Raw genomic sequence first — 72,089 nt, forward strand, 5'->3', positions numbered from 1 at the left:
AAATTCTCTCAAAGGGCAAGCCGACTCTCTACCTCATCCTCCCCTAGTAGACCCTCCCCTACCTCTACTAGGGGGAACATTGTGCCCAACTGCAAATTGAAAAGGAGATCTAAATGGATCTGCAAGGAAACACCTCCCTTAATACCAACCTGTGATGGACCTTATACTAGTGATTATTTAGGACCCTGTACAGGTGACTACATAGGACCATGTACAACACTAATAAGTATCATTAGTGACTAATAAGGGGGAATTCTATAAGTTTTTTGAGGTACATAATGTTTGACATCATCATAAATAGAGACCTCGTGCATAGAAAAAGGCTTAGTATCCCCAAGAATGGAATACTTGATATCATTCCTTATATACTTCATATATTGGTGCAAGGTAAAGGGCACCATTCCATATTCATGAGCCAATGCCTTCTTAAGAGAGCCCTCTATGAAGTATCAACTTTGATCACATGAAACTTTACCTTAGTTAGGAAATTTCTCAACTTCAAAGTTAGGATAATAAACCCTAGAGCACATTGGGCTTGGTCATTGAAGCCTTCCTATATAATCTTATCAAAAGTGAGTTTCAAATGACTGAGGGAGAGACCCTTTAAAATTTCATAGCTCAGGATGTGAACAGAAGTCCACTAGTCAATGAGGACCCTATTCAACTCATAACCATTGACCCTGTTCAACTCATAACCATTGAATTTAAAACTTCATAATTTTTTTTTTGTGTTAATTCCTGCTCTTAACAAAGTTCATAAGTATACCTCAAAACATGGTTCATTGGAGGACTTCAAATTAGCATTTAACACAAAAAAAGAAAATTTTTACAAACTGAAAAAGAAGAATTTGTTAGCATCAAAACTCTAGGATTAGTAGATCTAAAGCTACTAACAATAACATTTTTTATGATTACTTTCCTTATTTGAAATGACGGAGGGGCGTGTAATATTTTAACTCACTCTTGAATTCATAACATTTGCAGCATTCAAAAAATTATTGTTTTAGCTATTATTGAGCCTTTAACTAATGTTTCTTAGATTTCTCAATGTCAATGTCAGATGGGTTATCAATTTTCTTATGCTAATGCTAAAGGGAAGATTTGGTTGTTTTGGAAGAAAAATATTCAACTTTCTATAGTTGGTGACTTTAATCAAGTTATATATTAATCTTTTTTAGTGAACAATATGTTAGTGATGGGCTCTATTTGCTATATTATTTGAAATAAAATTAGTAGGCTTTATTTTTGGAAACATCTATAAGAATTTGCTGCTTCTTTTAATGGGCCTTAGTTTGTATGGGTGATTTTAATATTGTTGTCAATTCTTTTGAAAGAGTTAGGGTTTCTCCCTTAAACATGTATGTTATGGAGTTCTTTAATCATATGATCACAAAATATGGCCTCTCTGACATTGGTTACATTGTTCCTAAGTCACCTAGTCTAGCAATTGGATTTGGGAGAGATTAGATAAAATTCTCTTAAACTCTGAATGTATTTCTTATGTTCAAAAACTCCTAGGAAACCCCTCAATAGAACTAATTCTTATTATGCTTCTCTTCTTATGTGCTTTGAAGAAGTTAATTGTGATGGCTTTGGCTTTTTTTGCTTTCAAATTTTGTGGATTCATTCTAATGATTTTTTTAAGTTTGTGGAGGTCAATTAATTAGCCCCAATTTCTTATTATGATGGTTCCAATGGAATTATTTCATTATATATTAATCCTAAACACTTTAAACAAGTCCTTAGATTATGGAATAAGCATGTTTTTAGCAATATTTTTAATAATATCCCCAACACTGAACAAGATGTCATTCGGCTAGAGAATATCATTATTTATAATGAGTCTAATGAAAACAATTCCATTCTAATCTATGCAAAAAACCTTCTTTCAGATTTACAATTTAAAGAGGATGAATACTATAGCCAGAAAGCTAATTATAAGTTTATTTCAGAGGGTGACAAGAACACTAATTATTTCATGCTCATGCTAAGAATAAAATTGTTAATTTTTTACATTCATAAAATCAAATGTGAAAGTGGTTCATGGATGGAGGATAAGGATTCTATATCTACTTTCTGATATTTCTCATTTCTATAATTTACTTGGTTATTCTAAGGTGGTGGAAGAACTTTCTAATCCTCATTGTACCCCTTCCATCATTACTAATAATGATAACTTTTATTTCGATAAATTTCCTAATGGTTTGGAAATTCATAATTCTATTATGGAGATGAACAAGGGTTCAGTTGATGGCCCTGACAGTTTTACTATTTATTTTTTTCAAAATGTTGGCATATTATTAAAAATAATCTCTGCTTTTGTCTTAAGTGCTTCTTCAATGGGATGGATATTCCTAAGTTCTTTTGGAATAGCTCTTTAAATCTTATACCTAATTGTGCTAATCTGGATTGTTGGAATGCTTTTAGACCCATTAGTTTATGCTTTACTTTTAACAAGCTTATTTCTAAAATTCTTGCCTCTAAAATGGCTTTTCTTTTTCCAAACATTATCTCTTCTAATCATATTAGTTTTATTAAAGGGAGATACAGTTCTGATAATGTGTTTCTTCTTCAAGAACTCGTTCATGTCATTATTATAAAATTGATGTGCATAATATAGTTATGAAATTGGATATTACCAAAGCCTATGATAATATAAATTGGACATTTACAATATTTTAAAGTTTTTTTTTATTATTTCAATGATAATTTTATTACTCTTACTAGCAATATTATTGAAAATGTTTGGTATTTTGTTACTATCAATGGCAAAGATCAAGGTTTATTTTAAAGTTACCCAACTTGTTAGACAAGGTGACCAATTTATTCCTTGCATTATATGCCATTGCTGTTTAGTATCCATCTAGAGACCTTCATGTTATCTTCTCTAAATACAAAGGCATGGCTCACATTAAGTCTGACTTTATCAATATTTCCTATTTTAGCTTTACTGGTGATATTATTATATTTTTAATGGCTCTATTAAGAATATGAAAAAGTTATATCATTTTCTCATGACTTTTGCTAGTGAAAGCTAGATTAGCTTTAAGAAGAAAAATACTCTATTATTCTCATTAATGTTGACCTAATTCACTAAATAATCTATTCTTGTATATATTGCGAATCTATTTTCATGGATTATGATTTTGATGATAACAAACACTCTTGTTTCTCTACAATTGTCTTACATACTGACATTTCAGGTCCATAAGATTAGACTGCAATTGGAACCAGCTCAAGTTTGGGTAGACTAGGTCTGAGTCAGTTTGTACCTTTTTCCTTTCTTGAGACTATTGTAATTAGTGTAGCTCCTGATGGTAAGTAATCTTGTACACACACACCGTGGAAGAATTTTTGACTGTTCCCTAGAGTTTACTAATTTTTGTAACATCGTTCCGGATGATATTTATATCATCCCGGACGATCAGTTTAAAAATACAAACCCTAATTAGGGCATCTTTATTAAGGCAAAAATATTAAGCACATTGTCCTGGATGATTTTATATTGGCCAGGACAATAGCCTCAAAACAAAAATAATCATTCGCTGGATTTATTTAGGAGTTACTTATTTTTGGACATCATCCAGGGCATCATCCTGGATGATCCAGCATAATTTTGCCTAAATTAATCTGGTATTTAATGAAAGCAATTAAGACTTGATTGCATGATCAAATCGTCCTAGACAATCACAGAATCATCCTGGATGATATGCTGGATGATATGGGACGATACGCTGGATGATATGAATAAATTTCTTCTGATCGTCTCAGATCGTCCCGGCTGATTAAGTTTATTTTGCATTGATTGTACAAAATGATATTAGTATCGTCTAGGGTAATAATGTCGGTAAGTTGCAATTAATGAGCTTATTTTAAGCTCTTCTATTTAAACTTTCATAAAGTACTTTGTAAGTGTCTTTGGCAATCATTGTAGCTTCATTCTTTTGGAGGAAACTTGAAGAGAGAGCTTGAAAGGGAGAGAGGACAGGGTAGAGTTTGAGAGAGGAAGAAGATCCTTGGAAGGGGTTTCAAAGGAGTGTGGAGGGGGATTCCACATGGTTTCTCTATCGAGCTTGCACCTCAGTACCATCGAATTCAAGGCTTGTCTTGAGGGAAGTTATAGGAAGAAGATCTCTTTGGGGTCAAAGGACCCGGCAACTCAGTCGCACCGGGGAAGGTGGAAGTGATTTTCTAAGGGCTTCTCCGCCTAGCTGTAGGGGCTAAAGGAGAGACACTGAGTTTAGTGCAATACTCGGAGGGTGCCTCTGAGGAGTGGACGTAGGTCAAGGTTTGACCAAACCACTATAAATCTGGTGTGTTCTTTCCTTTATTATTTCCACAATGTATTTTCTTTGTGGTTGATTTTGGTTTTGCTTTTTTATTGCGAAAGATTTTTAAAATACCAATTCACCTCTCTCTTAATTAGCCTTGGGCTAGTTCATAAGGGCCTAACATCCCTAACAAACTTTCAAGTGGTATCAGAGCGGAATTCACAAAATAAGTTTTTGAAAGCTTTTGAATTTTTGATCCATGACTAATTTTTCTAATTGTAATATTACGGAAGATTATTCAATCACCAGACCACCTTTATTTGAAAATATTTTGTTTGATTTTTAAAAAATTCACATTTCTACTTTCTTACAGTCCATTGATTTCCGATTGTGGCAAATGACTTTAACTAGTTATTTTGTACCGTAACATATTATAAATGAAATTAAAACTGATATTCCTTTTAATCAATAGAGTATATAAGAGAAAATCAATGTTCAATTGAATGCAAAATCTTTAAATTATTTTTTCTGCGCTTTAAATTTTGAAGATTGTATGTTAATTTCAACATGCACTACTGGTAAGAAAATTTGGGATAAATTACACATCATATATGAAGGCACTAGTAAAATTAAGCAATCCAAGTTGAATATTTTAATGCATGATTATGAATATTTTTGCATGAAACCTTATGAGATGATCTTAGATATGTATACTAGATTTATTCAAATTGTTACATCATTACATGCTTTAGGAATGGAGTTTTTCAAACTTTGAAAAAGTCAATAAAATTCTTCATTGTCTACTTGATACGTTTGATGCCAAAGTTGTTGCTGTTTGTGAATCAAAAAATTTAAATGAATATTTTATTGATAATTTTATTGGCTCACTCATTGCCTACGAGCAAAGTTTGGGTTAAAAACTTTTGGATGCATGTGAGATGATAGTGCTACACGCTGAAGACTAGGAGAAAAGTGGCTTAGTTGGTGACGAAAGCGATGACTTGTCAAGCAAATTAAAAAGCTCACCAAAGCATAAGCATCAATAAAAGTAGAATAAAGGTAAAAATGGTAATAATGTTAACATTACTTCTGACATTATTTGCTTTGGATGTAGGAAACTTGGACATATGAAAAATCAGAATCCTAATTTGAGAACTGTTCCTACAAAAGAAAAGGGCAAAGCTAAGCAAAATATAAAAATAGCAAATAATGAAAAGCAAAAAATCTTTTGGGCAGACTTAGCTTCTGAATCATCAGACCAGAAGCATGATGATGTTTAAACCATTGTTTGTGTGCTTATTTTTTTGTGTTTACATGTTTTGTTGGTTTTTTTTTTTTTTTTTTTTTTTTTTTTTTTTTTTACTCCTTTTTTTTTTTTTTTTTTTTTTTTATATCTTTCCAACATTTACTTCTACTCTTCCAAACTTATAAAATTTTCACAAAAATAAACACTTTACTTCTCATACTTATAAACTTCTCCCAACCCAAAATCATACTCTACACTTTTCAACACACACACTTTTCACAAAAACAAACATTTTTTATGTAAGTTGTGATTGACTTCTCTAAAAACAATTAAAGGAAGAAAACTCATGATTTTGACTCTCAATTTCTGTTTCCTAAAAGAGGTTATTCTACTTTTAATTTGAAATCTTTATCATATTTTGAATTAAATTTTTGAAACTAAACTTTTTTCATCTCCCTACATTTTATCTATTACATAAGAATCTTTTGCAAGTTGTTAAATCTACCTCATAATTTTCTTAATCAAGTATTCATTTTGTCAATAGGATGGGTTTACTTTTATTTTTAAGATTTCAGAAAGATAGCATATTCAAAAAAAAGAGTGGTCAATGATACCCTAAAAGATGCGCAATGACACCAAAGAAACACAGAGTGTATCAAAAAGTAAAAGATGTGCAAAGTACGCCAAAAACTGACAAGAGGTATAAAATGAGCCCACAAAGTGTATGCTTACTTTTTTCGTATTACTTAAAGCTTAAGAAAACCCTTGATATTTTTATACGTGATCAGGAAAATCATGATTCTTGATTCACCAATTTTTGCATTAATCTTCTATTAGATATATTTTATGAAATGATTTTTGAAAAATTAGTGTTTCTTCTTCTAATTTATTCCTTGATTTAGATATTGGTTTAAAAAGTTTTTGAGCCTTTAAATGAACTTAAGCTTGGATTAAAAATTTTTGAATTTTTAAACTTTTCTGGATTATGCGTTGTCAATCCATTCCTTACTAAGTTTTTGAATAAAATCAAGAGGTAACTTTCTCATTTTGAGAATATTTAATTTTTTTTTCTCACTAGATCAGGGATCATTTTGGTTTTTATTTGTTATTCTGATTGTTTTGGGCCCCTCCTCTTTTTGATAATGTCAAAGGGGGAGAACGTATTGTTGTATTTGTATCTTTTTTTTTTCTTTTTCAAAAATTAAAAACAACAAAAAATTTTATTTCCCCTATTTTTAAAGTTTTATTCTAGTGAAGGGGAGATTAGGAGAACATGATTTTTTTTTTCGTAAATTCAACCAGTAATATTTGTCATCATCAAAAAGGAGGAGATTATTGTGAATCTATTTTCATGGATTATAATTTTGATGATAACAAACACTCTTGTTTCTCTACGACTGCCATTCCTACTGACATTTTAGGTCCACAAGATCAGACTGCAATTGGAACCAGCTCAAGTTTGTCTAAGTTAGTTTGTACCTTTTTCCTTTCTTGAGTCAATTATAATTAGTGTGGCTCCTAATGCTAAGTAATCTTGCACACACACACCGTGGAAGAATTTCTAACTATTCCCTAGAGTTTACTTTTTTTGGTAACATCGTCTGGGATGATATTTATATCAGCTTGGATGATCGATTTAAAAATTGAAACCCTAATTAGGGCATCCTTATTAAGGCAGCAACATTAAGCACATCATCCTGGATGATTTTGTATAGGCCAGGATGACAGGCTCAAAATAGAAAGAATCAACCACCATATTTATTTAGGAATTACTTATTTTTGGACATCATCCAGGGCATTGTCTTGGACGATCTAGCACAATTTTGCCTAAATTAACCTGGTATTTAAGGAAAGAAATTAAGATTGATTGCATGATCAAATCATTCTGGACGATATGCTGGATGATATGGGACGATATGCTGGACGATATGAAATTTCTTCTGATTATCTCAGATTATCCCGGCTAATTAGGCTTATTTTACACTAATCATACTGGACGATATTAGTATCATACTGGACGATAATATCGATAAGTTATAATTAATGAGCTCGTTTTAATATCTTCTATTTAAGCTTTGATAAGGCACTTTATAAGTTTCTTTGGCAGCCATTGTAGCTTCGTTCTTTGGGAGGGAACTTGAAGAGAGAGCTTGAAAGGGAGAGAGGAAAGGGTGGAGTTTGAGAGAGGGAGAAAATCCTTGGAGGGGGTTTCAAGGGAGTGTGGAGGGGGATTCCACACGGTTATTCCGGCAAACTTGCACCTTAGTACCATCAGATTGAAGGCTTATCTTGAGGGAAGTTCTGGGAAGAAGAAGATCTCTTTGGTGTCAAAGGACCCGTTTACTCCACTGCATCGGGGAAGGTGGAAGTTATTTTGTAAGGGCTTCTCAGCCAAACGGTGGGGGATAAAGGAGAGAGACTGAGTTTAGTGCAATACTCGGAGGGAGCCTCGGAGGAGTGGACGTAGGTCAAGGTTTGACCAAACCACTATAAATTTGGTGTGTTATTTCCTTTATTATTTACGCATTTAATTTTCACATTGTGTTTTCTTTGTGATGGATTTTGGTTTTACTTTTTTATTGCGAAAGATTTTTTAAAATACCAATTCACCTCTCTCTCTTAATTAGCCTTGGGCTAGTTCATAAGGGCCTAACATTCCTAACGAACTTTCAGTATAGTACTTGGGTACTCCTCTATATAAAGGTAGAAAGAAATAATTTTTTTTATAAAATTCTTCAAAATAGACATCTTAGACTATCAGCTTGGGAGTTCAAACTGCTCTCGATGGGGGGTAGACATGTGTTAATCAAAAGTCTTCTTTCTTCTTATGCCAAACTATTTCCCCTTCTTTGGCAGTTTTAAATAAGCTGGATAATCCCATTAATAGATTTTTTTAGGGTTCTTCTTAAGCCTTGAAAAAGATTTATTGGAGGGCCTAGATGTTCTTTACTAGACCTTATGGTGAGGGTGGTCTGGGTTATAAATCAATAGGTGATTTGGCTTGTTATTTTTCTAACAAGCTTTGGTGGAAATTATGTATTAACAAATTGTTATGGGCTAAATACATGAAATTAAAATATTGCAAAAATATTCATCCTACTCAATGTTTTTATAAGAAGGGTTAATCCCTTAGTTGGTTTAGGATTTTCAAATCTAAATGGCTTGGTGAGAAATTCATTCAATAGGGTATTGGTTATGGCTCGCCTCCTACTTTTGGCAAGATGATTGGATGAGGAATGGTTCTGTTGACTCTATTCTTAACTCCCATTCTGTAGTCAATTGGAAAGTTTTCTATTTTATTTTGAATGATAAGTAGAATGTTAATCTCCTTCTTGAGCATTTTCCTTCTATTATGGCAAACCTCATTTGTGATATCCCTATCAATAATTATCTCACAGATCAACCTATTTTAAAGTTTTCTAAAGATGGTAATTTTTTCACTAAAGATGCTTAGAATTTCACTAAGAAAAAAATCTTAGTTTATTGTTATTTTTCATAAAATTTGGAACTCTGCTATTCCTACCAACATTTCTACCTTAACATAACATTATCTTAATGGCTTTTTTTGTTGTAGATGAAAAACTATAAAAAAGTCTTATATTACCTCTAAACATCAATTATGCTCTAATTTAGAGACTATTAATCATGTTTGTATAGATGGTTCTGTAGCCATCAATGTTTTGTACTTGTTGGATAATGTTTCGCGTATAACATGAACTATGTTAATACTAATTACTATTCTCTCCTTTAATATTAGTTTTATAAAATGGTGGCTGGTCATATTTTAACTGACGTTCCTTTGGTGGTACTTTTGCTTCTTTGGATTGAGAAGAATAATTATAAATATCAAGGCATTAAGAAGAGCTCTGATAGGATCATTATTGACCTTAAGAATAAAATGCATCAACTTATTTCTACCAATCTACTTCTTCCAAAGCAATAAGATGTGGAGATAATTTTTTCAAGTCTCTTATGTTTTTTTAATACTGATCTCTCCTTTAGAATTATTCTATGGATGAAGCCCTATTTGGCTCAGTTTAAATTAAGCATTGATGTGTTTGTTTCTAAGTTGGGGATTGGATTCATGTGGAGGTATTGTTAGATATCATCATGGAGATTTGATTTTTTGCATTTTCTTCTCACATTAATGTTTGTAAAGTTATTTACTGAGGCTAAGGCTTTGCTTTTGGAACTTAAATATTTCATGGATCATAATCTTATTAAGATTTCTATTGAATCTGACTCTTTTTTTGGCTAATTTAATTCAATCTAACACTTATAATAATTATAGCCTCTATAACCTTTTAGGAACATTATGAACTTTCTTAATCAATTTGATTATGTGACCACTCATATTTGAAGGGAAGGAAACAGTTATGCTGACATTATTGTAAAAAAAGGGATCACCTTATCCTCTACTAATTTATTTTGTAATTTAAAGAGTTTCATGTTTTAAAGGGAATGGTTAGGCTGGATATGCTAGGTATGGCTAATTTTAGGAAAAAGTATCCCTTTATTTCCTTCTTTTAGAGTTTATTTTACTTTTTCTGTTTCTTTAACCTTTTCTTGAGTTGGATTTCTTTCCAGCTTTTTGTCTTGTGATATGTTTCTTATTTTCTCTAGTTTAATACCTAGTTATTAGGTATTTTTTTATTAAGTTGATTGTTGGTATTCCATAGTAAGCCAATTCATTGGTTCATTTGTTTATTCTGTTGGGTTGCTTTGGTTGTATAAGGGTCATCATCCTTCTTTCTACCTAGGCCTTCATTGGTTTTCCCTATTTTGTAGTGTCTAGGAGGTGTTCTTTGTTGGTTCGAGTTTAATTAATTGTAATTTTGCTTTGCATTACTCTTTTCTCCTTTTGTGGCCTTTCAATATGGTTTCGTTGATCTGGTTAGTTATTTTATTTGTTAGTTAGTTTGTTAGTTGTTCTCTGGTGATTTGTTGTTGGAATTCCTTTATTGTTGGTTTGTTCATTTTGTTGTCTGTCATTCTAGATGGCTCTCATACTCATGGTCATTTTCTTGTATAGGACTCAGCTTTCATGTGTGGATCTGGTGTCTTCTCGTTCTTCTCTCTTCCTCCTTTTTGTAGGCTCTAGCAGGCTTTTTGTAGGTTGTTATTGTTTCTTCAGTGGAATTTTAAGTTGGCTCTTACTTGGTCTATTTTTGGGTGATGGCTCCTTGCCTCCTTTTAAACATTATTCTTGTTTTCATTTTGATATTGTGTCTTAGTAGGGTTCACTAGCTCATTAAGGTTTTTTTTTTATATTATTACAGCTCTTTGAACATTAGTTAGCATTTGACCCCTTCAAGTACTTGTAATGATTTTTTATAATTAACACATAAGCCCCTGTGTGAGTTTCTCCCAAAAAACAAATGTATATACCTTGATATAACAAAGATGCTTTAAGTGGCATGATTCACCTTAAGGTAAATATTGTATATTTAAAGTATTTCTTAAATAAAAAAAAAAACCACAAACTCCTAAAACTCAAATAAAAATAGTAAAACTCTAAAATCATTGACATAAACTATTCATGCACAAAATTAAATAAATTTAAAATTAAAAGTGAAGTAAATAAATAACTATTAGAGTGACACTAACATGACCTAGCATATATTAGATGTCATAAACTTTTTAGGATAGGCTATTTTCCTTTTCATGCATTTTATTTATGTTGTTTTGATTTATATATTATTTACATTTTATTACAATAGAATGTACTAAGTCATTTATCTGTAAAATTTAAACCAAAATCAATATTAAATTCACCTTTCTTACAAGATTTGACTAGAACTCTGAACTGAAATCTTACCTAGATAGTAAACTGACTTGAACTTAAAGCTTCTTAGACATTCAAAATATTTGATATAAAAATTCTAATATCTTGATTTTTATACAAACACCAAAATAAGTGTGATACATAGAACTTGTATTCTTGATTTTACGAAAGATTGATTATCTTTTGACACTAGATTTTCCAAAATTTAATTATTGCTACAAAATAAATAATCAAATAAAAATAAATAAAAATGATATCTACGAATCAATTTTATTTAGGATAATCAAAAATAAAAATAAAACTTTATAATACATTGAAACATTTCATACACTTCCTAATCGGGCTACTTAGCCCAGTGGCTATGTTGTAAGTCCTAATTTCTAAAATAACAATAGACTAGCACATCCTACATTGCATAGATACTTTGATATCATGATTTTAAAGCGATTATGTAGATTTTGCTAACAATCTTCTCCATGTAGGATTGCAAGTTTGGTTGAGTTGGGGTTTCTTAAACCCTTGGCAGAGTGAAAGTTATAATTTCTATTGCTCTTCTTTAGATCTATGTTTAAGTTACTACTTTATAGTGCTCAGAGTAATTTTGGGCTCTGAGGTTGGTTTGTTACATCATAAGCTCTCATTTTTTTTAGGAATTTTCTTAGTCATGTTTTCATAAAATTTAACCCAAAATTTTGTAATAAAATTTACAACTCAAACACTAAATTCAAACTTAAAAATTCTAAAGTACAATGTAAGATCATTTGGAGTACTTTTAAGCTTCTCAAAATATACTTCTCCATATGTCTAATCATTTGGCATCAAAAAATAACTATTCTAATTTTAAGTCAATCCCATTTGAAAATATAAAATCATAATCTTTTTATAAAGTTTAACACTCTATAAATATTTACCATTACTTTGATCAAGAGTATTCTTAGGAAACCACCGCTCTTGAGTTGTAATTAATCATAAATGTTTGAACATTTAAAGAATTCCTTACTTTGAATGGCATCGATGAGTTCTCCCATTGACACTCACAAGGGCATCTTAGAAAGTAAATTGTGGTAGAGGTCATATGTTCTTTACGATATGGGTGAGCTGACCTCGGTGCTAATTTTACTTATTGAGCATGTGTTTCTACTATTCTAAGTGGTTTCACATTTAAGAGAGATCTTTGCTAATAGGGGTGATGTCGATCAAGCGGCCCATATAGCTTTCTATTGACTATGTGATTCCTTAGCTCATAATGTATCTTCAGAGGAGCTTGTGAGGTCTTTAAGGCCTCTAGCACTCATAAATTGAGTGAAGAATTTTTATGTTTTACTAGTATTAATATTTTATGTTAATGAAATTGTTAATTACTACTCATTCTTATGCTTAATGTTTCCAACTAATGCAAGTAAATGTACGGATCAAGTAATAAAGTGTTATCAAAAGAGTGTCAAACTCACGAGAAACTAGGTGAAACACAATTGACTCTTGTATTTCCTACTTAAACTACAACGTTTATCCTACATAATAAAATAAATGGGTAGTTACTAGAATTGTTGAGAAGTGTAGAATATAGTTGAGATAACCAAAAATAAAGATGTTTTGTATTATTGAGGGTGAATGAATCTATGTTCTCATAAGAAGACTCATCTACAATAATTGTGAATCATAGTTTATGTAACTTTAGATCTTTATCAAGGTCGTAAAGGTGTAAAGAAAGGTTTATAGCCTTGTAATAGCTATCATATCTCCATAGATCCTAGAATCCTAATCATCCTATGTCTAGGTATTATAGCATTTGATTTAAATTCTCCTAGTTATTCCAACATTCCTCCATCGAGGTAATATAACATAATAGATTTTAATTTTATACAGTGCCAATGTACAAATTAAATTAAGCATGGAAGATATTAAAAATAATAATTCATGTTAATTCACAAGATTCTACATTAAGATTTATATAGATTTTCACATAATCGGACAAAAACTAGAGTTTAGTTGGCCATAGAAATGAAACTGAATAAAATACTTTTCATTACTTCCTCATAAAAGAATTACCAATAGAAGATGGAGAGAATAGCTCTCATAATGAAGAATCCCAAATAGATCCTATGGATAGACTCTTTTTGGGGTGATTCTCCCCTTACACCTTCACTCTCCACACTCCTTTCCACTCATAAGTATGATTTTGCTCTATAAGGATGAAAAGCCACTTCACTATATGTCACTTACTATTTTCTAATTATTTATTTGGAAAAGAAATAAAAAAAATATTAATACTGGACATAAACAGACTCAGGTCTTATGCTTGCAATTTTTTTTTTTTTTTTTGAACAACATAGAAAAAATTATGAAAGTGGACACTACTTTGTTGCAACTCAGGCTCCCAATTTTATAATTTTAGTGATAATAAATAATATTAATTACCCTTTTATTTATCCAAGTATTTTTAGTGCATATTTGTTTTGTGTGTCAACTAATATTTCTAGCACAACATGCACTATTATTAGAAGATTCGGGGCTTAATTAAGATGGGGTAGAATAGGTTATGCTGAAAGAGTATTTAATTTTATTTATTTATTTTTAATTTCTTGAGTCAAGTATTATAAGATTGTATGCAAACCTGGTGACCATACACACACACAAAGGGGAGCAAAAATAACTTTAATATTTTATTTTTCTATACATCATATTGTATGATATGAATCATGTGCGCTATACAATCTAATGTTACAAAAATTAACTAAAATATTTTATTTCTCTAAAAAAATAATTTTAAAATGTAAATATTCCTACAGTACCAACACCACATCATATTGGATGATCTACTATAATTAAAAACCCCATCATTCATTAAATTAGGCGAAATTTTGAATTTAAAATGTTATTCTATTCGTATTGTATGAAAATAATCATAAAATATGAAGTTTAAAATATTGCCTAATTTAATTATGTAATTGATCAATTAAATCTACTTAATTTTGATCATAATGTATGAATTGGATCATATTGTACAAACTGGATCGTACTGTACAATCAAGAGAGATGATATTTTCTTGTCCCATGATTCATCCTGGATGAATTGCATTTTAGTTGAACTAATCATACTATATGATTGGTCTTTTATACTAATTAAACTTACTTGATCAATCAATCCTTAAAATTTATCCTAAATTAAGCTTTAAAATATTAGTACTTAATCTCAAGCATAAATCTTCCTTAAACCTTTAATAAACTCAAACATTAAAAAACTTCAAAAAACAACCCGGTTTAGGATCTACCCCAGCCACACTGCCCTCTATACATATTTTATATGGTTTGCTAGGACAACCAACTCTAGTCTAGGCTAGCCAGATGTTTACTATTATGTGTCAGGTATTCTAAGATTTTATTGTATTTTGTGATTGAAATTGTTTGATAAGTTTGCTTTATTTTTACTACACGCTATGAATTGATGGGATGGGTGATAAGTTACCCTTAGGCAGGATTGTTCTGGTTACTCACCAAGTTTTCTATAAGTGGTAATGCTCATGCAAGAAAATAAAAAGGGGCTATCATGGTTCTTGATTTAGATTTAGGATCCGAAATAAATTTTGAATCGTAAGACCCCAACCTCAAGAAATATAATCCCAATTTTTAATAATTTATTCAACTCAAATTAAAAATTTCTCTTAATCTAAAATTTAAAGCCTAATACTTAGCTCAGGGCGCGACACTTCTAATTGTTTCAAGATCACCAAGTGTCCCCTTCCTCTCCTCCATTAACTTCAAAAATAAATGTTCCAACTTGATCCATTCATGGTCCAAATTTCAGTTTCACCTCATTTGATATCCACTCCTTGAAATTTTCAAAAAAAATTCATCATTATTTTAATTGATAGTTTTTGTAGGAGACTTTAGCTTCCTACGATGTAATTAACTATGATGGCTTGCACTCATAGGAGATTTAGAATCCACATCCACCTTTTTAAAATTGATTATCAAAATTCAAATTCATCTTCTTTAAAAAAATTGGATCAATGACGATCGTTATCATCAAATTCAAACGATTGTAAATAAATGATATTTTCTTCCTCTATGGAGTTATATCATTTGTTGATAAGACTTCAAATATGAGATTAACAATAATTTATCTAGATTATCATATTTAGATATTTGAACAAATCACACTTTGTTCCTTAATTTGGGACCATATGCAATTCTTTCCTAAATTTTGCTACAATATTCAAGATGGAATTTGCAATTTAAATCTAAACCTCATTTTGAAACCTTATTTCCACCTCTCAAGATGGAATACTTTTTCTAATGGGTTGTTTAATTTTAGAATTAAAATTCGAAGTCAATTTCAAAATTCCTTAAAAATATTAAAAAATTTTAAAAAATCATTTTTTTCAAAATTTCCATCAACACCATTCTAAATCTAGTGTGCTCATTCTAATTTTTATTTTATATACTTTATTTTTCCATATTTTATTTTCTGTTATAACTAATTTGTTGAAAATCTATGATTGATATTATGTTGTATTAATTAGACCATCAATAAATGCTATAAGAGTAGTACTAAAAATAGTATTCTAGAAAACTTAGAGGAAAATGATCAATGGCTCACACTACAGGAAAACACGCGAATACCGTCGGATTTTCTGGCGGATTTTTTTGCGCCTGTACGAACGGCGCAGGTAACGGCGGAATGTTCCTGATTCTTGCGATGGAAAAATTACGACGCATTTGCCGGCACAGAATACGACGGAAATCTTCCGGTGTCCCATTCGCCGGCAAATGCGTCGGTAAAACGAGCTCTGAACCGATTCTGTCGCACGTTGCGGCGGAAACATACCGGCGAACGTTACCGACGGAACTTCCGCCGGCTTATTTAAACTCAACGACTTATTTCCGTCGCATGTTACGACGGATCTTATTTCCGTCGGATACTCCACCGGAACGTCCGCCGGTGAATGCCCTATTTTTCGACACCGAACCCCTCTGGCCGCTCATTCGTTTCCTTCCCTTCTCTCACCTCGCGTGTTTCGCCCGTCGCCATCCGTCGCTCGCTGTGGACTAACGTCGCCGACGGTCACCGGACTTCGCCGTCGACGGTCTCCGGAGTTCGCCAAGCATCCTTTCCTCTCTTTCCTTCTAGCGCGCCGCCGAGGATCGCTATTCGCCGACGGAACGGAAGGTATTTTGTTTCGTTATTTTTTCCTATTTTGGTTGGGTTACATCAAGGATCAGTCTTAAGTCCATATCTTTTTGCTTTAGTCATGGATGTTCTCACTAGACATTTGCTAGAGGATGTACCTTGGTGCATGCTTTTTGTTGATGATATTCTTCTTGTTGATAAAACTAGAGGTTGTAAGTCGTCGGCACCAATCCGATGTTTTACGCCGGTAAGGCGTCGGTAAGTGCGCCGGAAAGATTTTTTGGCTCATTATATTTGTCGGAACAAATTTATGGGCGCGACCGAAACCGGCGTATGCATTTCCGCCAAAACGTGCACCGGAAACTTATGGTTCTGTCGGATTATCTATGTGTTCCGGCGGATTTAGTCCGCCGGTAATAACGGGTTTTCCTGTAGTGTCACTTTTGAAATAAGAACATCATAGAAGTTTACTCAATTACCCATCCTTCTTTATTTGATAATATTTCATTTGATTTTAGAAAATATGCATGCCTACTTTCTCGCTATCAATATATTTTTTAATGTAACATATGATTCAAATTGGCTATTTTGTATTATCAAGAATTATTAAAGGAGTCAAAACAAACATTCATTTTACTAAATGGAGTAGAGAAGAACAAATTTATGCTTAATTTAATGATAAATCTTTGAATTGCTTTTTATGTACTTACTTTTGAAGATTATATGAGAGTTTCGACCTATACAACTAGAAAGATATTTGGGAAAGACTATGCATTACATATAAAGATACTAGTGAAATCAAAAAATCTAGGTTAAATTTATTATTGCAAGACTATGAATTTTTCAACATGAAATCTTATGAGACTATCTCAAAAAGGTATACTAAATTTACTCTACTTAGATATTGACATCTTTGCTTGCTTTAGGTAGAAAACTTTATATAGGTTAACAAAATTCTATATTTTCTACTTGATAATTTTGACGACAAAGTCATAACCATATGTGAATCAAAAGATCTGAATGCTTAATTTATTGACAATCTAATTAGCTCGCACATTGCCTACGAGCAAAATGTGAGTCAAAGAATTTTGGATGCAGGTGATGAGAAGATTATAGTGCTAAAAGCCAAATACATGAATGAATGTGGCATAGTAGATGAAGAGAGTAAGGAGATAGCATTGATAACAAGCAAATTCGAATTTCTACTAAAGCACAAGCATAAACATCAATAAAAGTAGAACAAATGTAAAAAACATAAAAATGTTAAGTTTTCTTTTGACATTATTTACTTTGGGTGTAAGAAACCCGGACATCTAAAATATGAATTCCCAAATTTAAAAATTTTTCATGTAAAGGAAGAGTGCAAAAATAAGAAAAATGCAATAAAGGCAAATAATAAGAAGCAAAAAATTTCCTAGGCAAACCTAGCTTCTGAATCATTAGAACATGAGCAAGATGATGAGGTAACAAACTTATGCTAAATAGTCATTGATTCAATTCTTAAATCTAATGAGTTATAAAGTTTGTTTGTGTGCTTATCTCTTTTGTGTTATATATATAATCATACGTGAAATGTTATTACAATTAACGGATTCAGGTCAATCTAATCAATGAGAAAGTTGGAATAAATATTAGCAAACGGTATTAAATCCTATATCTTCTTATTCCATAAGTTTTAATCAAAATAATAAGTTCAAAGGTAGGAAGACACCTTTGAAGAGATAGTGATTCAATTGAAAACTTAATTACAAAGTCAAGTTGCTTCAATCAAAAACTTTAAAAATCAATTAGAATAGCTTGCAATCTCTTTTAGTAGCAAACCCAATGGAACATTGCCAAGCAATATTGAAATTAATCCAAAGGAGAAAGTAACGGATCTTAGTTCGAACCACTTAAGGACTAGTAGTTATGCACCCCAGCCAAAATGACATATCTAGGTAAGTCTGACCAATGACTATAAATTTAGCATTGATGGAGCAACTCAAATGTATTTTTAGTTTGAATTTCTTTTCAGTTATCTAGTTCTTCTCTTATGTATTATGTTATTTTATTTAGTGATAGTATTTTTCTTGCTTTTATTTAAATTATTTTTTATTATGTATAATTTATATTTGATTAAATTCTCATTTATGTGTAACTGTTGAAAATTACTTTGATTGTTTATTTAGTCAAAATAAAAATAATAATTAAAATTATCTAAAATAAAGATAATAACAAAACCTTAGATGATAATTTGAATGAACAAAATATAATAATTCATAATTAAAAAATCTTAATAATTAACTAAGTAATATCATTTAAGTTATTATCATGTCTTGAACTTAGAAGCTATACAATCTTGCATTGACAAGTGCCAACGTCATAGTGTAATGTAAATTTTATACAATTTCATATCTTTAAATTAAATAAAAATTAAATTCAATAAAAATGTGATATTTTAGTTAATATTATGCAAGAAATGCTCACAAAAAGGAAAATAATTTCACAAGTGTTGATCAGTATGCACCAACTACCAAAATCATGCACGGCCTTGAGAAAAATGTTAAATAATTGAGTGCTCCAATGGAGCTAAGGTTAGCACCGCAATGTCACAAATATACACCACAGCATCTGAGTCTCAGGAATTTGAGCACCAAAGCTCTGAGCATTACAATGATGCAGCACCAGATTGCATATTCATGCACCGCAGCAATCCAAATTTTTTAGCACCGTGGCAGAGTTGTTGACAAAAGATGGAGTCATGCCGAATCAGCCAAGTGCCACACCAGTTTATACATTAAACCTGTCGAGTCAGCACAACGTCACAGTAGAGCAAGCCCAGAAGTGCCAAAGGCACTAGTCCATCTCATTACACTTCAACACCATCAATTCAAGCATCATGGCATCTGAGGCTATTTATGTACCTATTATAAATAGTATTTTAGCTCTTTTTCTTAGGATTTCTATCAGTTTCAGTAGAGTTATATAATTTTTTGTGTAGTTCTTTAGTACCGCCTTAAAGTAAAGTTTATGGGAGGTTAAGGGAGTGCAAGATACTTTCATTGGAGATTTTATCCAGTTTTGTGTAAACAATTCTACCACTGGAGGAGAAAGGAGTGTGGAGAAGTCATTTGTACTATCATGGTGAAGTTTTTTCATATTATTTCTCCTGTATATTTTTCTTCTATTAGTGAAAGGAAGATATGTTTGTTTTTTAATTTATATATGTCTATCTAATTTCTGAGTTTTTGGTTAATGATACAAATGCAATGCAAGTACTAATTTATTATCTTTAGCCTTGAATGAAATTATAGATGCTTTTAATATCTCTCATTCTTTATTGTAATATATTACCTCGACGGAGAAATATTAGAACAAATAGAAGTTTTGAAATGAATTGTTGGCGAAGGCAGCCGCTGCCATGGTGCAGCTCACAACCAGTTGCGGCTCGGCGAGGTTGAAGGCAGAGGAGCCAGCGGCCGTCAAGATCCAAACGGCTTTTCGTGGTTATTTGGTACGGCTTCTTCTGAACTTAGTATGATCTGGCCTTTTGATTTTGAGATACCGTAATGGCCTAATGGGTTAAAAAAATATCAGTCACGTCAGTGTGGTTTGTTTTGTCAGTGAGGTGGGCCCGATTGCTTAAAAAATGCCGTTTTATTTATTTTTTAATTATTTATTTACTTTTAAAAGAATTAAACACAATTTTCTTATTATTTAACTAATTAAAAAATTTATACTAAAATATTGATTTTTTTTTTTTTGGAAAATGAGGGCAAAGCCCGTATATTACTATGTAAAAAAGGATTACAAGTAAGGTATAATAAAAAGGTTAAACCTCAAACAAAAAGAGAGGAATAACCAAAAACCTATACCCCGTAGAAAACAAAAGGAATTACAAAATGAAAGCAGCAAAGTAAGAGCAGCCATCGAGAAGAGATGAAGGAACACCATAATTGGACTCAGACTGCTAATCAGCCAACAAAATAACCGGCAAAACGACAACGAAAAGGTATCTCCTGGTTGCCCAAAAGGCCCTCCAAGGAGAAGATTAGTAGCTACATCATCGTCCTTCTTCGAACACCACCAAAAGCATTAGTCCAAGTTTGCTATAAAATAGCCATCCTAGGAACTTAAGATAAGATTCCATCAGTGAATTCCGGTAAAAAAACATCCAGTCAGCAGAGAAATCCAACAGAAAACTAACCAGTAGAGTATATCAACCCACACAGGTTTAATCCGCAAGAGCCACGAAAGCAGCATAGTATCCAGAGCCACCATGTAGCAAAACCTGGGCCAAACATCCAAACATGCAGCCAAAAATTACATAAGAACAGAATTATGTCAGCCACGGAATTTTCAGACTATCAAAGTGTTTCCAAGTTGAGACCTTGGCGTCAACCGCGGTTTTTATGATATAGCATAGAGTGGAAGCACATCTAAATTTGAAATTGAATCTTCTTTCATTTATCTCCCTCCAAAGATAATAAGCAGCACATGAAATAGTGAGGAGAAGTAGCTCTTTTTGATTTTTAATTAGATAGCTCCGATCTCCCAAGTAGAGCAGTACTTGTGTGAGCCACGGTCTTAAAAGAAAATCACCCAGCTCAGGGATCAGTTTGTGTATAACCGAGAAAGCGTAATCACATTCAAAAAGAATGTCGAAATTAGTCTCATAATGACAAGAACATGAAAAATAGTTGGTGGGCACCACAATTGACCTCTTACTAAGTTCCTCTACCCTTTTGAGACCACCATTAATAGCAATTCAAGTGTAAATTGAGTATTTTAGAGCATAGTGCTTGTACCACACATACTTATACCAGTCCACAATGACCTCCTCTCTATAAAAAAAATTATAAAGATGAGGGCTTTTCCTTGTCATTCCAAAGTAAAGTGTTTTTAGCATCAGTAGAGATGCCAATATGAGCCAGAGCAAGGTTTAATCCCTCATTAACAGAATTTGGAAACAACCAGCCATCCACCCCCACAAAATCAGTAACCTTGGCATGGTGCTGAAAATGGTTTGCCAAATGGTAATTTTGAAAAGCAAATAGTAAAGTCCCTCCATTGAACCATGGATCCCATAACAATGCAATGTTACATTTAATAGGGTTGATTTCAAAGTGTATACAAGAGGTGATTTGTATGGCAACCTTCCCAATTTCTCTCCAAAAAGGAGAGGGTTTTCCCTAAACAAGAGTCCAAGGAATGTCGTATTTTGCATTCATTAAGGCAAACAAATGGGATTTGGCATTATAAAATCTGAAAATCAGAGAGCAGAGATTAGCAAATTGAAGACCGAATAATTCAAGAATGCCCAGTCCACCATATTGTTTAGGTTTGCAAGTTCTCTTCTAAGCAATGAGGTGAAGTTTTTTGGCCTCCATATCACCAAAGTAAAGAAATCTAGCACACATTCTACTAAGACTTTTGATACAGGATATAGGTAGAATTGCTCCTCTAATCCAATAAGCAATAGTGATGCACATCGTATATTTTAGAAATTGAAGGCGACCCGTAAGAGATAGCAGTCTAGCTTTTCAACATGCTAAATGATTAGAGATAGAATGCAAGAGAGGTTGGAAATCTGCTTTATAAGTTTTTTTGACAAAGATAGGTATACCAATGTAGATCATCTTAGCATAGGAGGAGGGCATATTAAGAGCCTCGCAGATAGCTGTAGGGTTAGCAATATAGCTAGAAATGATAATCTGACTCTTTTCTCATGATTCACCAATAATCCAGAAATGTTGGCGAAAGAGTCTAAAACCTCCCTGAGAACAGCATAGTTATTCAGTGAGTCTTCCCCAAAAATGAGAAGATCATCTGCATTCAACATATGAGATATTTTCATGTCCTTTTTTTGAATCCCAATAAAGCTATCCTAGGAGGAATCATTGTTAATCAAGTAAGTAAAGGCATCCATCACAATACAGAATAGATAAGAGCTAAGGGGGCATCCTTGTATGATACTAGAAGAGGAGTGGAAATAGCCTTCCAGAGCACCATCAATACAAATGGAAAAGTGAACATCAGAGATGCAAGCCTTAACCCAGTGAATAAAGGTAGGGGGAAACCTTTATGTCTCATTCTGGCCAGAATAAATTCTCTAGAGACCGAATTAAAGGCCTTGTGAATATCCAATTTGGCACACATAAGGTTCTTTTTGGCTGACTTTTTGAAATCTAAAAGGACTTCTGAAGCAAGAAGGATATTGTCTGTGGCTATATGATTCTTGATGAAACCAGCTTGGTTATCCCCAATGATAAGAGGCATGATGTCCTTCATTCTAGAAGCCAAAATTTTGGAAATAATCATGTAAAAAACAATGCAAAGAGCTATGGGCCTAAAGTCTGAAATATTTGTGCATGAGTAGATTTAGGAATCAAAGCAATGGTAGTGGCCTTGACTTTTTTGGGGAGATACCCCTTAGAGAAAAAAGACTTCACAGCTTTGCACACCAAAGGGCCAGTGATAAGCCAACTAGATTTATAAAACTCAAAGTTAAACCCATCAAGGCCAGGAGAGGAGTTGGAACTCCCATGGAAAATAACAGCTTTAATTTCATCATTTGTAACCATCACAGTCAGCAAATCAGATAAATGAGATGGAATGACAGTACCTTTGGGAATAAGGGAGGGATCACATAAGATGGCAGGTTGGGTAGCATTGAAGAGCTTCTCAAAGTGTTGAGTAATAGAATTAATCAAGTCCTGCCTAACAATAGGATCTTCACTGGAAACCAATGGTGAGGAGCTATGATTCCTTCTCTTCCTAATTCGTGCATAAAGAAATTTTAAGTCATCTTCTCCATGAGAAAGTAACTTAAGTTTAGCCCGTTCAAGCACCCAATTGGACCAAGAGGAAGAGCAATCATAAATTTGAGCATTAAGGGATTTTAATCTTTGATTCAGGCAAATATTTTGAGGATCAATATTGAGCATGCCAAGACAAAGGGACTGCTGGTCTTTAAGGGAGGATAGGTGTGTAGAAAGGTAGCAAGAATTGGCCCAAGTTTTACCTTTGATGCTTTCCTTGAAATTTTTTAACTTGCTATACCACCCAAGAATGGGATTCCCATGAGACGGTTGTGAAAAAGTATTAAGAAGTTCAGCCCAATAGCAGCCTTGCTTAGTCCAAAAGTTTTTGAAGTGAAATCTGTGATTCAACTTGGTTGGCTGTCCAGAGTAAAGCACAATAGGGGAGTGATCCGAGCAAGAAGGGGAGAGAACTTCATAGTAGGATCTAGAAAAGGATTCTAGCCACTTATCATTTATCAACATTCTATCCAACTTCAGGTGAATACGCTCATTAGCCCTCTGATTAAACCATGTGTATTTTAGGCCAGTGGAGGCCAAGTCAAGCAAGCCCAAGTCAAACGCAAGAGAGTTGAAGTCCCAAAGATGAGAAGCAAGGAGTGAGGACCCTCCAAATTTCTCTTCAGCATGTAAGCAACATTTGAAATCCCCAAAAATGAGCCAATAAGAGGTAATGTGAGTCCCAATCTCTCCAATTTTATCCCAAAGTTGAATTCTGTCTGTAGGGGAATTTGAGGCATAGATAACTGAGAGCACACAAAGCAAATCCAGTCCCCTATGTAATTCATCGGATATCAGCTGAGTAGTGAAGTGGGTTGGATTAAATTGGATGAGAAGGGGGTCCCATTTAATCCATATTCTACCCGAGTTAGACAAGTTGAAATTGTGGCAACTGTCCTCTTTGTCAAAAACTCTATGGTTGAAACGAAACCAAGGATCCAAGAAGGAATTGGCATGAATCCTGTTTTACAAAACACAGAATAAGTCTAAATTGTGAGATATGGCTAAATCCTTACAAGCCCTAACCTTATCTGGGCTATTGAAACCTCTCACATTCCAAGCCGCGAGACGAGGTGGGATCATTGGGATTTTGAGCTTTGGCTAGGAGTTTTTTTGGCTTGCTTACTCCTATAAGCTTTAGACTGAGTTGTTGTGTTGTTTCGAGGCTGGTCCTGAGACGAAGAGGTAGAATAGAGAGGCACTGTCTCACTAATATTTTCCTGAAGTATCACAAATTTGTTAGGGGATATCACTTTGTCTTGCTGTTGTGGAATGATGGTGGAGCTGGGAGGAATAGTCTCCTCTGTAGGTGAATTTAGGTTGGGAATGATAGTGAAAGCTGACTAGAAGTGTTAGCCGAAGAAGGGATAACAACTGCAGGCTGTTGGGAAGTAGAAGATGATGGGAGACTAGTTTTGTTATGAGGAATACTAGCAGGCATTTTTGAAGAAGTCTGAGGAGCAGCAGTGGTGGTGGATGTAAGGAGTTGTTTGGGATCAACTGCCGAAGTTTGGGGATGGGGTTGCTGGACCGACTGGGGAATGTAATTCCTGTTGGAAGGCCGAGGGGGCTTACGGTTGGTGCTTCTTCCACGCGGAGGTGGCAGGACAACTAAAGAAGGGGTGGGCGGTTTGGAGGGACAAAATTCCGGCGAATGCACAATAGAGCCACAGTGATCACACGGGACCGGTTTCCATTCATATTGGATTTTAAGTGAAAAAGATCACCTAAAATAGAGATGGGGATAATTTCAGGGTAGGCACAATCCTTGGAGACCTGAACACATACACGAGCATAAGTGAGTCTGGTTTTTTCAGCCGTTAGGTCATTCACTACCAAAGGAGTTCCGATCTTGCTAGCAATTCGCGAAATGCCTTCCGGAGTCTAGCAAGGAAGGGCAAGTCAAGGATTTTAGACCAAATTGGGATAGAAGAAAAATCCTCTCTAATAGGTTTGAAGTTTGGAACGCACTTTTGAAGAACGAAAGGCTTGCCACGAAAAACCACACACCTCCAGCTAAAGCCATGTCATAGTCCTCATGAGCCGTGAACTTCAGCAAACTTTCTAACTACTTATCAAGATGAGCTACACAACATTTAGCTTCTTTAGCTTCTTTAATCCATGAGCTTTTTTAGGTTTAATCATATTTCTATTCATAAATATTATTAGTAGTATTTAAATTTAATGGTTGAAGAAGGAAAATGCATTGGGCATGTGATTGAATACTACCTCTCCAATTTAAGAAAAAAAATTATAAAATGGTGATGAGACCAACAATGCTGAGAATATTGACTATTTAAAAGAAGCATGAAATTAAGTATTGTAGTTATGAGGTCATATGGGGTGAAGGAATCATGTGGGTATGATCTAAAACATGTTTGGGAAAATAGTTTTAATAATTAATTATATTATTAATTATCTCATTAATTTTTTAAATATTCTACTTCTAATTAATATTTAATTATTATTTATAATGTTGTATAATGATTATTTCTATTCAAATTGTAGTAATGAAACTGTTTATTTTAGTTTTTAATTACTAATTATTTAATTAATCTAGGATTTGCTTTTCATCTTCTCCATTCTTAGTTATTGTTGCTTTTCGTCATCGTCATTTCTTTGTGATTGCTTCGGCCTTATATACTTCACATGAACTTTTAAGACTTTGTATGAAGAAGTTTGTTGAAAGAGTTTTTAAAGAAGTTTCATGGGAAGTCACAATGGGAGCTCGCTTGCTGCGAAGGTAACCATCTTTATGCCTTTTGCGCTTTCTTCGGTCAAATCCCATAAATCCACTGAACTAAAGGATTTAGTAAATCCAGGATTTACAACAAAGAGAGAAACAGATAATTTATTCCACTGTGAGATTTATCGAGTGATCAAATCTCATTTGACAGAATTTAGTTTAAATCATGCTCAAATCCTGTTGTCAAACAGCCTCTTAATTATAAAATATAATAGGAAAAAAGAATTCATATAGCAGACCCCACCAAACAGTAAACACTACATTTTCCTCTCATAAAAAATTTTAGTAGCAGGATATAGGCGATGGCTAATTTTCATTGCATTAAATATGGTCGTCTAAGAGTAGCTTCATAATTTTGTCTTTTTGGCGATGATTAATTTAAATTGCATGGCTTACATTTTTATATTAAATCATTTATATTTTATTTGAGACAGGTTTCTTAATGTTTTCTAGCATAAAAATTTCTAAAAAATTATTTCGAAAAGTAATAAAAATTGTGTTCCAAACTAAAGCTTTGTTTGGTTAGTTTGGGACGACTTTCTTACTATTTTTTTAAAACGATTTTTAGTACAAAAAAAATTCGAACTAAAAAAACTTTGTACTAAAAAGCTACTTTAGAAAGCAACAAGAAAGCGGGCCCCTAAGCTTCTTAGTGCATCTTAAAGTCTCTTTTTGTATAAAATATAAAAATTTTTATGCTAAAAAATTACTTTTAAGAAGCATTAAGAAAGCATCTCATGCAAAGTTTTAGTTGTTTCAACTATTGCAACAGCGAGTTAATATAGTTAGAAATTAATATCATGGGTTACGACTCATTTAACTCAACTATTGCTTCGGATAAAGTAGGTTGAAAAGTTGCACGAAAGAACGGGAATTAATTGCTGTAAGCATAGGAATTGTTTGGCTCATATCTGCATCACTCAACGAGAATTAAGTTTTGTGAATTTGGCGCTATGATTGAAAACCAATTGAAATTAAGATTTGTTACCTTTCTCTGATGATTTATTCTTTTGAGGTACTATCTTGAAGGCAAGGAGAGCCCTGAGGGCGATGAAAGGATTAGTGAAGCTTCTGGCTTTGGTAAGGGGAAACATTGTAAGGAAGCAGGCGGCAAAGACTTTTCGATGCATGAACGCGTTGCTCAGAGTGCAGGCCAAAGCTTGCGCCTACAGAGCACTTCACTCTAAGACGAGCAGCTCGAGCAAGAACTCTCACTCTAATCCTGTAAGCTAAAATAAGCTCTTTCGACCCATTTTTCAATTTATATTAGTTATTCTGCTTCCAGTTTCATGTTTTGTTACAGTTCCAGGGCCTGCAACTCCTGAGAAGTATGAGGCTGCAATTCGTTCTACTGCCTGGAAGGTTATCTCCATTTCAGCACTTGATTTTAAAAATTGCGCCTTTCCATTTCCTTGCAGAGGAATTCGTTGAATCAAACGAGGGGCGCAGATGTTTTTGATAGGGAAAGGAATCAATCAGCTAATTCGAACTGGTTGTATCAGTGTACAGAGGAGCTCTACTGGAACTTGAGTAAAGCTTCCAAGCAGCCCATTGATAATGAGAAACTAAGGTTCTATTCAAAGAGGAAGAACTGCCTTTGTCACCTTCAATATTCTTGTTGTAGCGTTAAATCTAATTACAGTGCTAGAAGTTTAGCCACCGAGCCAAAGTCACTATCAACTCCAAGTTCTTCGTCTATCGATCCGTACCAACTCTCTTCTGGAGAGAGCGCTCAGTACTACTCTGCAGCTTCACAACACGTGAACTCGAGGAAGGGACCCTTTACACCTGTTAAGACAGAGCGCTCGCGGAGTTTTTTCAAGGGTTACTCCAACTACGCAAACTATATGGCAAACAGAGTCATCCATGGCGAAGTCGCGTTCTCAGAGCGCTCCTAGGCAAAGGCCTTATTACGAGAAAACGAAAGCCCTTAGAAGGTTATCAACTCAAGAAAAGGAAGCAGCTGACCAAAGATCATCCAAGTTTGCAAATGTGGCTTACCTAGGATCAGGAAGACTGGATATATTAGAAATGCCAATGTGTATGTAATATTGTAATTGATTGATGCCTAACAAATGGCTTGGAAATGTGAGATATTATTATACGTGTCCGGAGGATAATGTGGAGGTCCCACATCATATAATGTACTGTACATTGGGTGATGTGCCACCTCCTGATTTGCCTCTGGACGCATTTGACGTCCGCACGTAGAAATGTCTAGTTATCATTTCTCTTAGTACTCTTAGTGCTTTTAAGAAAAGAAGTCATATAATGTTTTAAATCGGGAATTGGTAAAATTTAGCTTCATTTGTTCTTCTCTTATTTGTATGTTTAAGTATAGAATTTACATACAACTGATGGAATGGGATATTTCAAAATTCAGACTTTGTTTTGTTTTTTTATATATATTTTAATTTCATATTTTATTACTTTATAGAACAGCTTTTTAGTATACTTTTTTTTAATAGCAAAAAAAAAAAAAAAACTGTCAAAAGCTATCCAAAACAAGTCTTGATTTTGATTTGCAGTCATTAAAAGGAATAAATATGTTGACGATATCTTTTGCGTTTATTTTGTCAAGCGGTGTACTAAAGATGCCTTAAAAAGCATTTTAGGGTAACAGAGTGATGGTAGTTGTGCTCATCCAATAGCAGGGAACTTGCAACTTGAATTTCACTATTGGTATATTGATTTTGACCTTACAAAATGTGATTGTCCTTCACTAATAAAAATTATAAGAGAAGACTTATGAACAAAATGAAAGAGGAAATGTGTAATAAAGAAGCACTATTCATGAGGATATGCACAATAAATTATTTCTAAAGCACACAATTTATTCTCCTCAGTAAGAGGGGGTTATAAATCCCTTAGAGAGTTGGGCTCCAAGAAGGTGAACTAGTTGTACAAATAGACTTTATTGATTGTAGTTAGAAAGGATGGTTATCCTTCTATCAATTTAGTTGCTTTGAAATGTGTGTCAATCATTTCATCATGTATGCATGGTATATTAAATTAATATAGGATATATTGACACCATGATTTGAGCGAAGGAAGCATATATTCATCAACTTTGACTAACGTTGACATGCTTATTGGATGCATTATGGTTCTCTCATAATTTTTTAACTAATGAGATTTTCTAGATTTTCTTATTGTGCCTGATGGCTCCATTGGTTTAATTTCTCTTTAAGATATTAGAGTAGATGTAGCCTAAATGTGACTATTAAATAGATATATCAACTAAGCAATTTTCCAAAAGGCCCAGATTTCCTTGAATCATAGTTATAAATAGAGAATCTACAACAATATCCAACAAATACTTAAACTTATTCATTCCACAATTTGTGTGTAAAGCACTTAGAGCTTCAAAAAATATAAACTCTTTAGTTTTGTGTTTGAGTGAAGATTTACATAGTTCCATGTAGCCAACCCCAAGTAGTATGATAAAGGCTTATTGTTTTTGTTGCTATCTTCTTAAAGAATATTATAACATATCCACATTAATTATATTTAAATTTGGTTGTGTTATTTAGGAAAAATTAAATTTAGCAAATATATCAATAGAGGACACATTTATAAGTTTAAGACTATAAATCATTAAAACAAAAGTGATTTTGATTTAAAAAAAAAATAGAGCATTGCTTTAGCTTTCAAAGGTATGCAATATTTATATTAGTTTGGTGCAGATCAAAAAGAGAGTAGTGAATTGCATGTGCATTTTTCTTACTTAATAATTTTCTTTGAAATTTGGCCAATTCAAAGCCGCACAAATGCCTTAGTGGAATAACAAAAACAAATGTATTTTGCATAATATATTATAAACTAGTAAATCAAACTAATCAAATAACTAAACACAAAAAGTATGTAGGTATTGTGATGAATATAAGTTAAATGTTTAAATTTATGCCAGGTAGCACAATGTGTAGTGATGCTAGCCCTTAAATACATAAGTTATAAGTATCAAGAATGTCAATCACTAAATATTAAAAATCAAACATCCATTATATATTTTTTGTAGACAAAAAGATCTATAATAAAAAGAGCAGGAGTAATCAATAATACAATGAATAAGTGCAATGATTAGCAAGTTAATAAGCATATAAACATTCAATAAAGTGATCACCATAAGATCTATTAGATCATATAGGGTATGATGATAATGGTAAAGAAATAATGTTAATAGACTATATATTATATAAAGTTTACATTAAGATATAACTCTATGACACTAACATATGATTATGTAACCATCCAATCATTAAAAAATTTATGTACGCTAAATGCAAAGAAAGTAATGTAAATCTGGTAGAGAGAGAGAGAGAGAGAGAGAGAGAGAGAGAGAGAGAGAGAGAGAGAGAGAGAGAGAGAGAAAGGACACACTGATATTTACATGATTCCGCCTAACATGATATGCATTCACCTTTTTTACCCATAGAAGCTAATGGATAATTTGTTACTCCTTTATTCATTGGAGAAGGGGACCTCTCATATATATTATAAATAAATAAATAAAATATTCAAAGACTTATGGTAAATAAGGTTGTCAATGCTCATTTTCCCAAGACTCTAGTGCTATAATATTGATTTCTAACTTCATGGAGCTGGCCTTGGATCCATAGGGGCATTGATTTTTCCTTAAAATATCAAGCAGTTAGTGTTGTAATGTTTGAATAAAGCGTTGGGGTATTGCAGATGACAATGTTGTGATGCTCGTTCAATTATTATGAATTTTTTCGTTCTCTTGAACATTACCTATACAAATACAATTAAAACAACACATTTTTATTGAATTTTAATACAATAAACAATAAATAATTTACACTTAACATATATCATAATAGCAAATATTATGTATACATCTTATGCAAAATCATAGCATACAAATCTATCTAGTGTATTCATTAGTATGCACATATTATGCCAAAATGCATTTAGATCAAATAAATAAATTAACAACAACTTTATGCATATCATGTATTTAATATTCAGATTTAATTTACTGCTTGATCATGTTGTATTTGATATTACTCTCCTTATTTCCTATAAAAAAGGCATATATGTAAAACTAATCGCTAAAATTTCAATATGGACTTATCAAAATATTTAGAATGACAGTAACTACCACATAGCAAAAATCATATGATTGAAGTTTACTATAACAAGAAATATTATATTTTTTTTTCAAAATTATGAGAGAAAATGAACATAAATTAAAATCATCATAAAAAAAGTAGGGTTAAAACAACCAACCACAATCAAGATGCTATTCATCACTAGAGCGATGAAAAATACTAGCTAAAACATCACTTTCTCTCTCCCTTTTCTTCTCTTCTCCTTGCCTGGCCATGCTCAAACCTTTGGTGCCATAACACTCACTCAAGCCCTTGTAAACTTGAGAGCTTGGCACTTAAGTTCTTCTACCCAAAATTTCAGATTTATAAGAATGTCAATGAAATTAAATTTTGAGGTAATTACATCTTTATCTAGACAAGGTTAATAATATATATATATAAAAGATACTATAATAAAAAATTAATATATTTAGTTTCATTTATCTTATTAGTTATTTAATGTACTTCTTAATATAAAAATAAATCTTAATATAATTTAGCTTTCATCATTTTGACTTATTTAAAAGATGTGAGATGAATCTTTCGCATATGTTTAAAAATAAAACACGACTTGCCTATAATTTGATTTTATTGAGTTGAATTTGAATTTGTTGCTTTTGCTAACATATTCAATTTAAAGTTGTGTGACTATTTAAAAAAATAAAATTTGGGCCCCCGCTAAATAAATTTTTTGGCTCCATCATTACTCAACAATAGGAAGTGTTTAAAAGCAAGCTACTAGGAGACAATCCACTATGAGTATTGACCAAAGGAGATTAAAGCTAATTGACACCTCAAATATCTAGCGACTTGTACTAGAACCTTATGTCACCTTATAGAGGGAGAGAAATGAGTGAACTGTTATAGTGGGGTAGGCGAGCTCCATAATTGGTTGATTGGGATAGGTAGAGCTGAGATTCCCTTGAATAGGTGCCAACCCTATCGCTAAGATGGCGAGTGAGATCAGCTATTATATGCCACGGTGGATAACGAGATAACGAGAGACATTGCTAGCGAGTTCCCAGTTTGATCATATTATGGCTCGACTCGGCGGCAAATTATTGCGTCCGATGTCTGGACGAATCCGGAAATCAATTCAGACACGATACATCAGCAAAATATATTGAAGCCCAATATATAATATATTTGAATGATTTGACGCATTCGGACGTCAGGCCGGATGCAATAATTCGCCGACTCCGCAGCGCATTCACCGGCTCGAATAGCCTTTCCGCTGAGGCGAAGTGGCAGAAGTGCGGGACCGAGCGGCTATGGCTTTAACCTAAGGCGAGCGAAGCAACGAGTTTAGTAATCAAGGGTTTCTTCAACGTCGAAAGCGGAGCTTCTAGCAATCCTTCGTCGAATTTCTTTCCAGCTTTCTTCCAGACTGTTCGTTACAATATATCCTTCGCGCTTACAAGCTGATACAGTTTCGCAATCCTTCTCGCTTTCAAGCCGAACTTGCAGCCGTAACCTGCTGCACAACAAATCGAGCATCCTTCGGTATTTTTGAGCTCTACTGTTAATCATGTTTTTTTTCAGGTTTAAAATTCCCTCTTCTTGCTTCAGTTACAATAAAGGCCGACTTCTGCTTGGCTGCAGTTCAGGCGACGGGGTTTAGCTTGTTCTTCTTCTTGCTCAAGGAAAATTTCTAAGGTGAGAATGTAAGTCCTTTCTTTGCTTATTTGAGCCCTATTCGTTGTTTCTAGTAAACCCTAAACAGTAAAAGTTGACTTTTAACATGTTGATGAAAAAGCTAAAGAATAATCAATAAAGCTAGCCTTGTGAAATGAATGAAATCTATAGTGTATGTGCATTGACACTAAATGCTCTTGTTGATTTCACATTTGATATGCTTTCCTAATGCTATTCTTCTTCCATCTATTGGAGCCCTATTCGTTGTTTCTAGTAAACCCTATTCGTTGGGTTTCCCATGCTTTGCGGGAAGTACAATTTTGAAAGAGTCGGCAAAGAAGCACTCGTGTCCCAGCTGAAGACGTTGTTCATGTTGGATCAAAACTCATGACAGGAGCTCCTAGGAAGGCAGCGATCTATACCCCCCTTTCATGCGTTTCTTCAACTAAATCGCGTAAATCTGAGCTATAAGATTTAGTGGATTTACGCCAAGAAGTGGAAAACTATGATTTAACTTGCTATGAGATTTGAGTAGGTGTTTTTTTGCATTTGACAAAATTTAACACAAATCTAGCTCAAATTATGCATAAATCCTTTATCCAAATAGACCCTAAGGGGCTGTTTGGCAGCACCCATGATTTCATTTAAGTAGGATTTTGTAAATCCTCTAAATTCGGATTTACGAAATCCTAAGGGGGTTAAATCCTGAAAACTGTTTGGCAACATTTATGATAATTCATGTGTGGCCGTTTGGCTATTCAATTCAGGATTTAAGGTGGTTAAAAGATTTGACATGCTTTTTTTGGATAATTAAAACATTTAAGGTGCTTAAAAGATTTAAGGCGATTACTTATTATTTATAATATTTTATAACAATTATTTTCATTAAAATCATATTTTTTTTCCTATTAATTATTTTGAAATAACTAAGTATTGAACTAATAATTTAATTAGTTTTGCTTAATTTTTAATATTTTAAATTATATTAATTAAGTTATCCAACAATAACTTAAGAGAAGTAGGTTTTGCCTATCTCTTCTCTATTTCTTTTGGCTTGGTTCCTTCGCAGGAGTGAAAGTTTTGCACAAGTTCTTCTTCGTCGCTGTTCGACTTCGCTCCTTCGACGACGTCCTGCTGGAGCGGTAGTTACGACATTTTTTTATCTGAATCAACAACGGGAGCTCGCTTGTTGTGAAGGTAACTTTCTCCCTTTCGCGCGCTTCTTCGGCCAAATCCCGTAAATCCGCCGAATCAAAGGATTTCGTAAATCCGGGATTTACAACGAAAAGAGGGAATTTTCCATCAACCGCGGCTTTGATTTACTGTGAGATTTAGTTTTGCATTTTTCGCCATTTGGCTTGATCCGCTTCAAATCCGCTTCAAATCCGGTCTAAATCCTGCATCCAAACAGCCCCTAAGAATCTCTCTACTTAAGAAGATCAGGCTTTGTAACCCTTTTGTCTTCGTATTTAAAGGCCTTACGGACCAATGGTCCATTCCCATCCCGTTGCAAATGGTTTAGCATTGCCGCTGGTTCTATTTCCTCCACTCATAAACACGACGTGCGAGGTATGTGACTCTGGCGAAAGTCCACGCCCTTCCTTCTCGTAAGCAAACGAATCGAAGCCGAAGGCGGATCAAGGTAGCTTTTGAAAGAATTTTGGGACAACTTTTTTCATCCCTTTTACTGTTATAAAACTTAAATTCTAGTGTTCACTTGTTTTATATCCTTTCACGCTCACTAGAAGCCCTACATACATTCCTTGTCCCCCCAGACTTGTTTCATAACCCTAACTAGCCAGCTAAATTTGTTCCAATTAATTGCATATGCTGTTTCTGTTTGGCTGCAAATTTTGTGATTAGACTTGTACTTTCTGGCTTTCCATTCCTAATTCTTACTTTCAATTTTCATAATTTAATGGCAACTCCAATGGTCATAGCATGTTCTTTCTATTTTTAACTTCTGTATGAGTTCAAGAAAAATGTGCTCTTTTTCAATTCTAGAGTCCACTTTTATTGCTTCTTATTAACTTTGATAGACCCACAAGATATGTCATTTCGTTCTTCACCGTCCTTATAGAGACATGCCACTTTTTTTTCACCTTTTTTTGTACCACATGACATGGTTTTTGTGTTTGTCTTTTATTTTCTCATCCTAGGGCTGTGTTATTCAAGACTGTGGAGAGTCCATTGTTGGTTGCAATTTTTAATCATGTGTAAAACTTTGATCTTTCTACAAAAACAAGACTCTTTCTGTTTCATCTTATTGCATATTGCTTTCTCTTTCAACATTTTTAGTAATGTAAACCACTCTTGCAGAATTTGGTGTCACACCATGTTCATGTCAAGGCTTCTTCGCAGAGTATTATTGTCCTCTACCAAATCCGAGTCCTCTTCTGCTTTGTTTTCTACTTCAGCTTCAGTTACCAAAGTTAGAAATCCCCTTGAGGAGTTTTTTGAGGCAGAAAGAAATACTGAGGATGAAAAGCCCGTTACATATGGTAAAAGTCCAGTGGTCTGCTCAAAATGTTCTGTTGTGATATGGAATATTCATGCATACTTCATTGATATTGAGCTCCATTTAAAATTTTCTAATAACTTTTTTCAAATTCTGGTATACCATGATTGCTTTTAGAGTTATTAACAAGTAATAGCAGCTTATTATAAGAGAAGTGTTAATGTTCTAAACATGAACCTATCAATTGTTCTAGTTTCTAATGATATTGATTGTGCAAAATGGCCTCACCATAATGGCTCATCCTATTCTCCCTTGTTATGCTTCTATTCTGAGAATTCGCTGGATATTGTTTTGATCGTAAAATACATGGCATTATCTTTTGCATGAGAATCTTGAAAACCATATGATTCTTATTCACTTAATTCATATATTTGCTTATAATTATATGATAACTATGTTTATTAGTGCTTAGAATGGTTTATCATTATAGTGTTTTGAGTAACTTGTCAAGAAAAATTGTAGTGAGCAGAGTTAGGCTATCCTAGATGGAGTGAGCATGACAGAAAGGAGGATAGTGGCCTCTTGTAATGATAAACCTTCTAATAACTTTTGGAGAATCAAAGGTCTCCTTGGCTATCCCCTAAAATCAAAGAGGGTCCTTATGTTTATGTTGTAAGTGTTTTGAACCAAAATCTTATCATTTATTTTCCTCTTCTAGAACATCTCAAATTAAGAATTATGTAATCAATCTTCCATTTCTTGCTACAATTGTTTAAAGGATGATCATTATGCTGAAGTCTAAAATTTAGTTTTATGCTTGGTTGTAAAAAAAATAGTCATAGACTGATTTGTTGTCCGTGAATCAAGATGATGTATGAGGATGCTATTAAGATACCACATCTCATCTCATTTGATGAGGATAATAAATATCATTAGCTCTTTGGTTTTGAATATGATTAAGATCCCATCTCAAGGAGAAATTTGTGGAGATCCTTAAATGGCATTGGAACGATGAATGGTTTCTCTAATGTTTCTTTCATCATGCATGGAACTTTTTTTTATTAAATTTAATCAAAAGAAATTGGTTTCTCTTATTTGAAGCGGTTGTATTAACTTGAACAGGTTCAACTTTAAGATTAATCATTGGAATGAAAATGTTGGAGCAATTGAAATGAAGAAGAGCACGACTATTCAGATCACTTTACAAGTTTACCAAGTTCACCATTCTGTTATTGGAACTTACCTGCAATAGATTTTATTCTCTCCAACTTTGAAAAAAGTCATTTGTTTGGATCATCAGACTATTGAGAAAATTTTTCTGTTGGAAGCTAGAGTTTTGGTTCAAGTTGATAATTTAAGCATTCTTCCATTATTTTTATATTTTCATTCTAATTATTTTGGGTAAGATTTGTTTGATTTTTCTTGGTGGACTAAAAACATTGGAAAACCTTTTGTCTTTGTGCTATTTTCCTTGATAAGCTAAGACTCCTGTTAGGACCTCTCCGTTTGAAGATTCCAATCAATTATAAGCTATGATTGATGATTCCACTTCTAAACGTTATGTTAATTCTACCTAAGTGATCCTGATGTAAATTCTAACTTAGAGAATGGTTGTGCTTTATGAAGATTGAAGAAGTAAATGACATGTTGAATCTCTTTGACGTTTGACGCTGAATCAGTGCCCTGGGAGCCTTCTTCAAATTCAAATTCTTCCAATTTTTTTTCCATCTCCTAGTATCAGCCTGTTTAGAAGAATTTAGATCTTGACATTTATAACATTGAAGAGAATTCAAATTGGGCACCCTGCCATTAAATTTTCCTTTAAACCTTTCTCATTTTGAAATCTAAGGGTATGGTTTAGACAAGTCAAGCCCTTTGGTTTGGATTCTAATGTCCTTGTCTCTTTTGGTAATAGTTAAGGCCTTTTCCTTTGTTCCATCAGCATTTAACTTCTATTCTTGCATGGCTTTGTAGGGAAAATTTAATCAATATCTTCTTAACAACTCAAAGACCTTAAAAGATACTAGTAAGTTTAACAATTCATTTCTCCTTGCTGGGAAATGATGAACAAAAAGTAGTTGAAATGGATTTGATGGGAGAAAAAAATTGTTAAAAAACAATCCTTAAGAGCTTTTTACAGATTATGGACCAAACTGTATGTTGTCACCCAATATGCTAAAGCGTTGTTTCGTCTTCCTTGTTCTGAGAAGCCAAAAATCACAGAGCATTATATTAGAAGGAAGCTTCGGATTCCTAGTTAATAGCAAACCATTGGAAAGGATGAATTCTGCAAATGATATATCTTTTTGTCTGCCGTTTGTTATGGCTTCTCTGGTTATTTAAAATCTAAAGTCACTTGCAATAGACTGATCTTATTGATAATCCAGATGGGATTTCTCTTAATCCGGCATTTTAATGATCATTTCACTATTTTCTTGTATGGTTTTTTCTTTGCTCAATGTTCGTTTTTGATTTTATGAAGATAGGAATTTGTAATGTCAGAGATTTGTGTTCTAAAGTGAAAAAAGATGAATGATTTTGAAAGCTAAAATGCAAAAACAATTTCATGATATTATTTGTATTCAAGAATCAAGATTGATTAATTCTACTCCTTACCCTCAAATCTGTTTCGGTTTGATGAAAGTGGCATTCTCTGTTTATGGAACTCTGAAATTCGTTATTTTTTAAATTTCTCCATTGACACATTTTCTATCTCCATTTTCTTTTTCTTGAAAGCTATTCATTTAAAATTTTGTTTGACAAATATGTATGTCCTAATGAGTTGACTTATAAATTTCACTTATAGGATTAAGTTAATCTTGCAGGTCATAAATGATTTTCCAATTGGATATTTGTGGTGACTTAAATGATTAATTTCCATTGATTTTTTCCTTGTCCAAATCCGATTTGGAAATGTGTACTTGTATCATACATATTGGATCAGCTGGATTCCAGCTAAATTATCTAATTTTTAGGTCGTGGTTGGAAAGCTTCTGAATTGCGCCTTAAATCCTGGGATGATCTTCACAAGCTATGGTATGTTCTTTTGAAGGAAAAGAACATGTTAATGACTCAACGCCAGATGCTCCATGCTCAGAATCTGCGTTTTCCCAACCCAGAACGCATTCCGAAGGTATATTTTTCCTTCCTGGCTTTCATGCAACTTTGTATTTTCATAAAGAAGTCTAGGAGGGAAAGGGGTTGCGAGGCTGTCTGGCAGGACGCTGTGGAGTTGTGGTGTCAATCCTCTACTTGACTTTTATCCTTTCTAAGTTATTAGCTTCCGCAAGGTTTTTCTTTTTCGAAGAATTGTTCTTTCATTTATAGTGGACCATCATAAGGTTCGGGTAACCCTCCTGTTGCTTTAACCTAAATCTGAGGGAGTATTGGCATATGATTTTAACAAACTTTTCCATGTGACTTGCTTCCAAATGTGGTCTGCAAAATGTGAACTTAAATCCATTTTTTACTGTCTGACCAGCATTTCCATTTAGATACTTCAGCAAATGGCAAATGCAATATTACGTAATTGATACTTGGTTTATTTATCTTCTTTGGGTCTATGGCATATTTAATTTCATCGTATGTGTAGTAGTTTTAGCACTTTAGTTCGATTGTTGGTTTTCATTACCAATGGTCAACCATCTTGCTTGGAAAAGCCACAAAAATGTTGAAACTCTAAATTTCTAGGCACAGGCCATAGGTCTTTGGTTTCATTGTGTCTTTAGCATGTTCAACTTCCGATTTAGAGTAGTTTTAGCCATAAAACTGGATTATAGAATTTTCTAGAAGTAAAGAAAACACACCAGTCCCAAAATCTCAAAGCTCTTAAATGTTACATATTTCATATTTGGGGTGACTGAGTATAGAAAATTTCATAATAGATGGCTTCGATTTGCATTAGAAAATAATAGTGATATTTAAGTGCAGAGAGTTTTAAATGGCTGGCAATTAAATAAATGTACTTTTTTTGTTATCTTGCATGGATTGGATAATTTTAATTGGTGAAATATATACGTAAATAATATTCTTAAAGAGGCTTCTATATGTCATTCAACGATCCTTGGATTTTTCATATTTTTGATAATAGTTAAATAATCATGAAAATTGATGAAACTTAAACACTATATAATTATTATATTATAAATTATAGTTAACAGTTTGATATTGAGTTTAATGATTTTAGAAAGCACTAGATGCACAACACACATTTATTTATTTATATTTATGTCATATGTATATAATCATATAAATGGTGTTGCAAATTTTAAAGTTAAATAAATTGAGTTGTTAAAATGAAGATGTGTCTGGGGAGTATTATGTGGTAAGAACATATCACGGTAACTTTAAAGTTTTCACAAGTTGTAATTAATTCGATTATATTGTATGTATACAAGTCTTTGCAACAAAGAAGTTGCTAATGGCCAACTTGATCACTGATTATAATTTTATGATGTATGTATGGCAAGGATAGGAAGGTTATATTTGCGTAAATTAGTACTAATAATATGAAGGTGTAAGGTTAATGTCGAAGGATTAGGAAGAAAAATAGGTAGATCAAATGAGATCGAACAGAAACATTTGAACTAAGGGGCTGTTTGGTTGCCTGAAAAGAAAATGTTGTGTAAAATAAATGCAATGTAAAGTAAATGTAGTGCATTCTGAATACTTTGAGACTATTTGGTAATCTGCAAAATAAACGCAGGAGAATTGTTTTCCTTGTTTGGTTAGGTAGATCCAGAGTAAAGTAAAAACAATTTTTTTGTAATAATTTATTTTGTCATTACAACTAGTGTAGAACCTTAAAGATGATAGGAAAAATATTGTTGTTAGACAGTATTACTGATATTTCATTAATGAAATTCATCATTAGACTAGATGCTAACCAATGTAGTCACTGTAGGAGCTCAGCCAAGTTGAACCTACAGCACATTTACTTTCTAATGAGCCAAAGTAATAATTGGGCATTTAAATCAGAGTATAAATCAGCATTTAAAAAAAGAATGTTATCTTACAGCCTCCAGCTCTAATCATCCAGCCCCAACAACTAAAATCTCAAATAATAAATAAAACTACCAAAATTACTAGGCAAACGAGGGAGGATTCCATAATGGCAGCGCACTGTCAACTGAACATTAAAAATACATCACAAACTGAAAAAAGAAAAAGCGAGCAGACTTGGTATTCCCACTCGGCGACAATAGCCTTCGCTAAGGCGAGGTTTGGGAGCTTAATCGGTTGCTTGAAATGAGTTTTGAGGGTACGGTAGTCGAGCATCACCGTCTAACCGTTGCCATCGTCAGCCATCCGGGTGGTCACCTCCTTGTAGAAGCGCTTCCCCTCTACCGATCCCGTCATGAAGGTCATTGGCATCGTAACAGACACCTCGTCGCGCATCACTGAAGACGACGATGATGATGAGTTCGGCTGCTTCACGTATATCCTATAGTCCTTCTCAGCAGTCTCCGATGGTGGTGTTAAGGAGGTGGGAGGATATGAATCCGAGGAAGTGGCGACGACATTCGAGGAAAGACGACGTAAGGCGGAGTACATAAGGGATCGTTGGAGGGAGACCATATTCATGATGTGGCTCGCCGATGATCCCATCTCTAGGTAGTCTCACACGATTTTTAGCCGGTTTGTATTATGTCGCCCGAGAGATTTTCTAACCCGCTCAATTTGAGCGGGTTTCGATGTCGCACGAATGACTGTCTGTAATACATCGTTGATGCTTCAGAGGAGTTATGTTCCGCTCAAAATCAACCAAACGATCTAATTTAAGAAATGCGTGCAATTAATTTACTTTACCCTCCTAATTCTGGTATCATACCAAACATCCCCTAAATAGCTTTAAGGTTTCATGCAACCCTTAATAAGATTTAATGGGAAATGAGGATTGATAAAACTGACTACATGTAATTAGGATAAGGATGGTGCTAATGATGGTGATTCTCTCATATGTTAAAGATGGTATTTTTTTTCGTGGGGTCAACGATATTAGGTGATATTTTATAATTTAGAAGAGAAATGTGATATATGGTATATTTCTATATGTTTATATTTTTGGAATGAATATGCTATAATCAATTCATATTAAAACTTTAATATTTTTAATTTTTTTCTTATAAACACTGTCATTGTCAGGTACCAAGTCCTGGATGAGTGAAAAAAAGGGTTGCGTTGGGTAGTCGATAATTAGCATAAAACCTGTCAAATAATAATGACATGAATCCTTTAATATATTGTGTTAATGTTAGGGCGTTCCCTGGAAGAGATGCGCTATATGGCCTGAATACAGTGAGAAGTGTACAAGGGCTGCTGCATCGATATCCAGGTGCAGTGTTAAATAGGCAAGGGTTCCCACATTATGGACGGATGTGGGCAAAGAAGCTAGTCCATGAAACTAAAGTTTGGATATGATATTAGAATGTAGGTTCTCTTACAGGAAAATTAATGAAATTAATTAATATTATAATTTATAGGAAGATAAATATTTTATGCATTCAGGAAACTAAATGAGTTGGAGAGAGGGCTAAGGGGATTGGTAGTTTAGAATATAAACTTTGGTATGGTGTAGGCATGATTATAAATTAGAGCTTGAAGGATAATTTTGTAAAAATTGATAGAAACAGAGACAAAATTATAGTTTTTAAGATTATTGTTGATGTTAATATCATTAAAATTATAAGTGCTTGTGCTCAATTATTATCCATTAAAGGTGTGTAGGTGAAAGCCGTTATCATCTATGGTTAATCATATGTATGATTCCATCTGCTCTCCCATTGGTCTGCTTGTGTAGAGTGTAAAGACCTATGACTGTTTTGTCTTATGGGATATTGCGATCATACCCTTTGCATTTTGACCCCCATTTGCAGCATCTTTTCGGAGACCCATATATTTCTTTTCGATTTGATCAGACGGATGTTGGATCTCTTTTGTGAAAAAATGTCGTGTGTTTTTGATATGTCATATGAGATTCATTGTTTAAGTTATTTAAATTTGAAGTTATTTGTTGGTTGTAGGCGAAGTGAGGTGTTGATTTGAATTTAAATTTTGATATGTGAAAATGTTATTAATATCTTTGAAATTCATTAATGATTTATTAAGTATCTTATGATACAGGCCATATGAATCCAATACATATATGCTCTCCAAAAGAAATCTAGCATAACATATGAAGGCTTTGATATAAAATTAGTTGGCGGTGGAATTAAAATGTGCAACTAGTGCATTTGATTCTTAATAATAAAAATAGTTGGCGGTGGAATTAAAATGTGCAAAAAAAAAAATAAGAGCTTTGATATAAAAATTAAATTTCGAAAAATTCGAAAAGATATAAATGGGTTTGTAAATAATTTATGAAAGTAATATGTGATGTAAATAATTTATCTTTTAATGATTTTTATAATTGATTAGGGAAAAATACCAAGTGATTATTTGATTCTTTATGAAGGATTGCAATGACCCCCAAATATATTAAAAGACTATTTTGATCCCTCAAGTTTTTAAAAAAGAATCAAAATAGTTTCATGGTGATAATATTTTGATTCTTTTTTATGGAATTGAGGGACCATAATAGTCCTTCAATACAGTTGAGAACTATTTTAATCTTTCATAAAGACTCTAAGGATTATTTTGGTCATTTTCTCCAATTGATTACATAATAAGGAGGGTGAAAAATATATGCATAAGCTAGTCATGCAAAGAGATGAGAAGTAATGATTTAATTTGGGTGAAGTGCATCAAGAATGAAGATTAGAAAATGTTTTTATCATAAAAAAATTTTCAATAAAGATAGATGGGATATTTCAATAAATTTTTCAATAAAGATGGTAAGAATACGATTAATTTTAATGACCTTAGCATCATAATTGAAATTAGAGATTTTTATTTTGATCGTTGTATTAGAAAAATCAAAGTAAGGGAGAATTTAAAGAAAATGAAGTGTGAAAATTGAAAAGCTATTAGACATATTGATATTGTAATGAAGTGTGGAAATGCTTAGGTGATAAAAGGAATTTCTTAGTTTACGAAACTTTTCAATTTTATTTTGAAGGCTAAAAAGATGTCAAATAAGTTGAGGAGTTTGTTTGATACCTATTTTTATAAAAAAAAATTAAAAAAAAGTTATAAGGAATTAAGTTAATGTGTTATACATTAAAACTATAGGAAAGAGTTTTTGAGCATAGGTTATGACATGATACTAATGCTTTTCAAATCAATTTGAATTCATGTAAGAAGCTATACATCTATTGAGAGGTTTGATGGAGAAGTACAAAGAGAATAACGAGGATCTTCATATGATATTTATTAATTTAGAGAAAGCATATGATAAAGTTTTGAGAAGAGCTTTAAAGAGTTCTAAAAAAGAAATGAGCTAATACTGCTCATATTCAAGTCATTAAAGATATGTATCCAGGAGTTGTTAGTTATCTTTTAACACAAGGTGGTTTGACTAGGTAATTTTTTATTTCACTTGGATTATATCATGGATCAGCTTTAAGCCCTTATCTTTTTGTTTTAGTCTTGGATATTTTTACTAGACATTTGCAAGAGGATGTACCTTAACATATGTTTTTTTTACAGATGATGCTCTTCTTGTTAATAAGCTTAGAGAGGGAGTTGGAAGGAAAACTTGAATTATGGAGGTGAGCCTTAGAGTCTAATGGTTTTCTTTTGGGTAGATATAAAATCGAATATTTTGAGTGTAATTTTAATATCAATAGATTTAGTGAGGGAGATTGTGACTTTGGGCTATCAAGTCCTTAAGAGTGCACGTTTTAGATATCTCGGGTCTATTTTTCAAAGTGATGGTGAAATATATGGGAATATTATTAGTAGAATTCAAGTTGGATGGTTGAAGTGGAGGAATGCATCGGGTTTGTTATGTGACAAAAATGTACTCCTCAAACTTAAGGGATAATTTTATAAAATGGTAGTGAGACTTGCAATGGTTTATGGCGCATAATGTTGGCCATTAAAAGAGCTGAGGATACTCAGGTGGATGACTGACTTCACTCTTAGAGAATGTGGAACGAGTTTATACGTGAAAATGTTGGAGTAGCTCCAGTGACAAATAATATTAGCAAGTCACCTTTGATGATTTGATCACATAAAATGTCGGCCTTCCGATGATCCTGTTAGGAGAGTAGATATATTAGATTTCACATATGTTAAGAAAGGTAGATGTTGACCTAAAAAGACTTGGTTAGAAAGTATTAGAAATTACCTTTTTTTATTAAATTTAAATAAAAATTGGACTTTTAATATGCACATTGAAGAAAAAGGATTCATGTAGCGAATCCTACGTAGTGGGATAAAAGGCTTGATGTTATCATTGTTGGTATTTAAAATAATAAACATCTTAGGGTGTGAGTAGTTCTGACACAGTAGTTTGAATATAAATTTCTTTTACAAAGGTCAACCATTTTGCTAAAGGAATAAAGGAATAGCCCCATAATCTTTGCACTCATCAATTGGTAGAGGCCCAAGACCTTTAGCTTCATTGTGCCTTCAGTATGTTAAGTATCGAATGATTTGGGGTAGTTTTATCCATGAAATTGGATTATAGGATTTTCTATTAAAAATTCAAAAATCTCAAAGCTCTCCAGTAACAACTATTGTTTGATTTGATAATGTCATGACTTTTCTATTATCTTAGGGCTATATACATAAATATATGATTATAATCTTCATATAAATGATGTTGTTAACATTTTAAGTTAAGGTTGTGGTTACAATGAAGAAGTTCCTTGGAAATACTATGCATTAAGAGTAGAAGTGTAAATGAGGTGGGCTTAAATGAGCTCAAGCTATGTTTGGCTTGGCTCATTAAGCAAACGAGCCAAAATTTATGTGTAAACATATAGGCATACAAGCATTGCAGACATGCATATATATATATATGTATACATTGATGCATATATTATCATAATTATACTATTATTGAATAGAATATGATCAAACAAGACATCATTCGTGTTTGGTTCATTAACCATACTAGCTTATAAAAATTAGTTGCGCTGACCTAGATTGAATACGAAATTTTATTTTATTTTTACATCCCTAGATAAGAGAATATCACGAAAGATTTCTTAAAATTGCAAGTTAGCCATCTATGTTATATGGATATGAATGTTTGGCATCTAAGAAGCTAGTAATACCCAAGTTGAGTGTGAGAGACAGTGGAGTTGACATCTATTTAAGGTAGAAAATAGATTTGAGTGATTTCAGTATGTTCAGCGGAGAATAAAAGACACCAATATGATGGATAGACAATTAATGTCTAAAGATTTGAAAGAAAATATGTAAATTAAATACAACACGGATGCACAAAATTGCATTAAGATCTTAACAAAACCGAACATAAACTTCTGAATAACAATGATTGATAAAACTGATCTTAATTTGTTGGGATAATTCTAAAGCTGTTGATGATGATTCTCTTAGATGTTGAAGTGCGTTTTTGTTAAGGTCAATAATTGTAGTTAGTGCATTATAGTTTAGAAGTGAAAGTCATTATGTGGTACATTTTCTTCGGTTTATATGCTAATTAATTCCTTCACAGTGAGAGCTTTCAGATTCTGATTTCTTCTTCTTTTTTTTTTACTTTTCTTCTATATGAATTCGGAATTAACTCGGTCTTCTGTATTAGTCTTCACAATTTACAAAAGAATATCTATTTATCATAGTAGTATCTAGTCACAGGAGAGATTATTCTGTGCGGACACCGGACAGGAGAACCGTCCAGTACCGCTTGGTACCGAGTGGTACCAACACTCGATACAGCTCGGTATCGCGCTCGGTACCGAGCGCGGTACACTTTTGAGGTGACGTGACACATTTTTATTGGTCTCTGGATGATGACGTCCAGACTCCGCCCAGAATAATTTTCCCTAGTCACAGTCAGCTATGACAGGTCTGTTCCTTCATTCAGTATTACAATTCGTCCTGGAAGATCCTATTAAACAAATATTTTATGGCCTGCCTTAATTATTATGTAGCGTCTGCATTCGTTCTAATTTTTATGTCTGGATATAAATCACAGGTGAGGAAGTCCATGTGTCGAATCAAGCATGTATTAACTGAGAGAGCAATCGCCGAGCCCGATCCCAGGAGGTCTGCTGACATGAAGAGAATGATTAATTCCTTATGATTCTTTCTTAAATTCTCTAATCAAACTTGTTTGGATAAAGCTTCTTCTACTGCTGATGATGAAGATGATGATTCACTCTGTTTAATCTGTTCCATGTTTCTCGATCCTGTTCCAGAAATGATATGCTCTGCCAACAGAATCTCATGTATTATTATGGTTTTGTTTGAGACGGCTTTCTACTGCTTCTCAAAACAGTTTTTTAATACAAAAAATGTAATTTTTATGCTAAAAAATTGCTTTAAGAAGCAGTAAAAAAGCCATTCCAAACGAAGCCTGCATCTTAACCTTATATAAGTTAAAATCTTGAAAACAAGGAAACAGTAACCATGCTTCTCCTTAGTTTAGTGAATTGCAGTGCAAGCTTGCATAAATAATTAGTGTTGATGGACACATTTAATACAATGATTACATATCAGTCACTAAGTCAACTTTTAATGTCTTTATTGATAGGCTGGCACCATCATTTGCGTAGATTAATTGCAATGGAGGAATTAATCAGTATTAATGATGCCATGTAATAATAGTTTGATGTATAGTTATAAATTGGATAAATAAAAAAAAGCTCCATTCCTATCAAAGAGATTGAAGAAAATCTCCTATATACATAAAAATTATATACTTTAAATTATTAATAACTGTGCAATTAAATAATATTAGTTATTTTTGGAATATTTAGATCAATTAAATTAAATTAGTATAAATAATAGTAAATTTAAGATCTCTTAATTGATTGTCAAAATTTTTTATTAATAGATCAATTTATTGATTGATATTTTTGACTATAAATGAAGATGTTTTGAGTTTAAATTAATTTAAAATTGTATTTCAATGGCTAGCTGTTCAAATTCATAAATTCAATTGAAAATCAATTTTCTTATTATAATTATTATAATATGATGCAAGCATGATGCCGACCTCAAAAATGTGAAAGGATAACATACGAATATGCTTCAGATTTCTGCAAGCCTGACATTGACGTGACGCAATCTAAACCATATGATCAATATGGAAAGGAAAAATTATTAGGTGCGGAGTGCGGACGGGGTGAGAACCGTCTGCATAGATACAGGGTACCAAGCGGTACCCAGTGGTACCGAGTGGTACCGAACGGTAAGCGAATCAAACGTTCGACAAGCTACTCGTTGTTCGGGTCAATTAAAGCTCGTTTGTGATCGTTTAATTAGTTAAACAAACAAACTTGAACAAAATTTTAAATAATTGATTCTTAAATAAACAAACTTGAACACTAATGCGTTCGGCTCATTTATGTTCGCGAACAACATCATTTGAAGTTCGTGAACAAGCTCGACATTAAGCTCGATAAGAAGCCCGATAAAAGCTTGGTTCGTGTTCGATTTTGAACTCGTGAATAAGCTAGATAAAAATAATTAATATTTGACTATAAAACTAATAAATATAAATAATCATTGCCTTTGTTACATAGACAATTGCTTTTATTATAAATTTGTTTGTTCATAGATATGTTCATGAACGTATTTGTTTGATAGTTAAAAAAAATAGTTAAATATGTTTGCGAACAAGCTCGATAAGCATTAAACGAACGAACATGAACTGAACATGAACCGAACATGAACACTCATTAATTTAAATGATCCAAACATGAACAAAAACAATAAAGCTCGAACAAACATGAACCAAACTTGAACAAGCTGATATTAAATGAACACAAACATGAACACTCACATACTCGACTCGGCTCGGTTCGTTTGCCGATATCAAGCAAGCATCAGCAGCCTTATGCACATTATAAGTGGTCAAAATAACAGTCAATAATAACTAATAAACAAAGAATATTATACACAATTGTCTATGATGTATCTAAAACTACAAAAAATGACAGAAATTAACGAAGTACTATAGGAGAGGGAAAGCTAAAAGTCTTTGATACCGTGAGTGAGTAGCAACAACATATATGGAATCAACGGATGCCATTTGATGTTAAAACATCACTCCAATCTCGCCTACCTTGTCATTTTGTGATGATTACTATAAATTAATTATGGAACCAATTAAACTAAACCTGGAGAAGGCAGAATCTTTTGCCAAAATATCAAAGTCGTTGTTACATTTTATACAAAATTTCATTTTGATATGTTAGAAGAGAGTTTTAACTATTACTTAAAGAGATTATGAATTTATAGTTTATATATTAAGCGTGTATAAATTATAAAATTATTACATACGGTGATTGGACGTTATCCGAAGGTCAATCAGGATGCACCACGTCACTAATATACAATATATCATCACTGTGTAATGTTGTAAATCAGAGAGCTATTTAATTATTCAATTGTAAAAACTCCTTAGTTCTTTTAGTTTTGTTAAAATTGGCAAACTATATTTTAGATCTGATATATCATCAAAAAATTCTCTTGATCGAGCATGAATGTCTAGGCAAAATCAGGCCGGAAGTTTTAAAAATTAAATTTGGGATCATCTAAAATATGATTTCAGTAAACTTATAGTTGAACTAAGCGTCTCAGAAATATGAACCCAACGACACCAATTTCAACTCAATACGAGCCCAAATGTGTCTGAATCGAAGACCTGAAGCACTGATGGAAGGTTCAAACCACAAATTGGATTACCAAATAGTTTCCAAACATGACATTCTTATTGTCGAATCAAGCGGCTCGACGAGACGAATCCAATGAGCCAAAGATTGTCGAATTCTGATATCATTAAGACCTTCAAATGTCTGACGAATGATCCACGATCAAGGGATTCAATATCAGCCGTCCATCCAAACCACTCCCCATTTGCTCTTGATCATCCTCCTATTTACGGGTCATGTCATCATCAAAAAACTATAAATAACCTCTTATTTCTCTTAAGAAAGTGAGAAAAAGAGAAGGAGAGAAGAAACTCCTCAACCTCCGCTGGAGTTTCGTCTGACTTTCGAACGACGTCGGAGTTCCGCCCGACTTTTGAGTGACGTCGGAGTTCTTCCTGAGTTTCAAGTGACGCTGGAGTTCCGCCTGACTTTCAAGTGACATCAGAATTCCACCAGACTTTCGAGTGATGCTGAAGTTTCGTCCGACTTTCAAGTGACACTAGTGTTCTGTCCGACGTTCAAGTAACGTTATAAATCTGTCCAATAAACAACGAACACCAGTTTTCTAACACCATCATTTTGATATTCGCTTGCAACTTAATTTCAACTCATGAGTTGATTATTGTAATATGATTGTCCTAAATTTTAAGGAGGAGTCAGCCTCTAGTAACTCAAGCAAATACTAGTAGAATTCTTTTAACTAGGCGTGGCCCCATGGTTTTTCTCTTTCCAGGGCTTTCAACATAAAAATATTGGTGTTTTATTTCTCTAATATTTGTGTGATGGATATCCGTACGATGTTGAGACAAAAATTCTAACTTTATTACAGTGTATATTTTGGTCTGCAACAGTTTGGCGCCATCTGTGAGAAACACTATCCCATAATTCTAAGTGTTACTTTGATGGACAATATGCGTAGCAATCGTATCTTGGGAGCTTCCTGCTCCAACTCCCACTAACCCAGGAATCAGTTTATGAATCATGGACGCCCAATTTCTTCCTCTTTTTATTTTGGTGGAAAAAATGTTGCTGGAGAAGGAATCTTAGGACCTTCCCTAGAGGAGTGAATCCAAAAGATGGAAGAATCTCAGAACAAGATCCTTCAACACCTGCAAGAGACTCGGCAATAGATTCTAGCACAACAGGAGAAGGTTCTTCTCCCTCGAGCTCCACGACTGGCTGAAGATGTTCAACTCGAACATCTTCAAGCAGAGATTTCTCTTCCTCCGTCAAGAAGACATCCGTAATTACACTAAGATAAAGAACTTGTTGATACAGCAAGTTCTACCCATCCTTCGCCCATAGGTCAGCAATCTCGCATTCCTCCAGACTTCCCAGAAGACTTAGCCCCACCGTATGTTGCTGAGCTCCCTCGCAATGCCCTATATCATGAACTATGAAGATTGGAACGGGAAGAGTTCCCCATATGGGGTTTGAGGAAAACTCTTCGATAGTGAGATTTCCATGAGTTATCACCTTTAATAAAAGCCATTCTTCAGCACCCCATTCCAATTAGATTCAAACTACCGAGCATTGAGTCCTACGATGAGACATCCAACTTGTATGAGCATATCGATCATTATAGAACCATCATGCATATCCAGCGAGCCTCAGATGCACTCATCTGTCAGGTTTTTCTTACTACCCTTAAAGGATAAGCTTGAATATGGTTCTATTGGATTCCGTCTGGAATGATCCCTACATTCGTCGAATTGGCCAAAATATTTATCGAACAATTTATTGTCAATCAAAAAATTGCTAAGGATTCTTCCCATCTCTAAGGGATCCGCCAAAATGAAGGAGAATTATTGAAGGAGAATATTTGAAGGAGTATTTTCTATTAAGGCTCGGCAAATTTTAGGAGTGGATTCTGAATTGCTGAGAGTGATCTTTCTTATAGGCCTTCGTCATGGCCCCTTCTATTTAGCACTCATGCAGGACACGATTCATTCATATGCCGACTTAATCCATCGTGTGGAGGCACAAATCTCTATGAATGAAGCCATAAATGCTCACAAAAAAATAGTTTGAGCAAACAAATAGAAAATACAATGGTGCAACTGGGATGGATAATTCATCCTTACAAAAAAAGAAACAAGAGAAGATAATCTGCCTCCTAGTCCTCCATTGTCATGACGGGAACCTCGATAAGATAATGAGTATACATCACTCAATATATCTTGAGCAAATGTGTTGATGGCCATTCGAGATCAAGATACATTAAAATGGTCAAATCCTTTGAAGCCGAACATAGGAAATCAAGATTAATATTGTCATTTTCATCATACTCGTGGCCACACTACCAAAGCTTGTAAGCAGCTCAAGGATGAAATTAAAAGGCTTTTCTGTCAATATTATCTTCAAAAATTTATTCGAAATCCACCTACTCGAGAGGAATCTCATCCCACTAGTGGGCAAAATTAATAACAATAGAGACAACCGGTGAATAATCAAATAATAGTTGGTGAAATTGAGATCGTCATAGGAGGCCCCTTACTATCCTATCTGGTCTTTTTGGCTGTAGATGAAAATTTGACACAAAAAATGCTCGTATTGATCACTCTATCATTTTTGATGACACTGATTTGGATAGAGTAAAAACCCCTCATTAAGATCCGCTTATAATAAATGCAGGGATAGGTGACCCATGTTATAATATCAAAAGATTTCTTATAAATAATGGAAGATCCGTTGATGTCCTATTTTATTCTACTTTTCTCAATATGGGTCTCACAAAAGAAAAGCTTCAGCCTGCTGCAGGTCCACTGTATGTGTTTGATAATCAACCTATATGAGGAGAGGGGATAATTAGTCTCCCAGTTGTACTTAGAGAAATTTCTCGATAAACTACACACTCCATTCAGTTCATTATTGTAAAGTCAGAATTGGCTTATAACGTTATCTTTGGAATGCCACTCTAGTCAATCTTTGGGGTTATCGCTTCCATCCCTTACCTTAAGATGAAGTTCCTTACCTCGGTAGGGGTCAGTGTAGTACATGAAGATCAACAAATAAAAATAAACCTGTTATCTTAGGCAGCTTCATCCATGTCCAACGGTTACTTTGAGCATCAAGGACTTTGATATCCGGAGCGAGGATATCCCTCAGAGGGCTTCTCCTGTAGAAGACCTCACTACTATCTCCCTATCAAAAGAACACCCTTCAAAGACCGTGTAAATTGGACCCCTTCTCTCAGACAAAGAGAAAAAAATGTGTAGATTTTTTATGAAAAAATCATGATGTTTTTTCATGGAGTCTGACATATATACTCGGAATCGATCCTGAAGTGATCATGCACTCCCTCAAAATTAACTCGACATGCAAGCCAATAATTCAGAAGAAATGAAATTTTTTTGCCAGAATATCAGCAAGCAATCCAGTAGGAAGTGGATAAGCTTTTGGAAGCTGCATTTATATGGGAAGTGCCCTATCCCACTTGGTTGGCGAATGTTGTCATGGTATTAAAGGCAAGTGGAGCTTGGAGAATATGTATAGACTATACATATCTCAATAAATCTTATATGAAGGATAGTTTTCCACTTTATCGTATTGATCAATTGATTGATACCACCTCCCGACTTCAAATTTTGAGTTTTATATATGCCTACTCTGACTGTAATTAAATAAAGATGAATCCCGCGGATGAGGAGGCAACGGCTTTTCAAATAGATAAAGGGCTATATTATTATCTGGTCATGCCATTCAGGCTAAAAAATACTAAAGTAACATATCAGCACCTCATGAATAAGGTTTTTCAAAGATCTTATTGGGTGCATTATGGAGGTGTATGTTAATGATATGTTGTTAAAAAGTCTTAAAAAATCTCAACATATCTCAGACTTAGAATAGTGCTTCCACTTGTTATGATGTTATAATATGCAACTCAACTCTACTAAATGTACTTTTGGAGTCGCCTCTAAAAAGTTTTTGGGGTTTATGGTAACCCACCGAGGGATTGAAGCTAATCCTAAGAAAATCAAGGTAATAAGGGGCATGGTGCCCTCAAGAATTATCAAGGAAGTCTAGAGACTTAATGGAAGACTTAGAACATTATCTCATTTCCTGGCACGCTCAGAAGATAACTATATGCCTTTCTTTAAGACACTTAGAGGTACTTGAAGCTCAGGATTCCAATGGACTGATGAATGTCAAAAAGCCTTCAAACAGCTACAAAAATATTTAGCATCTCCGCCACTACTTTCCAAACCAATATTAGGAGAAAAGTTGTATTTATATTTGGTTATTTCTACCTAGGCTATCAGTTTAGTTTTGATACGAGAGAAAAATACTATACAATGCCTCATATATTATGTCAGTAATATTTTATCTGAAATAGAGGTACATTATCCACTAGTAGATAAGATAACTTTAGTGTTAGTTTATTCAGACAAAAAACTACGCCCTTACTTTCAAGCCCATACAATTAAAGTTTACACAAATTTGTCGTTGAAAAGTATCCTGCAAAAACAAGAAGCATCTGGTAGACTCGTCAAGTGGTCTATAGAGCTGGGAGAATTTGACATCCACTACTTTCCTAGGCCTAATATCAAATCTCAAGCACTTGCAGATTTTATAGTTGAATGCACCATCCCCGTATCTGATATTCAACCAGGTGCTTCACCTTCTCCTCCGCACAGGACGTGTATATCGATATAGCTTCTGGAAGTTCTAGCACTGGGACAAGAATTCTATTACTTTCTCCATAGAAAGTTATCCTTGAGTATGGGCTCTGACTTAAGTTTTCGGCAATAAACAACGCAGTAGAGTACGAGGCCCTTATTGTTGGATTGAGACAAGCAATTCATTGTAAGGTGCAAAACTTAGTAGTCCACATTGATTCACAATTAGTCGCCTCTCAGGTGGAGTGAGAAATTGATATCCATAACCTACGATTGGCCCAGTATTGCAGCATTGTGAAGTTACTCTTAACCCTTATAAAAGGGCATCAAATCATCCATATTTTTTGAGAGCAAAATGTACGAGCATATGCTCTTTCTAAAATTGCTACATCAAAAATGGAAGATGCCTGTAAGATAAAGTGTATCGAGGAGATTCATTTTTCAAGTATCCAAGATTTGTGGGTCATATAATCAATCAATGAATTAAGAGAGACTTGTTAGATTGATCCCATCTTATCCTTTTCACAAGATGGAGTGTTGTATGAAGACCCTACGATTGTAACATGACTTCAGAGACAAGTAGCAAATTTCATCATTATTGATGGCGAGTTGTATAAATTACCTTCACCGGACCATATCTAAAATGTCTCTCAACTTCAGAACCTAATTATGCACTCCAAGAAGTTCATTCAGAAATATGTGGAGAACATCTAGGAGGAAGAGCATTAGCTTAGAAGATCATGAGACAAATATTCTATTGGCCTACAATGAAACAGGACACACTTAAATTCATTCAAAAATGTGAAAAGTGCCAATTGCATTCCAATCTCACCCACACACCCGCTTTGGAGCTTATATCATTTCAAAGTTCTTGGCCTTTTGCCCAATGGGGTATTAATATAATGGACCCTTTCCTATAGCCATTGGATAATGGAAATTCATCATTCTAATTATAGATTACTTCACCACATGGGTGGAGGTAGAACCTTTGGCAAAGATTACTGAATCTAATGCCACATTCTTCCTATGGAAGAATATAATCTGTTGTTTTGGCATTCCTGCAAGGGTCATCGCTGATATTGGGACATAATTTACTGGGAAAGTATTTACATCTTTTTGTAAGGATTTTATATTTAACTAATCCACACAATTGTCACCTATTCTTAGAAAAATGGGCAAATAGAGGTTATAAATAAAAAAAAATTGAAAGGGCTGAAGAATCGCCTAGGAAAGGCTAGGAGGCAATGGGTTGAAGAACTCCCAAATGTTCTCTGGGCTTATCAGACCACTGCCAGAACTCCTACAAGAGAAACCCCATACAATCTCTACTTTGGAATAGAAGCAGTCATACCGGTTGATATTGGAGTCCTAAGCAATAGAGTTCAGAATTTTAACTTCAGTAAAAATGAGGAGAAGCTCAAAAAAATCTTGGACCTCCTCCCATAAGTAAGAGATGTAGCCTCACTCAGGACCGCTGCATACCACCAAAGGATTGATCGTCACTATAATTGGAGGGTGAAACCTCGATCTATCTCTATTGGGGACCTAGTTTTATGTAGCATCGAAGTAGCTAGAAAGGGCCCTCAGCATAACAAGCTCTCTCACCTCTAGGAGGGTCCTGATTTGGTGGCAGCTATGGTCAAACCTAACACCTTTAAACTGAATGATGCTAATGAGAAGATGCTCCCTCAAACCTAGAATATTAGTAACCTTCACAAGTATTATTAGTATTGTTGATAGTGCTGTCTATCTTGTGTTGATAGTACTATTTATTTTGTTGTTTTTCTTATGTTATGTTTCCCCAAGTTGTTATGTTGTGTATCCTTAAAGTATTATTATGGTTACCTTTCTTACATCCCTTGTATGTTGATTGGGGTAGAACTCTTCTAGCCCCCATATCCCTGAGTTATATTATGGAATTATTGTACTGTCTTATATAATACAGTAGTGTGATGTTGACTTTATTATGATATTATATTCACTTATAAAAGATAAAAACCCCTCAGATAATTCAATCTTTTTATTCATGATTCCATAAATATACAATCTACATTGTATCTCAATCACTAGATGATCAATCCTAGGGGGATTTAATCTAACCTCTTCCATATAGGTTAAAAATCATCAATAAAATTCTTTGATTAATAACCTTGGATTAATCAAGATATCTAAGGAGGATGTCTCTCACATTCAGTCAAGTCAAAAGACATCACCAAAATATTTCTCATTGAAATAAAACTAAGTAAATTTTATATACATATGAGAAAAAGTAAAAAAGAAGAACACTAGTAATTTAAAAATATATCACTGAACATCGCGTATATCATATGAAAGAATCAACACTAAACACATATACTCATCATTAGAAAGAAAACAAAGTGGTATAACCAACAATAGAACAATCCTATAGAATCTCAATATCATCACCTCCTCCTCAAGGGGAAAGGCTTTCTACAACTCACTCTCTATCTCTTCACCACTAAAATCTGAAGAAGGGTCACCAAAAGCCTGGCTAAGTGTTAACCCCTCAATCTCTACTCCAGTCTTGCGCTGCACTAATTACACGCCCTTTAGAAAACCTCTAATGAAGCCTTCCTCCACACACTCCACTTTCAAAGCCTTCACCTCCACATCATAGATATGGTTGCGAGCTTTCTGAATCTGATCCTGGACAATTATCTTAAGGGAAATAAATTTCTTAAATTCTTCTATGATTGTGGATGGTAACTGCCGGGCTTCCTTCTCTAACAACATACTATGGAGTCTCTTATTCTCATCTTCAAGGATATGTTAATCTTTCATTTGCTGATTGATCATCGCCTACGTATCCACCAACTCAATAAGCAGATGATCCATCTATTGATTATGTAAGGAGGTTGATATGATCATATTAGCTAGCTCTATTTTACACTTTTCTAGCTACTCTTCCACCGCCTTCATCTCCTTGATTTTGCCATTATATTTTTTCTTGTATTCTCCTTGAAGATATTTGATCTTCACAAATTCATTATTCCAGTTATTCAAGGTCTTGGTTATTTCAAGAATAAAATCCATGTGTTGCTCTAACTAAAGTAACAAAAAAAAAAATTTATAAGGGATATATCCTTTGAAAAATACAAAAAGAAAAAGCAAAAAAGAAAAGGTGAACTCACTAACTTCTCAGCCCTTCGATGGCCAACAGATTGATGTTTCAAAACATCTTCTAGAATGCGTGACTTGGATAGAGAGATATGGGGACCTTTACTAGTAACTGCCAAAATCTCCTCAACCCTTTTCTTCTTGGATGCTTGCAGATCACCCTCACTCTCTGGTCATTTAGAAGGAAATTATGAAGGTTGGATAACTGTCTCTGGAACTTTGATCGGCTTTTTTAGCATTTGTGCATGTGATCTCCCTACTTGAGTAGATAGTCTCACATTTAATAAATATTCTTTGTCTATATATTTGCTCAAATAATATACCTCATAACAAAGGGTGTCAATATTAGAAATTTTGAGCATCTTTAATAAATCAGCTACTATAATATGTAGAGAAATGGGTAACTCCTTGAGCTTTCCCCATTTTTCTAGGAAGTTTTAGTCATTTTGCACAAAAAAAGACTTCATTAATCTAACTTTTTGATGGATCTCGAGTACGAATATCCAACCACATGGATCTAAATGAGATATGACCCTACGTATCACTAATAAGACGATCCATCTGAGAAAGGCATCCTAGAGATAACACTGCTCCACGATCTCTAAAAAATTATGATCAGTCCCATTATGATCGACATGGCTCTATAAAAAAGTTGGGACAAACTCACTCCACAGATCGCCAAAATATTAATCAACTCTGGAGATGCTGGAAACTGTATCCCTGCTCGTAAACTGAATTCATACACTGTCACAAATCCTAAAGCAGGAGAATGAGCATGATTGGACCTTGTTGGCACCTTCATCACAAGATCATTAGAAAAATGGAATTTTTTCTAAAAGAAATCAAGGAATCGCCATTTATTATGGACATAACATCATCAGTCTTGGCCGCCTTGTGAGTCTTTTTTAAACCCTCAGATCAGGCAATAAGGCGATCTTCTTTGGATAGAGAATTTTTTGTGGATGTGTGATCACCCATTTAAACTTATACACTAAAGACGAGCACTGAATTTAAGTAGGTAAAGTCGCCTACAAAAAATACCGGAAGGCCTCTAAAGCAAGAAGAACAATAGGGGAGAAAGAAGAAGAAATTTTAACTTCTATACAAAAGGAGGGGCATTGATTTAAGTAGGAAAAGTTGCCTACATAAAATAGCAAAATGTCTTGATTGTATGAATGCCAAAAGAAGAAGAAAAAAGGAGTAATTTCCCTCCTGGCCTAAGGGGGTATTTATAGTAATTTTTGGGAGAGGATAAGATTACAAAATTTTCTAGAATTTTTTGGATTTCTCTGGATTTTTTTGGAATTTTTTTTGGGAATCTTTACATTTTTTTAATTAAAAAAATAAATAAATTAACAAGTGGGCTGGCAGTTCCCCTAATCGCCAGCGGCGGGCTCGAACCAGTACCCGACCACCAAGTGTCGTGCTGAACCGCGTGGGCCAGGTTGGCCAGAATGGTAGGCTAGGTGGGCTTGGGTGGGATAGAAGGGCTGGCTAGGCATGCGCTAGGTGGGGCCGCAGGCGGACCAGCTATGCGGGCCAGCCATGCGGCCAGTGGGAGGGCCAAGGGGCCCGCGGTCGGACCGCGGCGTGGTCGGACATGCCAGGTGTGTAGTTTTGCCGCCACCGGCTTCCGCCAAGCTGGTTCAGCTGCTGCCAAGTTAGTTCAACTGCCTATGTGAATCCAAGCCCTTTTTTGACCTGGACAAGCCAAATCGAATGTTTTTTGGTGTCTCGGTATCATTTTTTGACATTTTAGACTCAATTTCGGCACTTTTAAAGTCATTCTTGACTTCTACACATAAGATCGAATTTCAAATCACATCCAAATTTGTGATGCATATTCTTGAACTTCTGAGACTTTGACATCTGAAAATAGGGGGGAAACTAATATATCATAAAAAAATTATCTTGATCGGGCATAAATCTTGAGGTAAAATTAGGCCAGAAGTTTCAAAAATTAAATATGGGATCATTTGAACTTGGATTTTAGCAAACTTCCAATCAAACCGAACGTCTCAGAATTACAAACCCAACGACACCAAATTTAACTCAATATGAGCCCAAATATGTCTGAATCAAATACTCGAAGCAGTGATGGACAGTTCAAACCATAATTTGGATTACTAAATATATTTCAAACATGACATGCTTATAGTTGAATCGAGCGGCTCAACAAGGCAAATCCAATGAGCCCAAGACCGTCGAATTCCAAAATTATGAAAACCTTTAAATGTCCGACGAACGGTCCACGATCAAGGGATTCAATATCAGTCGTCCATCTAAACCCCTCCTCATTCGCACTTGATCCTCCTTCTATTTTCGGGTCATTCCATCCTCAAAAAACTATAAATAGCCCGTCATTTCTCTTAAGAGGGGACCCAAGTAAGAAGAAGAGAAGAGAAGAAGAGAAGGAGGGAAAAAACTCCTCGACCACCGCCAGAGTTCTGCCCGACTTTCAAGTGACGCCGGAGTACTGCCCAACTTTCAAGTGATGCCAGAATTCTGTCCAACTTTCAAATGACATCAAAATTCCACCCAAATTCTTAGTGATGTTGTAGTTTCATCCGACTTTCAAGTGATGACAGAGTTCCGTCCGACCTCCAAGTGACGTTAGAACTCTATCTGACAAACAACGGACACTAGATTTCTAACACCATCATTTTGATACCCATTTGCAACTGAATTTTAAACCGAGAGTTCATTATTGTAATCTGATCATCCTAAATTTTAAGGACCAGCTAGCCTCTTATAACTCAAGTAAACACTAGTGAAATTCTTTTAACTAGGCGTGGCCCTGTGGTTTTTCCCTTTCCAAGGCTTTCCACATAAAACTCTTGATGTTTTATTTCTCTTCTGTTTGTGTGCTGGATATTCGTACAACACTAAGACAGAAAATTCTAACTTTATCGCCGCTTATATTATAGCCCGCAATAAGATCAAATTTGATTTTTAGTGGGATTTAATAAAATTATTAAAAAGCAACTTATGAAGGAGGTTTAAACCCTCTAAAAATATGCTATGTGGGGTTTGGCATTAAAGCATTTAAACCCACTTAAAAGAGGCCGACAAAATGACTATTAGCTTATGTGAACATTTATATATTTTAAAATGTCTAAAAATAAAAATTTAAAGGGTTGTTTTGCTAACTTGTTACTGAGAAAAAATGACGAGTAATCCAAAATATAGTGTAAAAGGAATTCAATATATTTAAAATATTTGAAAAATTTTGATGAACATAAAATAGATATAGATGGTAATTTTTTTTTAAACGAAGTAAAATTAATATAATATAAAGCTCAATGATGACGGTGATCGTTGGTTATGACGAGCAGTTATGATTGGGGTTAGTGGTTGTTAGCGACTGTGGGCGATCGGTGGAAAGCACAAGCAACAATGGGAAGTTAGCAATGATGATAGTGGTATAATAATTGAAAGGCTTTGTACATTTCTACTAGGTAAATTATTTGTAAAAGGGACCATATATATAACAACCTAAACACTTAATGTCCATTTTGGCCAAAGGGTCTTATAATTTTGTCCTGTTGGTGTAACCTACCAGGAGGCCATCCATCCAAGGATTTCTATAGGATGAACATTCTTAAAGGTGGATTTTCTTAATAAAATAAAAGGAGCCTTGTTGTTTAAGTGTTTAGTTTATTTTACTTTATGGGTTTTACAGTCTCCCCAACTTAAGTAGCTGACATCCATGTCAGCATCTTTATCCCAGAATCATCCACTAGGCAAATAGAATTCTAGAGGTGATCCCTATAAATTCAAGTGGTGACTCCCACCATATAGCACTTTGTTCCCATATAGGATTTAAAAGATGGCTCCCATGGCATAACACTTTGTCTTGTATGTCACTTTGTTCTTATCATCCAGTTGGTATATTGCTTTGATACCATTTACAATAATCCAAACTCTTAACTATTGAGATATTATCCTCTTTGGCATAAGGGAATCACGATTTTTTCATGCTGGTGTAACTTCCTTGGAGGTCACCCATCCCAATATTTATCTAAGGTAAGCACACTTAACTGTGGAGTTTCTTAATAAAATTTTGACTATGACATCAAAAGATGTCTTAATATTTAAAAGTTTAACTTCTTTTACTTAAGAGATTTCATAATAGGTACCACATTATTTATCAAAAGAACACGACTTGATATTCTAATACAGCTGACATATTATTTAGATCCAAAAATAAAATATTATGTAAAGAGTTCTCATCTATTATGACTTAAGAATTTAAAATGAGTATGATGAGTGAGCTAACTTATTTTCTAGGGTTTAATATAAAATAAAAAAAGAAAATATGTCCTTTCTAATTCAAACCAAATATATCAAATATCTAATAAAAAAGTTTGATATGGGAGAATATAGAAGTATGAATATCCCCACAAGCCCTATTATAAAATTTAATAAGGCCCACAATGAAAAACCAATAAATTTAATGAAATTCAAAAGCATGATAGGATCACCATTATATTTGAATACCATTAGACATAACATTATATTTAGCATATTTATATGCAGACATTTTCAAGCTGATCCTTATAAATTCACACTTGACAGTAACAAAAAAAATCTTTAATATCTCATAGAGACAACCAACTTAGGTATCTAATATCTTATGGATATCATGTCATGTAAGTTAGTTAGATATTTAGACTCTGAATTTATATTGTGTAAGGTTGATAAAAAAAAAAACTCTTCATGAACATGTTAATTTATTGGGAACTATATAATTTTTTTGGTCAACTAAAAATTAATAAAATTCTATAGCCATATCCACTATTGAAGCAAATCATGTTACCTCAAGAAGTTGTGTTGCTCAACTCTTATGGATGATTTTTTTTTTTGCCTATAGGTGAGCACCATCTTAATTACGTGTAATAAGACTAGTGTCATTTATATCACAAAAGGTCCAATTCAATATTCACACGTAGAGCATATTTATATTAGACATCGTTTCATTTATTTGGTAGAAATACCATATGTTATCAGACCTTCTTCCTACATAATTCTGAGTTCATCGATCAAATATTGTAAGAATACATCTATTATTTCTTTTAGATTATATGGCCTAGGTATGAAAAATGTGAATAATATGCATGCTGTAATTATATACATCTTTGGTGGAAGATTGCAAGTGGTGATTATAACTGACCAACATGAGTAAGGTGAGGTTGTTTGGATAAAAGAAGTAAGATCATCTATATGCAAGCCCAATCTTGTATTTTATGGATTTATAAAAAATGTAGGATGTATATAATCTAAGTGCTTACAATCTTTAGCATCTAAAGGATGTGTTAGAATTTATGGTTGGACAAAATGTTCATAATGCCATCTAATGTGAGTAGTGGAGCTCATGAATGCATAGGGTGTTGAGTATAGTAAATAGGTTGTTAAACCTAAGTTAATGTCCCAAGGCTACCAAGAGGGGGGGTGAATTGGTAGTTTAAAAATTTTAAGCCCTCTTTTAAAATGAGTTAAACCGAAATGAAAATTTTCTTTTAAGTTTTTGTAGAAAGCATTTTTCAACCACAGAGTTTTTAAAGCTAAAAATAAAATGCGGAAAAGTAAAAACAGTAAAGTAAATGACACCAGATTTATAGTGGTTCGGTCTAAACCAGACCTACATCCACTCCCCAGAGGCACCCTCTGAGTATTGCACTAATACCAATAGTTTAAGGAAAAAGTTGCTCAGTTGTAGCCATTCCCAAGATTATCTAAGGCTCTACCACCCTAGCATTAATGAAATAGTATCAATTTAAAAGAAAATGAAGTAAAAATTATAGTGATTCACAAAAAAAAAACTTTCTCCTCTAATCACTCAATAAATTAATACTTCTTCTTCTCTGACACACATGATATTCTTCCTCTTCGATAGTTAAGCAGTAATCTAATGAGCTGCTCATAAGCCCATTTTTATCACCACAAGCAAAGCTCGCCCTTTGAGATCGACTTGAGTTTAAGCTCAAGTTTGATCTTATGATCTGGCTAGTGAGTGAAGCTCGAGTTATTCATGACTCTTAAGCTCAATTCAATTTAGGCATGACTCAAGGTTGACTCAATTCAACTCATTTACACCCCTATAGTGCATATAAACGTTATAAAATTAGAATGATGGGTAAGTAAAATAATAAAACAAATAGAAAATCCTTATATTTTGGTTTAAATATAAGTATGCAGCAATGGTGACAAGCATTCATTGCCAAGTCATCCTTATAGCATTGCATATAGCCCTCGATATAATAATCTTATTTTGTAGCACTCAAAACATAACATGGAAATAAACTTCTTAGTTATGTATAAATATATCGAAGTTTGATTATCTATAGGGTTGGTGTAGAGCCCACTGATTAGAAACCCAAGTAATTACTATTAATGTTTGTTTAATTTTTTATGTGATTGATAATCATGGGTACCAAAATGTTTGATGAACTTTTAAGTCGGGTAGGAAATAGGTTAAGAAAATGAAATTTTAATTTATAAAATTTTCTCTGGGAGTGTTGTGGTGATGGAAGGGAAGCAACACAGCATTGAGCTCTCTAATGGAAAATTAGGTTTTAATGTGCACTGCAATGCTGAGTGGCACCACCATAGTACTAAGCCCTCAGATGGAAAGATTCTTGGGGAATATAAGATATTTGGGTCAGTGTTGCAGCTCCACGGAGGTTAGCACTACAACACTAGGTCAAATAAGTAATTTTAATATAATTAAAATATATAAACCCATTTTAAAAAATAAAAATCCCTCACCTCTAGCCATTTTCAAAGAAGAGAGGAGATATATTTTGGCAGCCAAAATTGTGGATTTATTTGTAAGGCTTGCTTACATTGAGCTCTCTAATAGAAAATTAGGTTTTAATATGCACTGCAATGCCGAGTGGCACCACCATAGTACTAAGCCCTCAGATGGAAAGATTCTTGGGGAATATCATATATTTGGGTCAGTGTTGCAGCTCCACGGAGGCTAGCACTACAACACTAGGTCAAATAAGTAGTTTTAATATAATTAAAATATATAAACCCATTTTAAAAAATAAAAATCCCTCACCTCTAGCCATTTTCAAAGAAGAGAGGAGATATATTTTGGCAGCCAAAATTGTGGATTTATTTGTAAGGCTTGCTTAGGATATTAGCTCGAGATAGACTTATAAACCCCTATATATGATTTCAATTCTAGTTGTTTTATAAAAGTTATGAATAAAAAAAGTTTTTTTTCTTAGATTTTATATAACTTTTAATATTTATTGTAAATTTTATCCTGAACATTTTAATTGTAACTAAAATTATTATCGATTGATTTTTCCTACATGAATTTTTAAGTGTATAAATTGATCAAGCTTCTCTGACAATTATAATATTTATATAAACATCTTAAAATATTGATAAGAATACCGCTCTAATGTTGGAATGTGAATAGGAAAAGTTATGTGAGTATTATGTTATACTTACAAGGTGGCTTTTTTACAAGCAATTCATACATTATTATGTATTGTATTGAATCCATACATCAGTTCCCATTGCGTCTACATTTGTACTATTCATAGCATGAAGATAGAGATGTTCTGATATGTGGAAAAGTGCATTCCTTACATGTTTTAATATGGCCCCATTTGCCTAGTGTGAAAGTGAGAGGGAATTTAGCCCCACTTGTTGAAAGTGGGCGTGGGAGGTTATGTGGCATTAGTTTATTAGTATTCTGGCCCCACTTGTTAGGAGTAGGTGTTGGAGGTTAAAAGGAGGCTTAAGAGAAAATAGAGTTATTAACACACATCAGGATATGTGCATTTTAATAATTTTCTTACATAAATTTTACTTCTACAAATTTATTATGTGTAATATTCTAAACTGAATGTTAATCATTCATGAAATTTTGAACAAACCCAAATGAAAATTTTAATTCAAGTGTTAGTGAACCGCTGATAGCAAGTATTATTTGATGAATTTGAACCCTTTGAACCCTCCATGGAAGTGGCTTCCACTAAGTTAAAACTTAAAATCATGAGTGAAGTTTTGTTATTACTTTATTTATTCCTTATAAGCCATTGTATTTATTTTAATTAATGAATTGCTATATAATATTTTAATTTGGATATTGATATTTATGATGGGTATGGGAGAGAAGTCCATTAAATGAATTGTGCTCATTATGTTCTTTTTAATATTTTACGAGGCCTAATGGAGTAGAAAAGGGTAGAGATAGGGTCTTCAGAGTTTAAGTTATTGAGGTAATATTTTGTAATCTAGTTTTAATTATTCCAATGTATAGATGATTGGTAAGCTTGATTAATAAATACATATTGATGAAATAAAATATGTTTATTATTTTATTATTCAGATCTTATAATTGCTCTAGTTATCTTAATTATAGGTTTAAGATTTCATTCCTTCCATTAGATTTGAGGGCATCTTAATTTTGTATCAATGCAATGATTTAGAAGGATTGGGATTGTAATTAGAGCTATAGGAAATAATTTATATATGTAAGAGAAAGGAGTTGAGGGTTTAGTTAAGGAGTTTCTTGTTAGTCTGTGATGAGTATATATATAATTAAACCTTTTTGTCTTTTATATAGATTAATGTGGTTTTACATCATGAACCCCCAAGAGCAAGAGACAGTTGATTGATAGAGTTTCAGTTAGGTTGCTTCAGTTTAGAGTAATATAAGGGCTGTGAGTTCTAATTTAATGATGTAAATTATTATGTTAGTGGCCCAACTGATGGGTGATTCTTAGGTTAGGATGGTTAGAGTTTAGGGGGATGAGGTTGATAATCATTTGTATTTTTTTTTTAGATTGAAGCCACCTCATTTTTTGGGTTTTTTTTTGAGCCTCAAGAAACTAAGGATTAGTTGAAATTTTATTAGGTGCGGAGTGTGGACGGGATGAGAACCGTCCGCACAGACACAGGGTACCAAGCGGTACCCAGTGGTACCGAACGGTACCGAGCGCGGTTTTATACTAGTGTGCGGACGGTTCTCCCGTCCGCACTCCATACCTAATAATTTCCCGGATTAGTTTGATGAGTGTTGAGAAATCATTTGATAGCATGTAGTGTCTGAAGGGTAGTAGGTCCCACTAGATGTGTTCTTACTGGATGGAGAAGCAGTATAAAGACCTAAGCACAATTTATTATGACAAATATTTACTATCGTTGAATAACTAATATGTGTTAGAAGGATTACTGATTAATAACAGTTATATGATTGATCTAGATTGTATTGACGAAGTAAGTGAAGTGTGTTGCTTATGGATCATCTTGGACAAATCATGGTTGTGACATATGAGACTACGTCATACCAGTATGAGATAACTCAGGAAAATCACATAATTAGAATGGGTTAGGAGAATTTTTCTGAGTTAGATTTTGTGAAAGAATACTTTTGTGATGCATGTCAATTAGGAAAATAAATAAAGTCTTTGTTTCACCCAATCAAAGAAGTTATCACAAATAGGCGTTGGATATACTACAAATGAATTTGTTTAGACCAGTTAGCACTATGAGTTTAAGAGGTACGTCATATGAGTTTGTGATTGTAGATTATTACATGATATTTACGTAGGTTAAATTCTTAGCAAATAAAAGTGAGTTTTTTTTTTAAGGAATTCATAATATTTTCAATATGAATTCAACGGAAAAAAGAATGCATCATCCCTATCATTCATAGTGATCATGATAGAGAGTTTGAGAATGAGAGATTTGGAATTTTTTTTTTCAAAAATAAGAAATGAAACATAATTTCTCTACACTTAGAATTCCTCAACAAAATGAAATAGCTGAAAAGAAACATACAACCTTAGTTCAGGTAAATCGGTCAATACTGAAAAACTTAATTTTTTTTTGCTTAAAATACAATAAATTTGGAGGAAAAAAAATGTAGCCAATCTATAAAACAAAACAAAAGGAAGCATAACCATACCATATTTAAAAAGCAAAAGACGAAAACTACTATTAGCTTAGCATTCTTTTTCGATGATCATTATGCCATTGTTAATACATATAGGCTTACATAAAATACGTCATTTGCTTCCACTAATCATGATTAATGATGTGATTAAGTAATAGCTTTGATGTATCATAAAAAAATTATGTTGATCGGGCACAAATCTCGAAGCAAAATCAAGTTGGAAGCTTCCAAAATTTAAATTGAGATCATTCGAACTCCGATTTCAGCAAATTTATAGTCGAACTGAACCTCTCGGAAATGCAAACCCAACGACACTAAATTCGACTCAATCCAAGCCCAAATGGGTCCAAATCAAGGGTCCGAAGAGCTGTTGGAAAGTTTGAACCACAATTTGGATTACCAAACGATTTCCAAGCATGACGTGCTTATAATCGAATCAAGCGGCTTGACGAGAAGAATCCAATGAGCCCAAGATCACTAAATTCTGATATCACTAAGAGATTCAAATGTCCATCAAATGGTTCGTGATCAAAGGATTCAACATCAGCCGTCCATCCAAGCCACTCCTCATATGCCCTTGATCTCCCACATATTTATGGGCCATGCCACTCTAGGAAATCTATAAATAGACCGCTCCTCCCTTTCGAAATGGGGGGCTCCAAGAAAGAGAGCAAGAGAGAGATCAGATATCGCTCTCGTCTCCTCGCTCCTTCTTGACCATCGCCTAAGTTCCGTCGAGCCACCATTGGAGGCCCTGACTTCTACCGGACCACTACCTGAGGCCCGAACTTCTGTTGGACCACCTGAGATCCGAACTTCCACCTAATCTCCACGTGATGCTCAGACTTCTATTGGACCACCACCTGATGCCCGGACTTCTGCCAGACCATCACCTTAGGCCTGAACTTCTAACAGACCACCACCTGATGCCCGGACTTCTGCTGAACCAACACTTGAAACCCGGACTTCTACAAGACCACCACCTGAGGCCCAGACTTCTGCCAGACCACCACCTGACGCCCGGACTTCTACCGGACCACCACCTTAGGCTCAGACTTCTGCTGGACCCCCACCTGAGGCTCGAACTTCTGACACACCACCACCTGAGGCCTGAACTTCTGTCGGACCATCACATGAGGCACGAACTTCTACCGGACCAACCACCTAATGCCCAGACATCCGTCGAACCATTACCTGAGGCCCGAACTTCTATTGGATCACCACATGACGCCCGAACTTCTAATGGACCACCACCTGACGCACAGACTTCTATTGGACCACCACCTAAGGCCCAGACTTCTGCCAGACCACAAACTGACTATAAGCACCTAACCACCTAACTATATGCCCAAAGTTCTACCAAAGTACCGCCCTACTACAACGGTCTTTCTGACCCTGATCTCTAGCCAACTACAGTCTTTTGGACCCCTGTCTCTTGCCGACTTTGATCCTTCCGACCTTCGTCGTCTACTACGGTCCTTCCGACCAACATCGTCAGACAATGATCTTTATGACCTCGGTCTCTTGCATACTATAGTCTTTCCGACCTACATCACCTCACAAGGGTCTTTATGACCTCAATCTCCTGCCTACTACAGTCTTTCTGACCTCTATCTTATCAACTATGGTCCTGCCGACCAAATAAACATGTCTATGTTGATTATTGTAACTCCCACCATGTAATACACTCTATATGATGTACATTTGTGACATCAAGCAAGATCTTTTTCCTAAGAAGGGCCTCATTTGTAATCGACTGCAAATACTAGTGGATTCATTCAAATTGGGCCAGGCCCCATAGTTTTTCCCCCTTTTAGGGGTTTCTATGTAAAAACTCTAGTGTCTCTTATGAATATTATATTACTATCCTAGCTAAAATTCAAATCCCTTGTCCAATATCCCCAAAATATTTTGGCATGTTAGGAAGCCTATGTGCATGCATATATAAATTGTGCTATTTTGTAGGGAAAGAACTATAATTGCCTTTTTTGGCATGATGAGAAATCCAATTATATTTTGATGCATGTATTACTTATACATACCTTTCTTGGTACGGTAGGCAGCAAGAATAATATGTTTGTTGTGTCTCACAGGCTCAATACATCATACCATACACATTTCTTGATATGGCAGGATGGCCTAGCACATGTTTTATCAAAACCCTAGTTAGGATGATGAGAAAGACAACTGAAATCCTCGTCAATGTTAATATTTTTGCTTTGTCTATACTATATGGTCAAAACCATATATCCATCTTTTCTTGAAGTAGATAGGTTAACATCATTTTAGTGTTTGCATCAATTATATATGCCTTTCATGGTCGGACATAATTCAAGATCGCCTAATTCTGACTCATTTGGGCGCATAAATGGATAAATACTCATAATCAAGGGATAAATATGAGTCTTCCATGAAAACACTCCCTAGCATGCCTTAATCTTTCTTCCGATTTACTAGCAATGCCACTCCAAAAAAACTGTAATTAAATTCCCATTCTTCACACATGAAAGGGGGAAGAGAGGAGAAGCAAGAGAAATTAAAGAGAAGAGAGGAAATAGAATTTGGGAGTTCCTTGCCACCAAACCTTCAACCACCTCCCGGCCACTAATCATCGTCAGACTTTCGTCTGACCACTGACCTTCGTTGGACTTCTATCCAGCCACTATTGTCGCTTGACTATAGTCCATCTAACCATTTCACCTGTGATTATGATCCCTACCTACCACCGTGGCCGCTACTATGGTCAACTTTAAACCTATCGTCGCCCACTAACTACAGTGCACTCCGACCATCATCGCCCTCCAACTACGTCCTTTCGATCACCATCGCCCTCCAACTGCGTCTTTTCGACCACCATCGCCTGCTAAATATGGTCAACTCCTACACCTTCGCTCGCCTACTATGGTCCATTCTGACTATCGTCGCCCTCAACTACGTCATTTCCGACACTGTCATCCACCGTCTATAGTCGACTCTGACCCTCCTACTACCATCGCTCGCCGATTATGGTCATTTTGGCTAATCATTGTCCGTCAACTACGGTCCTTCTGGCACCGTCGCGCCACCATCTACTTTGACCCTCCTACCACCGTCGCCCGCCAAACTACGGTCCTTCCTACTTCTATCGCCCCACTGACTAGGTCAACTCAATAACACCGCCGCCCGCTGACTACATTCCATTCTAACTACTATCACTCCGACTATAGTTCTTCTGACCACCATTTCCCACTTCTACGGTCACTATTACCCCCTCCCACCGTTGCCCACCAACTATAATCTTTTCGACCACCGTCGCTCGCCAACTACGGTCAACTCCTACCACTCTCGCCATCGACTATGTCCATTCTGACTATTGTCGCGCGCTGACTATGGACATTCCAACAACTGTCGCTGTTGACTACGATCCCACCTAACATCGTTTGCCTGCCGACTATGGTCCACTCCGATACTGTGCTGTTGAATATGGTCCACTCGACCACCATCGCTACCTCTACCGGTCCACTTTTGATACCCTAGAAGAAATTACGAAAAAATTCTTGTTAGTTGAAATACTACGATCAAAATAACTATGACGAGATGGATTGCGATTTTGGAGTTATATAATTCCATAAAAAAATTAGCAAAGTCAAATACGGCTATTTACAATCTACCCACCTTAAGAAAAATGTCGTCCCGATATTTCCCTTAATGGTTTCGGATATAAATCAATATAAACCAAATTCGTATAATCAATACACAAATCAAATCAAACTCATAAAAAAATCATTACAGTCATGTAGTTCATTCTATCAAATGTCATTCAACTATATATGCACTATGCACCTTAAACTACCCATCATTACCCAAAATCTCAAATCAAATACCTACAGCTTTGGTAACATCATTCTTCCAACAATAATACTCTGAATCAATTGTGATTCCCCAAAATTACGAAAAAATTTGTGTAAGTAAAATTTACAACCAAAATACTATTGTGAAGATGGATTGCTATTTGGTGTTATATTGATTTTCAGAAAAAAGTAGCAAAGTTAAAAATACAGACTATTACAACTTTGATCACAATCGGCCCACTCGACTAAGTCCACTCTACCACCGTCGCCCGCTACTACAGTCCACTCCGACCTATCGCCCACCGAATTACATGCTTTGACCTTGTTCACTCAAATACAATCCTACTGATTCAAACAGACATTGTCACACTTCTTTTTAAAAAACTAAACCATCTAAACCAAGCTCTATAACAATATGTATTTGCTATATAAAGCCTCCTTCCAAGGAAATACCGCATTTATTACTCAACCATCAATAACTTAGTTTATATTTATAAATTAAATCTAAATATGTAATATAAATTAATAATAATTTATATGAAATTATATGATTATTATATTTTATTAATTTTTATAATAATATTATTATTTATTACGTCAATCAATTCGATTCCGATTTGATCGGTCGAATCGATAAGTGAAACTCCACTTCTTTCGATTCGTTGTCTGATCATATTTTGAGAACCTTGATTACAATCCGTTCAATCATTTAAATAAGTGTTTTAAATTTACTTTTTGATTTATGCAAATAATGCGTTCCCACCACAACGCTTTGAGAAGACCGATACGGATTCGGATTCGGATTCGGACTCTTTTCAAAAGCCCAAACTCGGACCGCAGGACGGTGTAAGACTTGTTGACCGTCCGATCTTATTTTGACCGATCAACGGCGTAGATTATCTCAATCGTTAAACGAGGAAAAATTAACTCATTTGATTGGCTAAGCTCAGTTGGAACTTGGACTAACGAATGAAAATGACGAATCCTTCAATTTTCTTCAAAATGTGTGCTAAATAGTTGCACATGTTTCAAAGCAAATGAACGGGCTGCAAACCACGCTTGCTGGAGTATTTTTTATTGTGCCAGTAGTCAAGATTTTTCGTCTGAGAGAGAACTCATAGAAGCGAGGTTGAAGGCCAAAAATCTAGCTCCTTGCTTGGTAGAAGTAGGGAGAGAGAGAGAGAAAGAGAGGGAGGGAGCTGTTGCGTCCAAATTTGCTTCGCTTCCATCTTCGCTTTCTCTTACTCGACTTAGCTTGGTCAAGTTCTGGGAAGGAGAGAAAGGGGGTGGGAATCGGACAGTAGATTAGGGTTTTTTAAGTTTGAGCATTTGTTGGTGCAGAATGCATATGATGCGGCGGCTCAAGAGCTTTGCCTCGGGGCGGTCATCCATCTCAGATCCGGTGAGCTCTCCATCTATCTTTCTTCGTACTTGTTCTTAGGTTTTAACTTGTTCTACTTGTTTTGTTTAAGGGGGCTTGCTATGACTTGCAGTTGGCTGAATGGAAGATCCTTTTTTAACCTTTTATTGGCTGAGCTTTCAATGATTGGATATAGACTTCGGGTTTACGTTTTTATGTTGTTGGTTTCTAGGTAGTTAATTTTCTTCTATTTTGGGAGGCTTACTTTTGTTTTTTTTTTCTGAAGAGTTTGGGGTAATTTGAAAGC

General features: G+C 34.3%; 3 protein-coding genes and 1 pseudogene across 11 annotated transcripts in view; 2 read left to right on the plus strand and 2 right to left on the minus strand.

The window, feature by feature from the left end:
* Positions 1 to 21,268: 21,268 nt before the first annotated feature.
* On the minus strand, positions 21,269 to 25,259 carry LOC110094176. Its single transcript, XM_020819340.1, has 5 exons — positions 25,237 to 25,259; positions 22,842 to 24,194; positions 22,350 to 22,704; positions 22,150 to 22,299; positions 21,269 to 21,427 (listed from the first exon to the last, which is right to left on the minus strand). Exons 1-5 carry the CDS (start codon positions 25,257 to 25,259, stop codon positions 21,269 to 21,271), a joined length of 2,040 nt encoding a protein of 679 aa, XP_020674999.1.
* A 7,086-nt stretch (positions 25,260 to 32,345) lies between these two features.
* LOC110094185 (39S ribosomal protein L47, mitochondrial) lies at positions 32,346 to 46,766 on the plus strand. Of its 8 annotated transcripts, XM_028700839.1 has the most exons (7): positions 32,346 to 32,593; positions 32,660 to 32,746; positions 33,795 to 33,922; positions 34,201 to 34,294; positions 35,045 to 35,226; positions 38,159 to 38,316; positions 46,231 to 46,766. In XM_028700839.1, exons 5-7 carry the CDS (start codon positions 35,061 to 35,063, stop codon positions 46,336 to 46,338), a joined length of 432 nt encoding a protein of 143 aa, XP_028556672.1. In that variant the 5' UTR covers positions 32,346 to 32,593; positions 32,660 to 32,746; positions 33,795 to 33,922; positions 34,201 to 34,294; positions 35,045 to 35,060; the 3' UTR covers positions 46,339 to 46,766. The 8 variants fall into 8 exon arrangements, with proteins under 8 accessions (XP_028556672.1, XP_020675008.1, XP_020675011.1 ...); XM_028700837.1 differs by lacking the exon at positions 34,201 to 34,294 and having other exon boundaries at positions 32,349 to 32,593; XM_028700838.1 differs by lacking the exon at positions 34,201 to 34,294 and having other exon boundaries at positions 32,349 to 32,593; positions 32,693 to 32,746.
* LOC114581203 lies at positions 39,829 to 41,748 on the minus strand (annotated as a pseudogene).
* A 24,743-nt stretch (positions 46,767 to 71,509) lies between the features above and the next one.
* LOC110094175 (shaggy-related protein kinase theta-like) overlaps positions 71,510 to 72,089 on the plus strand; it is a 20,377-nt gene continuing 19,797 nt past the window's right edge. The window contains exon 1 of one of the 2 annotated variants that reach the window (XM_020819339.2): positions 71,510 to 71,824. Coding sequence is in view for 1 of the 2 variants with exons in the window: in XM_020819337.2 (XP_020674996.1) it covers positions 71,765 to 71,824 (60 nt within the window). In the remaining variant the exon portion in view is untranslated. The remainder of the gene's footprint in view (positions 71,825 to 72,089) is intronic. The other variant, XM_020819337.2, reaches the window with a different exon arrangement.

The sequence above is a fragment of the Dendrobium catenatum genome, unplaced genomic scaffold (assembly GCF_001605985.2).
Source record: "Dendrobium catenatum unplaced genomic scaffold, ASM160598v2 fragScaff_scaffold_1598, whole genome shotgun sequence".
Lineage (NCBI taxonomy): Eukaryota > Viridiplantae > Streptophyta > Magnoliopsida > Asparagales > Orchidaceae > Dendrobium > Dendrobium catenatum.

Bases quoted from the DNA above. Each gene is read 5' to 3' on its own strand.
- LOC110094176 (XM_020819340.1), bottom strand. From the start codon at position 25,259: ATGGCTTTAGCTGGAGGTGTGTG. The intron at 24,195-25,236 runs GTTTTTCGTGGC...TTTGTAAAACAG, and splicing joins GCTTTAGCTGGAGGTGTGTG to GATTCATGCCAATTCCTTCT. The intron at 22,300-22,349 runs GTATTGTGATGG...GATTCCTCCTAG, and splicing joins CCTTAGCTCTTATCTATTCT to GATAGCTTTATTGGGATTCA.
- LOC110094185 (XM_020819349.2), top strand. From the start codon at position 35,061: ATGTTCATGTCAAGGCTTCTTCGCAGAGTATTATTGTCCTCTACCAAA. The intron at 35,227-38,158 runs GTAAAAGTCCAG...TCTAATTTTTAG, and splicing joins TGAAAAGCCCGTTACATATG to GTCGTGGTTGGAAAGCTTCT. The intron at 38,317-46,230 runs GTATATTTTTCC...TATAAATCACAG, and splicing joins ACCCAGAACGCATTCCGAAG to GTGAGGAAGTCCATGTGTCG.